Below are 72,089 nucleotides of genomic sequence, written 5' to 3'. Positions count from 1 at the left end.
TAGAAATATTTAACCTCCACACATTAACAAGTCCAATAGCTCAAATGAAAGATAAACACCTTGTTCATCTAGCCAGCAAGTCAGATTTCTAAAATGTTTTACGGCGAAAACATAGCACATATATATGTCAAACCACCACCAGACACAGCTCATTTGAATAGCCAAAACATGCAATCAACAAACGCAGGATAAAAAAATAAATCATTCACTAACCTTTTGAAAATCTTGTCATCAGATGACAGTAATAGGACATGTTACACAGTACATTTTTTTTTCAATAATATGCCATTTATATCCATAAATGTCCATTTACATTGAATTCATGTTCAGAAAATACTCAAAAATGTCCGCAGGAAATCTAGGTAGCGCGGCAAGATAACGTAAATAGACATCATAAACTTTGACTAAATATACATGTTCTACATATAGTTAGAAAGATACACTGCTTCTTTATGCAATCGCTTTGTTACATTTATTTTTAACGTTACAGAAATCGCACACTATTCAATATTCTGAGACGGCGCTTAGATATAGGCTAAATTTCTCCGTAATGTTGGAGTCAACAGAAACACAGATTTCAGCATAAATATTCCCTTACCTTCGATGGTCTTCGTTCAGAATGTTCTGGAAGGGTTCATACTTACCCAAAGAATCGTTTGGTTTCAATTCTTGCGTCTTTGTATTAGCTACTGCTAATAACATCAGCTGAAATGCACCCAAAATGTCCTCTGGTCCGGAAAAGTTGCGCATCAAAACTTCAAAATTACATATTATATGTCGACTAAACTGGTCAAACTAAGTGCAGAATCAAGCTTTATGATGTTTTAAACACACAAAACAAATTTCTATTCAACCGGTCATCGTTAGCTCTTCCCAGGAGTGCTGGAACAAAGGAATGGCCGGGACCAATTCGCTCCCCAACGCACAAGGTATTTTCTCCTGGCACACACTAATTTCACTCCCATAGGGCCAATTCTCGTGGGATTTGAACGATTAAAAGCTCTACTGAATGAGGACATCTAGTGGAAGACATAGAAAGTCTTCCCAGATCCATAACTGGTTGGGAAGGGTGGGGGCGATGAAGTCAATGGCCACAAAAACTAGTTTGGAAGAATGCCTGCCCTGTGAGTTCTGCTATACTTACAGACATAATTCCAACGGTTTTAGAAGCTTTAGAGTGTTTTCTATCCAATAATAATTATTATATGCATATATTAGCAATTTTTGACAATTTCTTTTTTCAGTTTACTATGGGTACCCAATTCCTCCAAAGGGGGCAGAAGTCAGCCCTATCTCTAGCAGGTTAATTGTTACCAGAGTAAATTAATCATGTAACAATTTACTTATTAGGAATAAGGTGGCACCATGGAAGAAGTTGTTTAACGAGTTACCATCTCCCGAATTAAACTCAAGAATATATCGATAAGTGACTCATTAATCATTACCTCAGTCTCATTCTGAACGTCGCAGACTTCTTTAATTTGCACAAACCCGAGTCTTGCTGATCATTCTGTACCACACAAATTGATTTGATTATTTATTTACTAACAAACTAAATGATAACACTGGACACACACACACACACACACACACACACAGTATAGGTTATTGATGAAAACAGGTCCCTAACGGACTAACACAATATGACACTTGTTACAAAAGATGAGTTAAAGAGAGCGAAAACGAGACAACACTTAGATCCATTTGGGAACTACGTTCACAGTAATCCTAATACCTTTCCCCGAACTGGAGGGACTTAATAGCATAGGCAGGCATCCCCTTCGATGTCCAGGGGAGGTGGCGGGGTGTCACGGGGGACAGTACAGCCAGGGGACCACCGGCCTGAGGAGGGAAACGTGAAAGGAGGGTAAGATCCGGAAGCTGGTGGGGAGTTTTAGACAATAGGTTACCTCATTGACCCTCTGGTGGACCTTGAAGGGCCCCACAAACCAGGGGCTCAGCTTCCGGCAGGGCAGGTGGAGCAAGAGGTTCCTGGTGGAGAGCCAGAAGCGATCACCAGGATGGAACAAGGTAGCCTCAATTGAGGTGGCGGTACGCCTGATCCTTCTGATGGTGGGTGGCGCGTTGGACCCTCACGTGGGCGGTGTTCCAAACCACCTCTATACGCCAGAACCACTCATCCACTGCAGGTGCATCGGTCTGGCTCGAAGTCCACTGAGCCAGGGCCATATGACATCCCAGGACGCACTGGAAGTGCGTTCTGGGCGTATTCCGCGCAGGGAAGGAACCTGGCCCACTCCCCCTGCCGGTCCTGGCTGTGACACCTTCGGAACCTCCCCAACTCCTGGTTGGTCTTCTCCACCTGCCAATTGGATGAAGGCCAGTACCCGGATGTGAGGCTGACCAGAAACTATGTCCTCCGGAAGACCATAATGCCAGAAGACCTGCTGGAATAGTGCCTCAGCAACCTTGAGAGAGGTAGGTAGACCAGAGAGAGGGTTAAAACGGCAGGATTTAGAGAATCTATCAACAATGACCATAATTGTGGTGAAACCATCAGAAAGAAGGAGATCAGTTACAAAGTTTATGGACAGATGTGACCAAGGCCGTTGAGGCAAGGGAAGGGGAAGTAGTTTCCCTGCTGGAGCGTGCCGGGGAGATTTGGATTGGGGACATATGGAGCCTGTTGACATAGTGGGCGACGTCCTGCCCCAAGGAGGGCCGCCAGTACTCAGAGAGAGATGGTGCTTGGAAACCTGGGTGTCCAGTGGAGAGGTTACGTATCCAGAGCTTGGACAGGAAAAGGAGAGCAGGTATGAAGATATGTTCAGGGAGGAGGTGAGGGCCTGGTCAATTAAATTCCCAGCAAATTCCCAGTCCACTAGAGCTGCCGAGACAACACCCGAGAGACAGCCTTCAGGTGAAATGGGAGCCAGAAAGGGTTTGGTGGAAAACGATGATGGAATACTCACGCCTACCCTGGGTGATGGAAGATCGCGGGGCCGCCCCTCTGCTCTTGTGGAGCCCGGGTTGGGATGTACAGGACACCGCTGAAGCCCCTTCTGGCCACAATAGGGACAGAGCCCCAGATGTCTCTGGCGGAGAAGTGTGTGTGGCCCCTGCCTCCATGGGTTCAGGCTCTGACTCAGGAAAGCCAAAGGAGGGAGGTGAGATGGGCTCCCAATGAAGGTTATCCAGATGGCTGCCCATCGCATCCAAGGATAGGTTGTCATCCCGACACGACAACTTCGTCTGGACCTCTTTGCACAGTCCTCTCTGGAATAGAGTGCAGAGGACCGGCTAATTCCACCTGCTGGAGGCTGTCACAGGCCGAAAGGTGAGGGCGTACGCCACAGCGATTTGGGAACCCTGCAGAAGTTGGAAAAGTCACTCACGATCCTTTATGCACTCTAGAGGATGGTTGAAGAAAGCCCTGAACAGAGTTGCTATGGGACAAGGAAATCCAAGCCGGCCAAACCCTCACCTTAGCCAAACGACGCTGGGCCAATTGTGCTCCGCCTCATGGGTCTCCCAGTCACAGCCAGCTGTGACACAGCCTGGGTCCGAACCCGGGTCTGTAGTGACACCCCACACATTGTGATGCAGTGCCTTAGACTGCTGCACCACTCAGGAGGCATATTGGGTATTGAATACAGATGTTGAATATTATGTTTTAATCTTGGGGCATTCTCCACCACTGTGTTCAGTCCACCATGACACCTCACCCTCCTGCTCTTTCTCTGTGAGCCACATGTGAGCCTCACAACATGAGCCACAAAGTGACATTCCCCCGCCCAGGTGGGTTAAAGAGCAACTGAACATAATAAGCAACTTCTCCTTTTGAAAACGCCCGACGTGGCATCGATATGAGTCAAACATTTCTGAGTCAAACCCTACATAGTTTTGGTCATAAAGTCAGCCTTGTGCTTCATTCTATAGCTAGAGGACTCCTGATATCTACAGGAGTGATAAGTATAAGTCTTTATTTGTTGTGTCTAGTACTGTCTTTTTGCTAGCTAGGGCCATCTACTTTAAGTGTTGCCTGTTTTCCCAGTGGCCTACTTGGTGTGTGAACTACTGACTTCTCATAATTTGCAGAAAGTTGTTGAAACATCAAGCACAGAGCAATTTGTTTTGGTAATCAGTGGCTGTGTATTGGAGGGGGAGTGGTTTCACCTCTCCTAGGCAATCAGCAGTTAGTACAGGGAGTTGTGCTCTCCACCTATGCTAGGAAATTAGTGTTAGTACTTCAGTCTCCCCTGGTTTCTCAGCGACAGCTGTAAGCGGTGATCATATCAGTGGCTGTTTTGTCGAAAAAACTAAGACTGTCGCCGAAACAAAGACTCTTCTGCCGAGTTGTTGTTAGAGGAAGGCTCCACACCACTCTCTCACTTGAGCATCTTACCTAGTTCTTTTCAGATCTCATTCTTGCTCTTTTTGTAGCTTTGGCAACTGTGTGTGCTTTCCGAGAGCATCTGGTCATCGTGGTGGTGGCACAGGTCTAATCATTTCTCCTAAGTGGAAATTCTCACCTGACCATCTCCTCATTTGAATTCTATGCTGCCACTATCACTTGTCCACTCAAAGCTTAACATTTTTATTTTCTTTCCAACTCTCTTTCACCTCCTTGCCTCTTGACCTCACACTTTCCCAATCCCCAAAACTCACAAGGCAGGCAATATGTTTCGCCTCATTTTTACTAATCTCACTGTAATCTCACTGTAACCCCCCTCCAGGTCTCTGATCACTACTTTGTTGCCTTTTCTGTCTCCCTTTCCTCCAACTCTACGACATCCATAGAGTACAACCATACCTCACACAGTAAGCAGCGCAAGTCCTAATCCAGGCACTTGTCCTCTCCCGTCTGGACTATTGCAACTCACTCTTGGCTGTTTCTCCAATGGTGGAATCAGCTTCCCTCTGAAGCTTGGACGGCAGTCCCTGCCCATCTTCTGAAAACATCTGAAACCCTACCTCTTCAAACAGTATCTTAAATAATCCCCCCCGCCCCCCAAATTAAAAACTGGAACTGGAACTTTTACTTGAACCCCACCCTCCCTTTCTAGCTCCAACTCTACTGTTGAGGAAAAATGTACTTTCTATGCCTGTGATATGTGGTTGTCCCACCTAGCTATCTTAAAATAAATGCACTAACTAATTCTAAGTTGCTCTGGATAAGCGTGTCTGCTAAACCGGTGTTTCCCAACGCTCTTCCTAGAGTACCCCCAAGAGCACACATTTTTATTGTAACCCTGGATAATCAGACCTGATTCAACTTGTCAGCTAATCATCAAGCCCTTAATGAGTTGAATGAGGAGTGTTTATCAAGGACTACAAAGAAGCTGTGTAATGTTGGGGGTACTCGAGGACCAGGGTTGGGAAACACTGTGCTAAATTACTGAAATGTAAAAATTTGGGAGATAATTCTGAAAAGATTGTATGTCACGGAATGAAGGGTACCATACAAGTTTATCTTGGGTTGGGTTTATTTCAACCCTGCCCACAGCTGGCAGCACCCAAGTAGACATCAATTTGGAACGCAGCTGCACGCCACTCAATCATAATCCCCACTATACAATTTGGTTTTACAATCGATATCCCTATGGGACCATCAGTAAATTACAACATGTACATGGGACAATATTTTAAAATCTCTGTTTCTATTTCTTAACCTCAAACCAACTATAAATTGTAGAAATATTGAAAGCATTTAATGAGACAACTAAAATGTGTGCAACATGAACATATTGTTCCATTTACATTGTGTAATTTATTGACGTTCCATAACAAGCCCCAGACATAACTGTTTGTTCTGAATACAGTCTTAATTGCTTTGTCACATTTTTTGTTGCATCGTTTAGTCATATTTGCAAACAAGATGCACGTTTTGGAATATTTATATTGTGTACAGGGTTCCTTCTTTTAACTCAGTCAATTAAGTTAGCTTTGTGCAGTAACTACAATGTTGTTGATCCATCTGCAGTTTTCTCCTATCACAGCCACTAAACTGTTGTAAAGTCACCACTGGCCTCATGGTAAAATCCCTGAGTGGTTTCCTTCCTCTACGGCAACTGAGTTAGGAGGGCGCCTGTATCTTTGTAGTGACAGGGTGTGTTGATACACCAACCAAAGTGTAATTAATAACTTCACCATGCTCAAAGGGATATTCAATGTCTGTTTTTTTTACTTCCACCCATCTACCAATAGGTGCCCTTCTTTGCAAGGCAATGGAAAACCTACCTGGTCTTTGTGGTCGAATCTGTGTTTGAAATTCACTGCTTGACTGAGGAACTTTACAATTATCTGTATTTGTGGGGTACAGAGATGAGGTAGTCATTAAAAAATCTTGTTAAACACTTATTGCCACAGAGTGAGTCCATGCAACTTATGGCACTTGTTAAGCATATTTTTACTCCTGAACTTATTTAGGCTTGCTATAACAAAGGGGGTGAAACTTATTAATGTGAGACATGATCACATTTCTAAATAAATAATTCTGCTTTCACATTATGTGGTGCATTGTGTGCAGCTCATTGACAAAAACCCCTATTTAATCAATTTCAAATTCTGGCTGTAAAGCAACAAAATGTATAAAAAGTAAAGGGGTGTGTGTACCCTCTCAAGGTCAGATAATTACCTTGGTAATTCATATTTGAACACTAATCAATATAAAATTGGTGTATTGGCTTTGTAGTTTTGCTGTTGGCAGGTTCAAATTTGGAATTTGGCGATTAAGCAAGTTGAGGAGACTAAACTGCTTGGTGTAACCCTAGCTAACCGATCGCTGCAGCTGTACATAGTACATCTGTAGATAGCCCACCCAATCTATCTACCTCATCCCCATACTGTTTTTATTTTATTTACTTTTCTGCTCTTTTGCACACCAGTATCTCTACCTGCACATGTTCATCTGATCATTTATCACTTCAGTGTTAATCTGCTAAATTGTAACTATTCGCTCCTATGGCCTATTTATTGCCAACCTCCTCATGCCTTTTGCACACACTTTATATAGACTTTCTTTTTTTCTACTGTATCATTGATTTGTTTATTGTGTTATTGGTTTGTTTATTGTTTACTCCATGTGTAACTCTGTGTTGTTGTCTGTGTCACACTGCTTTGTTTTATCTTGGCCAGGTTGCAGTTGCAAATGAGAACTTGTTCTCAACTAGCCTACCTGGTTAAATAAAGGTGAAAAAACAAAAACAAAAAAAGATGGCAAGCTTGGTTTACGGTACGTGGAGGTGGGGGGTACAATATGAACAGAAAATCACTTCATTCACAACAGCTCTGCTCTGCGAAGTGCAAGAAGTATAAATGCCCTGACTTCTGCAGAGGCCAAATCACAGTAAATTCTGTACAGCCACTGCATACAAAGGCTTGACCGTGGAGCGCATTTAACATTGAAAGTGTGTATGTTAATCCTGTGTTACCATGTAGTTAGCTAGTAAATAAATAATTAAACCAATTTCTGTAGTACTGAATCATTATTAAGGCTCAGGTTTTTGCAGATGGAAGGAGAATACGACTGTTCAGAATGATGATATGATATGAGGTTATGATTTAATAAGTTGACTGTTTTATGGATGTAATTGTAACGTCTCTCGTTGGTGGTAAGAAGAGTGGACCAAAGCGCAGCGTGGAAAGTGTTCATGATTCTTTTATTTCAGAAAACACTCAAACAAAATAATAAATGTGAAAACGAAAGTGCACAGTTCTGTCAGGCAGAAACACTAAACAGAAAACAAGACCCCTCAAAACCCAAAAGGAAAATTACAACTTATATATGATCCCCAATCAGAGACAACGATAGACAGCTGCCTCTGATTGGGGAACACACAAAGAAATAGAAAACAGACTTTTCCACCCGAGTCACACCCTGACCTAACCAAACATAGAAAATAATAAAGAACTATAAGGTCAGGGTGTGACAATAATAGGCAAAGACCTTTTTAAAGAGTTTAATTCGGGAGATGGTAACTCTTTAAAGAACCGTGGTGCCCCAAATCCTAATGAGTTAATTGTTACATGATTCATTTATTCGGGTAACAATTTAGCTTAGTTAGTTGATTAGATAAATAACAGTCATCAGATTAATGAAAGTAAAGACAAAACAAAAGGTTTTCCTTTGCTTCAACTTCTCTATCCAGCGAGCTGTACTCCCCAGATTTGTCACGCCCTGACCGTAGAGATCTTTTTATTCTAAATGTATTCTATATTTGGTTGTTCAGGGTGTGACTCGGGTGGGAAACTTTATGTTCTTTGTTTTTATGTTTTGGCCGGTTATGGTTCTCAATCAGGGACAGCTGTCTATCGTTGTCTCTGATTGGGAATCATACTTAGGCAGCCTTTTTCCTTTTGTATTTGTGGGTAGTTGTCTTTGTTAGTGGCATTATAGCCTAAGTAAGCTTCACGGTCGTTTCCTTGTTCTTTGTTTTGTTGGCAACATTTATCAAATAAAAGAAATGTACGCTCACCATGCTGCACCTTGGTCCGGTCATTTCCACTACGACAGTGATCGTGAGAAGATTAGGCAAGGCCACAGGTTAATGTGTTAATCTCAATGGTTCACGGGCAGAGAGGAACTGAATAAGGGATGAGAATGCAGAATAATTAGATTAACTGTCCAGTGTTTCCAGATTTCTATTAAATAAGACCTATAATTACTTACAATATGAGTGAAATAGTTTTCCTTCAAAATATGTTTTATTAAGTATTTTGAAAAGCTGATTTTCTGTGTTGAAATTGTGTGGGCATACCCCAACAACAGAATGGTGTGGGCGTATACCGGTCATTAAAAATGTTCATCCGAGTAGACCTGTCACGTTCTGACCTTGATTTTCCGTTGTTTTGTATTTATTTAGTATGGTCAGGGCGTGAGTTGGGTGGGCAGTCTATGTTTGTTTTTCTATGTTTTGGGGCATTTCTATGTTTTCGGCCTAGTATGGTTCTCAATCAGAGGCAGGTGTCATTAGTTGTCTCTGATTGAGAATCATACTTAGGTAGCCTGGGTTTCACTGTGTGTTTGTGGGTGATTGTTCCTGTCACTGTGTTTGTTGTCACAGGATAGGACTGTTTTGCGTTTTCACATTTCTTGTTTTTGTTAGTTTGTTCATGTGAAGTTATTTATTAAAAACATGAATCAAAACAACCACGCTGCGCTTTGGTCCGCCTCTCGTACAGACGAACGTCATTACAAGACCTCTGATTGGAATATTCTATGAGGAAATACAAAGTCTGTTTGAGGTGTGGTTTTTGCAGTGAGTATAGGATGAGTCAACAACATTTTTTGGGAATATATATCTGACCAGTTTCAAGAAACTAGGCATATATCACACATCACTATTTCACAGGAGTGGTATTTGAACGTTTAACTTTTTTTTTAAATCAAAATTAGTTTGTTTGGCAGAAATGCCTTCTGGAACATGTGAACTTTCATGTGCCTTAATAACAAACTTGTATGCTATCTTAAATACAAATAAAATGGGTAAATTGGTTTAGCCATGGAAAAATACAGGAACCTTCCCACTAGCCATCATTGGCTGAGATAATGAGGGGCTGGATATGCCGAGAGAGGATTTTCATTGAACCAGGCATTGTAGACTCTACAGGTAACAATGGTGGGGAATAAATGGTGTCGTTGTTATGGAAGAAGTTGACCAAGTTTTGAAATCAGTGGAATGCCCGGTGGAAGCAGATAAATGGTAGCCAAATGTGGAGAGTACAAAAAGAGAACACAGAAAGAAGGCTGTTGTATAAAACACCTGTTTCCGGATTACATCTTCAAATTTAGGGCATACATGACAGAGAGGGAGAAGCGTTCAACCATGTATACGGGTAAGAGTCTAGCTACATTTTCAGATATAATATACATTCCAAATGTTGTCAAGTTATTTTCATTGAAAGCTAAAGCATACTGTTAGATAGCTAGCTGGCTGTCTCACTAGCTAATGTTACATGTATGATCTGTGTAGTAATGTTATTTGTATCTCAGAATGCCATTTGTGATGCTAGTTATAGCCTAATGTTAGATAGCTGTTATAGCTAGCTTAACAGCTATCTAACATTGCACCTAGTTGGTTAGCTTCAGCTACCAGCAGATTCATTCATGGTAGTATTGCCGCATTCAAAACAACTGAGAACTCTGAAAAATATGAGGTCAAATTATGACGTCAGTGATCTTCAGGTCAGATAGTCGGAGCTCTAGAAAGAGGACAGAGATTCCGAGTTGGATGACCGTTAAAATTTTAAAAAATCCAGTTGAAGCTTGTTTTTTCCCCCAGAGTTCCTAGTTCTTTTGAACGCTCGGAAGTCAGAGATTTCCGAGTTCCAAGTTCTTTTGAACGTGGCATTAGAGTTGGGATTATGGTTCATTGTTTAGCTAGATAGCTGGCTACATGTCTAAATAAAAGACTCCGCTATGCAAGTAACCATTTCACTGTACCGTTTACACCTTCTGTTTCCTGTGCATGTGACAAATACCAGTATATATTTTTTATATAGTGTGTGTTTACCAGAGATGTTAATGTGAAGAACAACATGACCTGCACCAAAGTCGGATTAGGATATAGGCTGAGGTAAAGATAAAGTGTGTTTTTACTACCATTTTTTGCTACAACTTTCACCACTTTTATTCTTGAAATCTTGGGTTGTTTATTGCACTGTGAATCCTTAACGAGATGGGTGGGGCTAAGGCTTAAGAGGGTGTGAACGATGCTGAATGGGTGTAGACAAAGAAGAGCTCTCCAGTAGATGTACTAAAATATTCACGGGCCATTTTCTTAAAAGTGGGGTTACAAGTTTATCAACTTTCAAAGCAGAATTTTCCCATTGTTCCTCAACTGCAGAGTCTCTACTTGTATCCAATGTAAAAAAAAAAAAAATGTAAATGTTGCTACATAGGACTGAATCCAGGTGGTGGATCACATTAACTTTTAAAAGTGAGATTTTCACTGGACATTTACCTTAAAGAGAGAGGGAGAGAGAGAGCGCAAGATCAGACAATAAAATGAATGACTAGGTAAGTGTAAACCGAGATAGGAGAAGAGAGGTATTAGAGGGATCAGAGAACTATGGGAGCCTTGAATTCACAAAGGCATCCTTCAGGCTTGTCTTTCACAGGACTTTATCGCAAATTACGGGGCTTATCAAAGCCTCGGGGAACACTCCAAGGGAAGATTTAAATATTCCTCTAAAGGCAACCAGCATAATATGCTTTTCTCATTTTGCCAAAAAACTACAACAATAAAAACATGGAGTCTTCAAGCAAGCAAACTCTCTCACTCACGCAGTCAGACATTGATGTAAAACCCAGTCAGAACTACACAGACAGGATAGAGTTGAGTGGATGTATTTTACATCTTCAAATGGAGTGGTAGTCTTTGGAGGTGTCAGTCATGGCTCTTCCAGTTGATGGCTTGGCATAAAGAGAACTACCTCACATCCCTCTCAAGACAGCTGTGACAGGCTTTTTAAGCCTTCTCTTCTCCTCTCTTTCCTCCTCAGAAATGGAAAGAGGGTAGTAGTAGGGCTTGACCCTCTCACGTGGGGATTCAGGCGCCCAGCTAACAGCTCCAGTAGCCTTATTTGAAGGGCTATCCGTTCAGCGCTTCATAGCTGCTGATGAGTGAGTGATCCCCTCCCAGCGAGGAGGGAATAAATCCCACCAGGCACCTGACCTCCTGAACCCAGGAACTCAGTCTGCATCTTTCAAGCACTTGAAAGCACATACCCACTGGGCAAAAACTGGTTAAATCAATCTTGTTTTAACGCAGTGTGTCAACGTATTGTGATGTGGATACGTATATACTGTACTCTATATCATCGACGGTATCCTTATGTAATACATGTATCACTAGCCACTTTAACTATGCCACTTTGTTTACATACTCATCTCATTTGTACATACTGTACTCGATACCATCTACTGTATCTTGCCTATGCTGCTCTGTACCATCACTCATTCATATATCCTTATGTACATATTCTTTATCCCCTTACACTGTGTACAAGACAGTAGTTTTGGAATTGTTAGTTAGATTACTTGTTATTACTGCATTGTTGGAACTAGAAGCACAAGCATTTCGCTACACTCGCATTAACATCTGCTAACCATGTGTATGTGACAAATAAAATTTGATTTGATTTGAATCTATGTGGAAAATACATTGGATTTGAAAAAACTTATTCGTGTCAACTGTTGTTTTAAGGGTAAAATGTCAACCACAGGATTATGTCATGATAACCAAATGTCAACATAGGCAAACCTTATATAAAATATGTTGAATTTGTACCTTTTTAAAACAATGTCAGATCTTCAACCTTAAATCCAGTATAAGAAAATGAAACAATAGGCTGGGCAGCGCCTCCTACTGGAGAATTGTTTTATATACAGCTGTCCTTTTGGGCTCACATCCAGGGTTTTATCCAAAACTTGGCCTGCTTAGCGATTACCAATGAGCTATCATGAGGATGATTGTTGAGCGATCTCCACTTGCAAATGAAATAGTTTCAGTGTTGCTATCGAAGTCATTCCAAAGGGTAGATTTAACAGAGATAATGAAATGTGACCATACTTTATCACACATATCATTTAGGCCTATATATTCACTGAACAAAAATAGAAACGCAACATTGCAATAATTTCAAAGATTTTACTGAGTTACAGTTGATATGAGGAAATCTGTAAATGTAATACCTTCATTAGGCTTTAATCTATGGCCTTAATCTATGGATTTCACATGACTGGGAATACAGATATGCATTTGTTGGTCACAGATACCGTAAAATAAATAGGCTTCACACTGGGCCTCAGGATATCAAGTTGCCATCGATTTAATGCAATTGTGTTTGTTGTCCGTAGCCATGAGGCACACTGTTCACAACGTTGATATAAGCAAATCGCTCGACCACATGACGACATACACGTGCTCTGTGTTTGTGAGGCCGGTTGGACGTACCAAATTCTCTCAAACAATGTTGGAGGCGGCTTATGGTTGAGAAATGAACAAATGTGTGCACAAAATTTGAGCGATAAGCTTTTTGTGCATATGGAACATTTCTGGGATATTTTATTTCAGCTCATGAAACATGAGACCAACACTTTACACGATGCTTTTATATTTATGTTCAGCGTAGCATTTGCAAAGTCATCAACAGATATTGTTTCAATTCAACCCAGGATTTAACAAAAAATAGACAATACATAGAGGCCTAGGGATTCAAGCTCTGGTTGATTTCAAATGTAATGATATGGAGGGATATTGAATTGTGTTTGGTTGTCGACGCAACCATTTGAAGGAGATGTATATTCTGCTTGGATAGTTCCATCTGAGCAGACGGCTTGAGGGCCATCCACACAAAGGATGATAACTACAATGATAAACTATACATAACTATAGAAATTGGCGAGCATTCACACTAGAGGACAGTAGGCTACACCTGTCAATCAACTGATCAACTCATTCTACTGCACACTGTATACAATGTTTACAGACTATTCAGAGCTATCAGGGTATAATTAATGTGACCATCAATATACTCACACATGTCCAGTTATTCAAGCAAGCTAACCGTGCGCTCTGCCTGCTCTCTTCTCAGAGAAGCCTCGCACATCTAGACTCTAAAACGCGTTTTTGATTGGTTGTGAAAGTTTTTTTTGTCGGAGGGACAATAGAAAAAATATCTGACAGTGATCCAAAAGATTGCTCTCTTATTGTTCTCCACTCTTTTTGTAGTGTGAATGCTCCTGTTCACTTACATTTTTATTGTAATAGTTATCGTGCTTGATGTAGACGGTGTTAAGTCTGGCTTTAATTTGTTTGTCAACAAATATATGCTGGATTCACGTCTCCGTCTCAACCACAAATCTAAGTTAAAGAATAGGACTAAATCAAATCACATTTTATTTCAATTGCATTCAAAGTCTGATTTGACTTGATTTATCCCTATTCTTTAACATATCAATTATTAATTCAAATTGGAATTAAAGCCATAATAAATCAGTGACTCAGATGGAACTCTCCAAGCAGAATATAAATCTCCTTAAAATGTTGGTATTTGGTTGTGTTGACAACCAAACAATTCAATATCACTTTTAAAATGCAATAAATAACCTATTAACTTCTCAACAAGTTAACAAATTATATGTGATTAGGCCAGCTGCTCAGATGGAACTATCCAAGCAGTAGATACATCTCATTTACATTGTGATATTTGGTTCCATTGTCAACCAAACACAATATTACTTGTAATACAGTAAACAGCCTAAAGTTAAGGATATCTTACAAATGCATGCAACATTCAACCTTAAAATAAGTATGACATCAATGGTCACATTTTAAGGTTACTGTAACTATCAATGTATTTTTCTGTAATCATAGAAATGCATGTTCAAGATAGCATGCATAGGTCATCGCAGGTCTGTGGAGATCCTCACAATTGCTGTTGTAATCTGTCCAGAATCTCTAACGGCATTGATCACTTCAACATGTAGGCCTAATCTCAACTGCAATCGAGGTTATTTGGTTCTAGCATCAGATGAAGCACAGTGATAACACATTTATTTTCATATTCAAGTGTCGTGACTTTACTTTCATTCATCTGATGACTGTTATTTATTGAATCAACTAACTATGTTTAATTGTCACCCAATTTAAATTAATCATGTAACTATTAACTCATTAGGAATTTGAGCAACACGAGAGCGGTTGTTTAAAGAGTTACCATCTCCCGAATTAAACTCTAAAGGTCCTTACCTAATCACATCCATAAAACAGTCAACATATTAATCATAACCTCTTATCATATCATCATTATGAGCAGTCGTAACCTCCTTGGATCTGCAAAAACCCAAGCCTTATTTATGATTCAGTACTACACAAATTGGTTTAATTATTTACTAAATGATGACATAAAATAAATATACACACTTAATACATTAGGAGAAGGTCCCTAGCGGACTGACACAATATGGTGGCTTTTTACACAACGACATGGAATGGGAGAGAGAGAAACAGAGAAAGAGACACTTATCGTTGATACATTTGAGCAACTATTCTCACAGTAATCATATACGTGTACTTTGCACACAAACCACTGCCGTTTATCTATGTCGGAAGCAGGCTTTCTTAGGAAGGTTGTTGGGCCTTTCAGCAGCACGCTTGTAAGGCTCTGATTGTCCGAAAGGGTCCGGACCCGTCTCTTCTACTGTTATTCACTCTGGACGATGCTCCTTTTGAAGATAGGCTAGCCAGCTGTGTCGATGGTTCCCATTGGGTGATGAGAGTAGAGTACTACGGTGATTTGAGAAGAGTAGTACAGTGGTCCACTTGAATTCACTTTTCTAGATACTTTTCCTAGGACAGCTAATCAGCTGTACCAGTGATTGTCTTAGAGGTGAGCTTCTCACCTCTTCTTCGTGTTGATATTCAGAGTTCAAAACACTTTAGACATGGGCTGCAGCTCCCCGTCTTTCCTGGTCTGGGAGGTGAGTTCCTTTTCTTCACCTCGTGTTGAGGTTCAAAGTTCCAAAGTTCCAACATTTCAAATGTGTAGCTACCGCTTCACACTTTTCTGGTCTAATGTTAATTTCTTTATCAAACCTTTTATGCACTCTGGTTTGAGAGGGACTGTTCCGTTAGGCTGACACGCTCTCTGACCTCACTCGGGCGTGGCTACTTACTATGCAGAATTTATAGGAGACAAATGCTCTCGTATGGCTCCTGAAATCACTCATATCTTAACAAAAATACTTTCATATTTCATATACAACCTAAAGGATGGCGACTGTGTACATGTGGTGTATATACTTTTCAAGTTACAGTATTTCCTTTATAACACTTAAAGACATCACAAAATAAAAACCAATATGACATTCATTTTCTATAGATCATCTCTGACCAATCCCCACAGACTTATGTGAGAAATATTGTTCCAGAATTCGCTTTAGAAACAGTTAGATTTTCAGCAGGAAGACTGCCTGTGTAGACAAAGGAACATTCCTGTGTGGATTTTGGAGAGGGATGCTCTCTGTCCTTTAATTTACGACAGCGTGTGAGCCGTCAACTCCCCAGCAGCTCCCTCCTCCCCTCTGTGGGTGAGAGAGGGTCTGGTTACTGTTATCCATTGCCAAGCTGATCTGACCCATTCGGATCCTCACAGGACAGTTTGTCATGGTGTAAAACATTGGCAGCTAAGAGCTGGATTTTAGTGTACAATCCATACCTAGATAAACAAATAACTAAATAAGCAAATCAAGTGATAAATACCCTTGTGAGGAGGGAGGAGGAAGGAAGCATCGCGGTCATACTCAGGGAAAAGCCTCGGGAGCTTTGTCAGGCTCAGACAAAATATATTTACAGGAGCAATTATGCGATGCTGCATTTACAGTGCCGTTGTAACCCACAGTATTGGTGGTTCCAAACAAGAATGACATAGACTGGAAATGTAGCATATGTCAAAACATGTTTAATTGCAGATTAGCCATATGCCTACATCGAGACTACTCTTCTGTGTAAATAACGTTTTTAAAGACCAACTTTTACACTGAACAAACTTGTAAAGTGTTGGTCCCATGTTTCATGAGCTGAAAGAAAAGATCCCAGAAATGTTCCATAAACACAAAAAGCTTATTTCTCCAAAAATGTGTGTACAAATTTGTTTACATCCCTGTTAGTGAGCATTTCTCATTTGCCAAGATAATCCACCAACGTGACAGATGTGGCATATCAAGAAGCTGATTAAACAACATGATCATTACACAGGTGCAACTTGTGCAGTGGACAATAAAAGGCCACTCTAAAATGTGCAGTTTTGTCACACAACACAATGCCACAGATGTCTCAAGTTTTGAGGGAGTATGCAATTGGCATGCTGACTGCAGGAATGTCCACCAGTGCTGTTGGCTGAGAATCGGCCACGTGACACACACACACCATGTACCTGTGTTGTCTTTGACCTGAATATTGTCAGTTCGCAGTAAAGTCTGTAAATAATTAAATGTATGGTTATCTGTAGATGCAAAGGTCTTTCTCATTGAGGCATATTCTTAACCATCAGACTGTGCTATGGGGAGGGGGGAAATCGACACAGTAGAGTATCGCAATAAAATTTTATTAATTCTAAGACTAAGTCTTGGCCTCAAACTTATTTTTAAATGGTGAGCCAACATGTTTTCAGGACTTTTATTTCCATGACTGATCAAAACAAATGTTTATTATGGCTCTCTCTTGTTCCTTTGGAGCAGACATAGGGCCAATTGCAACCATCCCATTCTTCTCTGCAGATCCTCTAAAGCTCGGTCAGGTTGGATGGGAGCTTCGCTGCACAGCTATTTTCAGGTCTCTCGAGATGTTTGATCGGGTTCAAGTCCGGGCTCTGGCTGGGCCACTCAAGGACATTTGGAAACTTGTCCCAAAGCCACTCCTGCGTTGTCTTGGCTGTGTGATTAGGGTCGTTGTGCTGTTTTCTGAGTGTAGTTCAAAGCACGTGAATGCATCCAACTGATATTTATCAGTTCACAACTGGTAAATTCCCACCTCTGACTTGGTTACAAACGCAGCATTAGTGCTGTTTGTGAAGTTGAGCAATCACTGAAGGCACAACACCTTGTGTTCACTCAGTTGTGTGGGGGGAAGAAAACATGCTCTGGCCGCAGTGATGAGTCAATCTTGCCACGCCAGCTCCATTTCTTTCTCTATCAAGCATCCACCTGACAAACAACTCAGCCTCACACCTCTTCAATTGCTTCATCCCTAAAAACACCCGTATAAACATTCCTTTCTCCCTCTATTTTTCCCTCTTTCTCCACAACTCCCACCACATCAATAATACTGTGGGGTACAACCGGGTTACCAGGTAGTGCTGTGTGAACATGTCCAACAGCAACACAAAGCGCAATGAACCCAGGAAAAAACATGTTGATTGACAAGAAGTCATGTGGGTACAGGCTACCACAAGAAGGGCCAGTGGTCATGAATATATGGTACAAAGAGGAGCTACTTTTACTCCGATAGTGATGAGCCTGTATCTGTGTGGGGTGTAGGACAAATTGACTTGACCAAGTTCTTGACTCACATATTTGTCATTGTTATTCTTCACCATTCTGCTGGCAAGGTCGATCCATTTATTGCATTTATTTTGTAAAGATAGGACATATTGCGCTCTCATTCTGTGTGTGTGTCTGCGTGAACTCACTTACTCACACACACACACACACACACACACACACACACACACACACACACACACACACACACACACACACACACACACACACACAGTGAGAGACCAATATGTCTCACAATCCGCTGTGACAGGAGATGGCTTCTGCTCCTTCCCTGCTTACCCTTCCCTTTCAATAACGCTGCCATTCTGCCTTCACACAGCTGGAGAAACAGGAAATGAATGGAGCTGTATCGCAGAGTAATACTAATACCACACCGATGATGAGGATCAGCCCACTCACTGCACATCATGCAGGGAAAATGGACACATGCTGAGTAATATCCCCTTTCACACTGTGACGTATTTCATTACACCGTACGTCATTTTCAAGCAGCAGAACGCAAGACAAGCATTTCGTCAGAGATCGCATTTATTTTGGGAGAATGCAAAAGCGACTTTTTCATTCAAGACAGGAGAAACATATTGTTTCACGTGATAATAAAACATGTTGCGTTTAGTTACTTTTTCCTTCATTTGTTTCTCCAGCTTTTTTGCAAGTTAAGCTAGCTTACTTCAGACAAGCTAGCTAAAACCTAGGCTGAAGATGCTCTTGATAGCGACCTCCACCTCATAATTATCATCAGAAAGTCGCATAAAACCACATATTTTCATCTTGTTCTGTGGTTTGTTAACTTTCCGTTCTATTGACGGATTCTGGTTGCACTAAAGACGACACAAAGTTAGATTTTTTTTTAATTATGTGGCATCCGTTTCTCAATGGGGACCGTCCACAACAGAGTGTAAAACATCATCGAGTTTACACAGGTATAGTTTACCTGTTTTTGTAATTAAGTACTGTTGTCGTAAAACAAGGAAAACATATTTGTCCGCTTTTTTAATTGTTTATTTAATCTTTATTTAACTAGGCAAGTCAGTTAAGAACAAATTCTTATTTACAATGACGGCCTACCCCGGCCAAACACTGGACGACGCTGGGCCAATTGTGCGCCGCCCTATGGAACTCCCAATCACAGCCAGATGTGATACAGCCTGGATTCGAACCAGGGACTGTAGTCACACCTCTTGCAGTGCCCTAGACTGCTTATCTTAGATGGAAGGGAAGTAGCTCCCCCGTTCTCTTCATTTCTGTGACCTTTACCTGCCTATCACAATTTTTATTTTATTTTTATTTATTCATTTATTTTTCTTCTTGGGCCTCTATAACTATATCTATTGTTTTTATTTTTGTTGTTGTTGTGTGATTTGGATTCATCCCCTCTACCACAAGGAAACCCACTAATCTACTGACGGAACGCAAGAGTTGGCTAATAACAGACCTCCATCTTATGCTAGCTTGCTCCTATGCTAGCTTGCTACCGATTTAGCTGTCTAAATCGCCGTGACCCCCAACCAACCTCTCCACTCACTGGACCCTTTTGATCACTCGACTGAGCATGCCTCTCCTTCATGTCAATATGCCTTGTCCATTGCTGTTCTGGTTAGTGTTTATTGGCTTATTTCACTGTAGAGCCTCTAGTCCTGCTCATTATACCTTATCCAACCTATTAGATCCACCACCCACACATGCAATGACATCTCCTGGTTTCAATGATGTTTCTAGAGACAATATCTCTCTCTTCATCACTCAATACCTAGGTTTACCTCCACTGTATTCACATCCTACCTTACCTTTGTCTGTACATTATACCTTGATGCTATTTTATCGCCCCCAGAAACCTCCTTTTACTCTCTGTTCCAGACGTTCTAAACGACCAATTCTTATTGCTTTTAGCCGCAACCTTATTCTACTCCTACTCTGTTCATCTGGCGATGTAGAGGTGAATCCAGGCCCTGCAGTGCCTAGCTCCACTCCTATTCCCCAGGCGCTCTCTTTTGACGACTTCTGTAACCGTAATAGCCTTGGTTTCATGCATGTTAACATTAGAAGCCTCCTCCCTAAGTTTGTTCTATTCACTGCTTTAGCACACTCTGCCAACCCGGATGTTCTAGCTGTGTCTGAATCCTGGCTTAGGAAGACCACCAAAAATTCAGACATTTTAATTCCAAACTACAACATTTTCAGACAAGATAGAACTGCCAAAGGGGGCGGTGTTGCAATCTGCTGCAAAGATAGCCTGCAGAGTTCTGTCCTACTATCCAGGTCTGTACCCAAACAATTTTAACTTCTACTTTTAAAAATCCACCTCTCTAAAAACAAGTCTCTCACCGTTGCCGCCTGCTATAGACCACCCTCTGCCCCCAGCTGTGCTCTGGACACCATATGTGAACTGATTGCCCCCCATCTATCTTCAGAGCTTGTGCTGCTAGGCGACCTAAATTGGAACATGCTTAACACCCCAGCCATCCTACAATCTAAACTTGATGCCCTCAACCTCACACAAATTATCAATGAACCTACCAGGTACCTCCCCAAAGCCTTAAACACGGGCACCCTCATAGATATCATCCTAACCAACTTGCCCTCTAAATACACCTCTGCTGTTTTCAACCAAGATCTCAGCGATCACTGCCTCATTGCCTGCATCCGTAATGGGTCAGCGGTCAAACGACCTCCACTCATCACTGTAAAACGCTCCCTGAAACACTTCAGCGAGCAGGCCTTTCTAATCGACCTGGCCGGTGTATCCTGGAAGGATATTGATCTCATCCCGTCAGTAGAGGATGCCTGGATATTTTTTTTAAATGCCTTCCTAACCATCTTAAATAAACATGCCCCATTCAAGAAATTTAGAACCAGGAATAGATATAGCCCTTGGTTCTCCCCAGACCTGACTGCCCTTAACCAACAAAAAAACATCCTATGGCGTTCTGCATTAGCATCGAACAGCCCCCGTGATATGCAGCTGTTCAGGGAAGCTGGAAACCATTATACACAGGCAGTTAGAAAAGCCAAGGCTAGCTTTTTCAAGCAGAAATTTGCTTCCTGCAACACTAACTCAAAAAAGTTCTGGGACACTGTAAAGTCCATGGAGAATAAGAACCCCTCCTCCCAGCTGCCCACTGCACTGAAGATAGGAAACACTGTCACCACTGATAAATCCACCATAATTGAGAATTTCAATAAGCATTTTTCTACGGCTGGCCATGCTTTCCACCTGGCTACTCCTACCCCGGTCAACAACACTGCACCCCCCACAACAACTCGCCCAAGCCTTCCCCATTTCTCCTTCTCCCAAATCTGCTCAGCTGATGTTCTGAATGAGCTGCAAAATCTGGACCCCTACAAATCAGCCGGGCTAGACAATCTGGACCCTTTCTTTCTAAAATTATCTGCCAAAATTGTTGCCACCCCTATTACTAGCCTGTTCAACCTCTCTTTCATGTCGTCTGAGATTCACAAAGATTGGAAAGCAGCTGCGGTCATCCCCCTCTTCAAAGGGGGTGACACTCTTGACCCAAACTGCTACAGACCTATATCTATCCTACCATGCCTTTCTAAGGTCTTCGAAAGCCAAGTCAACAAACAGATTACCGACCATTTCGAATCTCACCATACCTTCTCTGCTATGCAATCTGGTTTCAGAGCTGGTCATGGGTGCACCTCAGCCACGCTCAAGGTCCTAAATGATATCTTAACCGCCATCGATAAGAAACATTACTGTGCAGCCGTATTCATTGATCTGGCCAAGGCTTTCGACTCTGTCAATCACCACATCCTCATCGGCAGACTCGACAGCCTTGGTTTCTCAAATGATTGCCTCGCCTGGTTCACCAACTACTTCTCTGATAGAGTTCAGTGTGTCAAATTGGAGGGTCTGCTGTCCGGACCTCTGGCAGTCTCTATGGGGGTGCCACAGGGTTCAATTCTTGGACCGACTCTCTTCTCTGTATACATCAATGAGGTCGCTCTTGCTGCTGGTGAGTCTCTGATCCACCTCTACGCAGACGACACCATTCTGTATACTTCTGGCCCTTCTTTGGACACTGTGTTAATCAACCCTCCAGGCAAGCTTCAATGCCATACAACTCTCCTTCCGTGGCCTCCAATTGCTCTTAAATACAAGTAAAACTAAATGCATGCTCTTCAACCGATCGCTACCTGTACCTACCCGCCTGTCCAACATTACTACTCTGGACGGCTCCGAATTAGAATACGTGGACAACTACAAATACTTAGGTGTCTGGTTAGACTGTAAACTCTCCTTCCAGACCCATATCAAACATCTCCAATCCAAAGTTAAATATAGAATTGGCTTCCTATTTCGCAACAAAGCATCCTTCACTCATGCTGCCAAACATACCCTTGTAAAACTGACCATCCTACCAATCCTCGACTTTGGCGATGTCATTTACAAAATAGCCTCCAATACCCTACTCAACAAATTGGATGCAGTCTATCACAGTGCAATCCGTTTTGTCACCAAAGCCCCATATACTACCCACCATTGCGACCTGTACGCTCTCGTTGGCTGGCCCTCGCTTCATACTCGTCGCCAAACCCACTGGCTCCATGTCATCTACAAGACCCTGCTAGGTAAAGTCCCCCCTTATCTCAGCTCGCTGGTCACCATAGCACGCGCTCCAGCAGGTATATCTCTCTGGTCACCCCCAAAACCAGTTCTTTCTTTGGCCGCCTCTCCTTCCAGTTCTCTGCTGCCAATGACTGGAACGAACTACAAAAATCTCTGAAACTGGAAACACTTATCTCCCTCACTAGCTTTAAGCACCAACTGTCAGAGCAGCTCACAGATTACTGCACCTGTACATAGCCCACCTATAATTTAGCCCAAATAACTACCTCTTTCCCTACTGTATTTAATTAATGTATTTATTTTGCTCCTTTGCACCCCCATTATTTTTATTTCTACTTTGCACATTCTCCCATTGCAAATCTACCATTCCAGTGTTTTAATTGCTATATTGTATCTACTTTGCCACCATGGCCTTTTTGCCTTTACCTCCCTTATCTCACCTCATTTGCTCACATCGTATATAGACTTGTTTATACTGTATTATTGACTGTATGTTTGTTTTACTCCATGTGTAACTCTGTGTCGTTGTATGTGTTGAACTGCTTTGCTTTATCTTGGCCAGGTCGCAATTGTAAATGAGAACTTGTTCTCAACTTGCCTACCTGGTTAAATAAAGGTGAAATAAAAATACAAATAAATCACCAACCATATTTTCTGTGCATAGTGTTGCCACGGGTGAACTCAGTTTGACAGAATGGTGTGCAAAGTTGAAATCAAAGGAAACAGTACGCCTATTGTACTGACTGACCAGTTGAAGACTGGACCGGTGTGATCATGGTGACTAAGAGAGCAATTGTGTGTGTATGGTTTCAAATGGTCGCAACCATATTGATCACAGCCTCAGTTTTCCACATTCTTTATGCTGTCAAAAAGTCTACCAAGGACTTCATGTTTGTGTTTCCGCTCCAAACAGTATGTGCACTCGATGAAGCAGAGTTGCCTCTTTAGGGACTTATCTGATCGTTTTCCACGCAGACTCCAAACTTCCTTCTTGCAAGTCTGCCACTCCCTCTCGATATTCTGAGTGTGCAAAACCTATACTCTACATAATTCTGACTTTCATTGACCTTCACATGTCTCCACTCATCACTGACTACCATACTCTGACGCTCCACATGCTTCTTGATGATAGGAACCAGGGTCTCCTTGTTAGGTTGGGCTGTCAGCTGGGGACTCTCTCCATGGGGTAAGTCACAAGATGATATATTAGAAATGCATTTAAATTATATTAAACATTTCAGCAGTATTTTCCATGTCACCAGCACTCTGCTACAATTTTTCACTATGTGCTACTGCTCCTCACATTTAAAAGCGAATCGGACAACTCATCGGCATGACTTGATGAAGATTGTTGTCTTCTTGGTATACTATGTCCTGACTAGGGCTGTCTCTGACAAAAAACATATTGGTCGACCAAAAGTCGTCTTCTGACCAATAGATTGGTTGAAATCTTAAAAAGTGTATTTTTCCCTATATAGGCTCACCCCATGTGTTAATAAAATCAACTATATGTAGGCTACTGAGCCTGTTTGATGTTTTAAGCACACTGTGATTAAACAATTAAGACACACAAATGACTTGAGGGAGCCACAGATCAAGATAGAAAAAAACCCTGTTCCCAACCCTCCTCATCCAGCTGCTGCTGCCCTTTGCCGATTCTACCATTAAATATTTTGTCTTGCCCATTCACCCTCTGAATGGTACACATACACACAATCCATGTCTCGATAATGACTCAAGGCTGTCAAGCAACTGTCTCCTCCCCTTCATTTACACCGATTGAAGTGGATTTGGGGCTCCCGAGTGGCACGGCAGTCTAAGGCACTGCATCTCAGTGATTGAAGTGTCACTACAGATACCCTGGTTCGAATCCAGGCTGTATCACAACCGGCCGTGATTGGGAGTCCCATAGGACAGTGCACAATTGGCCCAGCATTGTCTGGGTTTGGCCGGTGTAGGTTTTCAATGTAAATAAGAATGTTTCTTAACTGACTTGCCTAGTTAAATTGAGGTTAAATTAAAATTAAATAAAAACATTTAACTGGTGACATCAATAAGGCATCATAGTTTTCACCTGGATTCACCTGGTCAGTCTATGTTATGGAAAGAGCAGGTGTTCCTAATGTTTAGTACACTGAGTGTATGTCACTTAATTTGGAAATCATACTCTCTCACATCTTTGGGAAACACAGCCAAACTCAAACATTTCCTGTAAACCTCAGTATCATTAGGCCTATTTGATGTGAGTTATACATCTTTATTTACCTTATTTCCCATTTCTAAGGTTTTATATCAAGCGTTTCTCCTTGGTTTAGAAGCACAGTCTATGACCTCAAATAAAAGCTCAGCAATTGATGCAATTTCACACATTTTATTTTGAAACGCTTTTAAAATGCCTTTTCTTTTACCAAATGCACTAACGTGTCCATAAAATAGTGTCCATAGAACAGAAATCAAAAATCAGTAACCATTAAAGTGTCCATAAACCAGGTCTTCAGGTGTTGAGGTCAATCGGATATTAGTCGGAGCCATTGGAGAAGCCCAGGGCATCTGTGTTCTTGTCAGCAGCCTCCTGCGTGCCGTTGCCTCTGGAACTCCTCCTCCACATGGACCTGAGGAAACCTTCTAGGGCAGCAATGCGCTGTTCCATGCTGTCCATCTTGAGAAGGACCTGCTCCTGCAGCTCAAATCCGTGGCACAGCTTCTGCATGTCTTTGCACTGCAGAAATCCTTCTTTGCCCTGATAGAAATAGTGACAAACATACATGTTGAGTGTGTCCACCAAAACAATCCAACTTAAAAATACATAAAGCAGTATGATTTTAGAACTATTCACCAACCTGCCCAGAGCTCTGCCAACAATGTAAGCAATAAAGGATATGTAGATAATATGTCAAACTAGGGCAGAGATTTTATTACCACCAAAAATAATCTGATTCACAAATTGACTAACAGTAACTAGTATTCACCAACCTGACCAGGGCTCTTCTTCCTGCTGATCCACAGGCAAATCATGGAGATGACCAGAAAGGCCACGCTGAGGGCCATGATCATGCAGATGACATTGGGCAGGGACATGTCCAAGAAGGAGGTGTCAAACTCCTTGCTCTCAACCACCTTTCTCAATTCATCGGGTGTGATTTCCATCCCAATCCTTGACCAGGTTGGGTGTTTGCAGTGCTCCACACCAATATCAACGCAGACCATTTTCAGATAATGAAGTTCCTATGAGAAACAGCTCTGGGTCCTTCTCTTTGGCGGCCAGAGATGTGTATCCAATCGTAACTGAGTAACGAATGAGGGCCTGAGCCAGTGCAGCCTCAGACCAACTCAGAAGCCCCATTATTACATCATCTGTACCATGATTGCATCATGACTGCCAAATGACAGCTATACCAACTCTGAAATGTATCATTTGTGAAAATAGCACCCTTGTGTGGTGCATATTAAAACAAATGTAACAAGCAAACAAGTATCTTAAATAATGTTTTATTTTATTATTATTCTATTAATGAATTCAATAATTTTCTAATTCCCTTCTTAAAACAAGCACAGTAAAGAGTAGCATCAAAAGACACAAGAAGGCTAAATGTAGTTTGGAACTAAGTCATATTTTACTGATTTTTGAAGCATTTATTTAAGGTTCAAGAATAGAACAGGCTCCAATTCCTGACTCAGATTTGTCTGTCAGCACTCCTGAGTGGTTGCCCTTATCTTCACTCTATGGATGAGTAGCAACACGAGGAAGACTCCACAGCTTCACAGTGGGTTAGTTCCTGGCCCCTGTGTTTTTCGAGTTACTTTTCCCAGTCTCCGCCGCTCCTCGTCGATCGCCTGAAGCTTCTTCTCCAGGGCCAGCAGCCTATCCTCCACACTCTTCAGATGTATGAACTGCTCTGACAGCATGGCGGATGCATTCAGCATGTCAGACTTCTTCTGCAGGAAAAACACATTTCAGAGATGGCCCTCTTACATTTTTTACCAACATTTTGACAACTGATAAATCCTATTAGTATTATTAACAATTTTCCTCAAAGTTTTTATGCCAGATATTCCTCTAAACCTGGATGTGAAAGCAGGTGCATAATGTTACTTACCAGTGATGCCTTGATCAGCTTCCTCTTGAATATTTTGTGGACATTAAAGGCAAAAAATGCCAAGAAGATCACTGGCAGGTATGGGAGTACAGGTTCTATTGCACTGAAAACTAGGCTAATCCGGCTGGCAGGTTCAGGTCTGAAAAATACAACAAGTTCCTCTGGAGTTATATCTATTCCCACCGTTGCCCATGTGGGTAGGCTGGGGAAAATTTGATTTTTGGGGGGTGGGGGCCTGGAAAAGGGCCATATAGAAAAGGCCATTTTACAAGATTAAACCATACCCAGTGAAGCTGAGACAGGCAATAGAAATTGAGCACAATTTAGAATGTCAATCTGAGCATAGAATCTTTGGCAACATTCCACTCAGAGCTGTAATTGTGACAGTATCATGGAACTGTGAGATCCTTCTCTTACAATCATGATGATTATGATGCAAACTCATAATTCCATACCAACTCAAAGAGATGGCAGAGAGCATCGGTTAAATTCCTCAAGTTGTGGATTTATTTCAGAAAGAACTACTTACATTTTGAAAATTCACAATCAATGATCATTTTAAAATGCCATTAATAGAAACATACTGCAATAAATACAACATTATCAAAAATATTTTTTAAAAGTAATGCTTCATAGTCTATACAGCCCTGAGACAGACACTGAGTGTACAAAACGTTAAGGACACCTCTTTCCATGACAGATTGACCAGGTGAATCCAGGTAAAACCTATAATTCCTTACCGATGTCGCTTGTTAAATCCATTTCAAAATCAGTGTAGATGAAGGGGAGGAGACGGGTTAAAGAATATTTTTTAAGCCTTGACACAATTGAGACGTGGATTGTGTATGTGTGCCATTCAGAGGGTTAATGGACAAGATCAAATATTTAAGTTCTTTTGAACAGGGTATGGTACTAGGTGCTGGGCGCACCGGTTTGCGTTAAAAAAAAACGCTGCTGGGTTTTTCATGCTCAACAGTTTCCCGTGTGCATCAAGAATGGTCCACTACCCAAAAGACATTGAGCCAACTTGACACAACTGTGGCAAGCATTGGAGTTAACATGGGACCGCATCCCTGTGAAAGGCTTTCGATACCTTGTAGTGTCCATGCCCTGACAAATTGAGGCTGTTATATCGAATAGCAATACAATTCTATGGCTTGCATGTCGTCTCAAAAAAAGCATGATCACTCCCATCCTCGAGTCTGAACAGATTACATTGTAATGGCCCATGATAAAAGTAATTGTTACCAATGTGATTTAACAAAATAACTTACTTTGAATGGCTTTTTCACCCTATGGTCCAACTATGCAATAACTTACACCAGACATCTGCCAAATGTAGCATTTCCCAGAGTAACAGATTAGAATCAAATGGATAAATTACACAGCTTTTAAATGTCTAGCTTGACCTAAATCACCTCTTAAGAGTACCGTTTCTGACCTAACATTTTAGAGATCAGTCATTAGTTGGGTGAATTCATCACTTAAACGACTTAATTATACTGCTGTGTCAGTCCAATAAAAAAAATGAAATTACTGGGAAGAGTTTATAGAGGGCTCTTTGAATAGAGTTCATTAAGGATTTTGGGACCTTTGCTGTAGTTAAAACTTGTTAGTTCTAGGGTCCTTTTTTCTACATTTCCGTCTGACTGACGTGCCCAAAGTAAACTGCCTGTTGCTCAGGCCCTAAAGCCAGGATATGCAATTGGTTTTTAGGGCGGTGCTAAAATGATCTTCAGAAGTAAACAGCGGCTTTTGAGAGTCATGATAGCTTGCAGTGATGACGCAAGAAATTAAAGCTGAAAAAAGAAAGCTGGGACCCTTTGGATGACAAATAAGAGGAAGATTTTCAAAAAGTAAGTGAATATTTCATCGCTATTTGTGAATTTATGAAACCTGTGCCGGTGGAAAAATATTTTGATGTGTGGCGCCATCCTCAAACAATCGCATGGCATGCTTTCGCTGTAATAGTTCAAAGGGCTTTATTGGGATGGGAAACATATGTTTACATTGCCAAAGGAAGTGATTTTGACAAGAAACAAAAGGGAAATACAAATGTACTGTTAGCATTGCACTCAAGAAAGTTTTTAAATAATATAGATATTTTAAATGTTATTATTGGCTGTGCTGGGAAATCATAGTCACAAACCACAGTTGGATCACCTGCTACTGTCCTCCCTTCGACTTGTGACGACCCTCCCACTTTGTCTGACAGATTCTTTCTCTTTGCTTTTGTTTTCCTTTATAGGATGTCGGTGGGTGGAGCTGGGAGGGTCGTCAGTGAAATGGGACACACCTGGGCTCGGGTGTGTCCTGGGGATAAATACACTGAGGAGCCTCTCCATGCAGACTCACTGTTGGTGTTTGGGTGTGCCATTTTGTGGCTTGTTTGTTTTTGCACCTCGCAACAACCCTGATTATTACCATCTATGCACGCAACCACTCACTCACATTACTGATCACACACACACACCATTGTTAATTGTATATAGTTTACTTTTTAGTTAATAAATATATTTGTGTTATTCCTTGATCTCTGCATTGTCTCCCTTTTTGTTATGGGCTACTAGCTGATTTGTAACAAGTGGGGACCCCGACCGGGATAATAAAGTTGGTTCCTAGACATTTTGGTGTATAGTATTTTGTTGCATTATGATGGCATAATGCTAATTGGGATGTGCTTTGACGGGTATTCATTGCATAGTCTTATACGGGTTCGTATAGTGCCTTAGAGACGTATCAGTGATTTTGGTTGTCTGGTGATGTCATCAAACGATGCGTTGCCTGGAGAAGTATGCCAGTAGGCCTAATACTAGTGTCGTTGAACTAGTTGCGCTGTTTGGTAGGCCCGGTGTTGGTTGCCTTTTTGTTGTTGTAAACTTGCCACTGTGGTGGTTGGTTGTGTGCTGTGTAACATTGGTTAGTTTCCAGGCCCCTGCCCAACTCTTGCTCTACTCGCTGTTGGGACATCGGTCCTAGGAGGTGAGTACAATCTGATGTGTACCTCAGTGGGAGATAGGCTTGGCGACATGTTCCATTGGAACACGTTGGCCATGTTTTTTTGTTATTTTTGTATGGTGTCTGTGGACTGAGCGGTTGTCTTGGGGGCACATCTGTGGCTTGGGGGGAATCCGCCAGCGTGCTGGGAGGTTTTTCCATGCTAGCGGGCTACAGTGCTTAATTACCCACTGCGAATCTGCACGGAGATTAGGGTTGGGTTATTGTAGGATTTGGGAAAGCTCTTTAATGTATCTCATCTCTCTCCTGTGGTGCCCAGTGTGATTGGTGTTTCTCTTGTTGTGTGTCTGGTGTGCTCAGCAGAGGGGAGTAGTTACTTGTGATGATGGAGTCTAACGTAGACGAGTTCATTCGCATTCCATCAGAGGAACGGTTAGAATTATGTACCAAAGCACGGCTGTTAAAGATCGCTGAACACCACAAGGTTGAAATTAGTGATAAACATCTAAAAAAAATGATAGGTTGAAATTGAAGGCCAATCTGATGGAGTGGTATACTAGAAGTTACCCCTGGGGCAGCCTCACCTCCCCAGCTGTCTTCCCGTTTCGCTGCAATGGCCACTCAGTCTGTTGGCCCTACTAGTCTTCCATTCGAACAGCAGAAAGAACTGCTTCTGTTACAGCCAGAGCATGAACAAGCAAAACTTGAGCATGATCGTGTTAAGTATGAATGGGAATTGGAATTTAAACAGGATTTGGAGCGTGCGAACATCAAGCTGCGACAAAAGCGGCTAGAATTGGTTAGGGAAGGAAAGCTCTCGGGAGAGTTGCTTTGGGAAGGTGACCCTGATTTACCTAGGGGTCGCTACCTCACGCTCTTGACCCGGACACGTTTGATATTGTTGGAAACTTACGGCTGTTGGCAAAATATTATGAGAATGACCATGAGACGTTATTTTCGTTGTTTGAGCGTGTTGCTGATGCTAGGACTTGACCTGATTCTGATCGCACTATGATGTTGCAGTGTGTGTTGACTGGTAAAGCGCAGGAAGCATATACAGCTCTTGGCGTAGCTGACAGTGTCAGCTATGATAAGGTTAAAATGGCTGTTACAGATTTACGAATAGGTTCCTGAGGCTTACTGCCAGCAATTTAGAATTTAAAAAAGGCTGATAGACTCATGTTGAGTTTGCGCAAGAGTTGTTTATCTTCACAGTTTATTCACTGGCTTTCCGCCTCTGCGGTCATGACTTTTTTGATCCCCGTATTCAGAGTGAGTAGGGGGTGTTCAGTGAGATTTGGGCGTCGCCCACTGAGACACTCTGGTTTAGGGGCAGAGCTTCATTGTTCTAGGGTTGAGCCTGGCTCCCGTGGTAAAGCTTAGTTCAGTCAAGAGTGTCACTACTGTCATGGTTCAGGTAATTGGAAAAACAAATGTCCTGTTCTCAGGGCTAGGGGTAAATTCAGTACTCACGCTAACATTAACAGTGCCGGTTCTACATCCGTTCAATCCTGTCACTCCGTTTCATGCCCAGGGGCGTGTGAAAGTCCCAATTCACCCAGATTGTTTACCTTTCGTTACGGAGGGTTTTGTGTCTCTTAAGAAATAACGACCCAGTGCCAGTGTTGATCCTGAGGGACACAGGTGCCTCTGAGTCGTTTGTGTTAGTCTGTGTTACCCTTCTCTGCTGAGACTGAGTCTGGGAATAACTTGGTTGGTGAGTGTGTATGGCCTGTCTTGTCTCCACCTCTAGTGGTTTCCTCTAAGGCTTCGTTCCCGATGAGAGCGTGCAGAGTTTCCCAGAGGTGTCCTCTGCGTGCGCAGTGATGCGTTCCATGAACCGTGGCGACCTGGCCACTGCGCCTGCTAATGATAATTTTAAAGAAATCTGTCAATACTTTCCCTGTTATCCCGTTACCTGTGCCCGGCTCTGATCTAATCAAGGAGCAGAGGACTGACAACAATTTAGAGTCACATGACTGGTCACTGTATATTTTGTGTTCTGTGTTGTCCTGTAGCTTCTGTTTTCTGTTCCCTGCTGTTCTCGTTTTTTACCCCCCTCTTAAAGGTTGCTCCTTGTGTGCAAAGGTTGCTGAGGTCTGGGGAGGACTAGGTTGGCTGGGGCAGTGGTATAGTGCTAACCAGTACAGTATTTTGTACTGAACTCTACCCTGTGTATTGTCTGCAACTGTGCTCTGCCGTGATGTCCAAAAACGTGAAACATGAGAATGACATTCATATCCATAGTTTTGCATCTGTGTAGTACAGATCAGGAACCCATGATTTTAATGCGGTTGCTGGGTGTAAATCCAATATACTGTAGTTCAATAACTCACGGTGCCATGTCATAGCTGACACCCCATTCTTTCTGCAGACATCTCTGAATCTTAATTCAGAGCAGATGTTTAACAGAGTTTTTGGAAACGTGGCATAAAAACCTTAGGGAGATTTTACAGTAATTCCACTGCGAAAGTTTGCATCTGAACATTTGTTCCACTAAATTCATTTTGGTAAATTTTTCAGTGGAAATAGGTCAAATTAGTCCTTGTGCGTAGAGTTGTATGACTTGTTAAACTTTGAAATCAATGGGGTTTGTTTGGCATACATTTTAACATTTAAGAAATGTAGTCAAAGCGTAATTATGTTACCCGGGAATTGCCCAGCAGCTAAAGATGCATACATTATATCAGGCATAGTCATTGCGCGTCTCTAGGCAACTTGATTGGCAGCTCGCAGCAAAAATAAACAATTTGTTGCTTTTTTCTTAATTAGTTGAATTCCCCGCTAAGTACATAGAACCGTGGTTATTTGTGAATAACCTTATTAGCTGTTGGGACAAATGGAGCGCGGAAAATGCATATCTTGAAATGTTTTTCTGCATCCGAATTTGTCTCTAGACTGAACGTTGAGCTATTACCGACTACGACCCCATCCCTGAAAGCTAAGACTCCCAGGAACATGTACGCTTAATCTGTGTACACCTGCAACACGAACTATGCAGGACTCTGTAGATGGGAGAGTAATACATCTGCATAGAATAACTTACAGTAAAATGCTTACTTACAAGCGCTTAACCAACAACGCGATCATGGCCCTGTATAGTACTGTGCATTGCCGTGAATTCGTTCTACTTGGACTGTGAAGAGACCCCTGGTGGCATGTATTGTGGGGTATGGATGGGCGTGAGCTGTAAGTCATATGACATACAGACAATCTGGAATTTCACAACTATAAGAGAAGCAATCCTCAACCAGGCAAATCTGGCATGCATGTGATGTTAGCTCTGTATGTGCAGTCAAGGGTGAAGGCATTCTGCTCTGTTGAGCAAGCTGTAGCTTTGCTAGGTCTTAACTCTTGATCAAGACTAAGTTCCATTACACTTAGTGCAGTCAGAAAGTATTCAGATCCTTTGACTTTCCACATTAGCCTTATTCTAAAATGTATTAACCCCCCCCATAATGACAAAGCAAAATCAGGTTTAGAAATGTTCGCTAATTTATTGAAAAATCACATTTACATAAGTATTCAGACCCGTCACTCAGTACTTTGTTGAAGCACCTTTGGTAGCGATTACAGCCTTGAGTATGACGCTACAAGCTTGGCACACCTGTATTTGTGGAGTTCCTCAAGTTCTGGCAGGTTGGATGGGGAGCTTTGCTGCATAGCGATTTTCAGGTCTCTCCAGAGATGTTTGATCGGGTTCAAGTCCAGGCTCTTGCTGTGTCAGTCAAGGACATTCAGAGACTTGTCGCAAAGCCACTCCTGTGTTGTCTTGGCTGTGTGCTTAGGGTCGTTGTCCTGTTTGAAGGCGTACGTTTTCACTAGTCAGGTTCTGAGCGCTCTTGAGCAGGTTTGTCAAGGAGCTCTGTACTTTGCTCCATTCATCATTCACGCAATCCTGACTTGTCTCCCAGTCCCTGCCACTGAAAAACATCCCCACAGCATGATGCTGCCAGCACCATGCTTCACCGTAGGGATGTTGCCAGGTTTCCTCCAGATGTGACACTTGGCATTCAGGCCAAAGAGTTTCATCTTGGTTTCATCAGACCAGAGAATCTTGTTTCTCATGGTCTGCGAGTCTTCAGCTGCCTTTTGGCAAACTCCAAGCAGGCTGTCATTTGCCTTTTGAGGACATTCAGAGGCTTGTCCGGAAGTCACTCCTGCGTTGTCTTGGCTGTGTGCATCAGGTCATTGTCCTGTTGGAAGGCGTAACCTTAAATTAAGAAAATAGTGGCTTCTGTCTGGCCACTCTACCACAAAGGCCTAATTGGTAGAGTGCTGCAGAGATGGTTGTACTTCTGGAAGGTTCTTCCATCCACACAGAAGAACCCTGAAGCTCCTTAAGAGTGACCATTGGGTTCTTGGTCCCCTCCCTGACCCTTCTCCCCTGATTGCGCAGTTTGGCTGGGCGGCCAGCTCTAGGAAGAGTCTTGGTGGTTCCAAACAGCTTCCATTTAAGAAAAATGGAAGCCACTGTGTTTTTGGGGACCTTCAATGTTGCAGAAATATTTTTGTACCCTTCCCCAAATCTGTGTCTACGGACAACTCCTTCAACCTCATGGCTTGGTTTATGCTCTGAGATGCACTGTCAACTGTGGGACTTTTATATAGACAGGTGTTTACCTTTCCAAATCATGTCCAATCAATTGAATTTACCACAGGTGGACTCCAAGTTGAAGAAACATGTCAAGGATGATCAATGGGAACAGGATGCACCTGAGATCAATTTTGAGTCTCATAGAAAAAGGTCTGAATACTTATGCAAATAAGGTATTCCTGTTTTTTGTTTCTCAAAACCGGTTTTCACTTTACCCAAAAGCGGTTCAACAGAAATCTGCACAGCTCGGCATCACTGTCAACAAAGCAGCATGATGAGTTGTTCAGAAACATACAACACCTTTTCCATAAAATATATTCGAATTTTAAAACTAGTTTTCATTGAGAAGGCAGTTAGTGTTTTTATCTAAATCAATAACTTTTGAATGTGAAAACACATAATACTATTATACGTGTTTAACCCCACGTCACTTTGGTTTTAGCCGAATTTGGCTCACGCCCGGGAGGCAGCCCGTTTCGAAAACTAATGCAATCAACGCTAACCAATCAAATGTAGAGCCGGGGCATTAATCGAATCCCCTCTTTGATGATTGACAATATCCATAACCAATCCTTGCGTTCACGAGCTGACAGATGTCCCAATAGCTGAATAGCATGACGGTGAGGGGCGGATCATATTATTCAACGAGAGGAAGGGATGGGATTTGTCTTTGTGTTGACATATTGATTGCGGCGATCTAGAGGTACAGTAATACTTGTATGCATGTTGTTATGTTTTACTCTTCAACTCACGGCCCCAATATTGGCTGTATAGTGAAATGCGATGTCATAGCGTAGCTACTAACGTGAGTGGAGTGCAATGTTTTCACTGGTAGTTGCTAGCCAACACACAGACACTTAGTTGCTGCTGAGTGAGACTCATTGTTAGCCTGCTAGCTAGTGTTAGCTACCGTAGTTAAATTGATGAGCTCGTGAACCCTATGTATGCAGTACAACAGGAATAATATACTAGTCAGACAACGCCCACGACGCCGATCGTTGACCTTGTTAAGTCATAGAAGCAATGTTGGCTAACTAGGTTTTAACGACGTCAGAGGGTTTTATAGTATAGATAGGTAGTTGGCAGTATGGTTTAGCCAGGCAGATGGCTAGCTTGTTTGCTCCAAGAACTGGCTGACTGTCCGACATGTTTTCTTACGAAACCATCGAAAAGGCTGTTAATACGAACCAAGTAGTTGGCCTATATACTAATGGTTATTCTCCACATATTTGAAATACAATAGCAAAAAATGAAGTAACTAGTTAGACGTCGCTAACTGATAGCTGTGTAGCTAGCTCATTATTCATTACTAACTCCTAGTCACCTACTCCTAGTTAGCCAATAAACCAGGCGTGTATTCGTTACGCCGATTATTTTGCAAAACTTGTCTCGAACGAAACGGGGAGCGACCTACCTGAATTTGTCCAATATAAACTCTCGTTTTAGTAGCAAAACATTTAGGTGTTCAACTGTTTCGACTGATTAACGTTACACCCCAGGACTGATTGTCTAGCTGCCTGGCTTGGTGGACTTTGCTGTTGTTCATGACCGTATTTCTGATTCTGTCTTTTATTTCTTAGTGTTTGAATGGATAATACCAGGTCCACGGAGAAATGGGTAAAGCAAGACAAGGTTATTGTGGAGCCCTCTTACATTTGTCATCTGTCAACGCATCTAGTTGGTGCACTTCTAATGCATCCTCATCTTTAAGTATAGCTTGGTTCATGTATTTAGTTAGCTGTTATGGAGTTGTAAGAACTCATTTCCATATTTTGACATCATGATATATTATCCATATAGAAAGTGAGTGCATTAATTGTACAGAAGGTTATGAAACCTTGAATACATAAACATTCAGTTTTTCTAAATGGTAGTTAAGCTGATAAAAACTAGCTACAATATTTCTCTAAACTACAATATTCTCCCTGTACTATATAACTGGTGTTTCTTAGCTATGTTGATAATATTTTTTTCCTGGCTGTTGAAATTATTATTTTTTTCTCTTTATGAACAGCAATTAATTGTAATCTTATTTAATATTTGCCAAATACAGACTTTTTGCTAATATTCAATATCATAGCTTTTTATTGTTTGTGACCACAATGGATCAGCATTTTGAAAAAACTAACTCTGGTCATCCTAGATTATCATATCACAGACAACTCTAGAGCAGCGAATGGATTTGGCTGATGTCGGTTTTGGTTTTTCAAGGAGAGGCCTCTATCTTCCTCCATGATGCTGTCGAGTAAGAAGTCAGACGCAGGTTCATCTTCCTCTGCCGCTTCCACCTCCTTGGCGCCAGGGGGAGCTGAGCGGTCCCTTGAGGCCCAGGCTCCTGTCCAGATGGGGGCCCCTCCCTTGGCCCCAGGCGCCGTGGAGATCAAAAAGAAGGAGCGGGCCTCTCCGAGTGGGGAACCTGGTGGGCCCCCGCAGCCCCACCTCCCTGGCCCCGGGGGGGTGGACCTGGACACGGCTGAGGGTCGCAGGACAAGCCGCCGCAAGCGATCAAAAGTAACAACCTATAATACATGTCCACCCATCTTAGCGAGACATGACCATTTGCTTCATCTTAGGTGAGCCGGAACGTGGTTTTAATGGAGCGTTTATTGTGCCTCTTGTTGCAGGTGGAGTACCGCGAGATGGACGAGAGCCTGGCCAATCTGTCTGAGGACGAATACTACTCTGAGGAGGAGCGCAATGCCAAGGCGGAGAAGGAGCGCAAGCAGGTGATCCCGCCACCGGCGCCGCCCATGGAGGAGGAGGTGGACAGCGAGCCTGAGGAGCCCTCTGGTGAGTGTGAGTTGGACTGTGCGAAAGTGAGCGCAAATGTAACATTGGGCAGCGAAAGGTGTGTGTGTGTGTCAGGACGGGTGTTGAGGGTGGCGTGTTTGTGGTTTTCCAGGTGTGGAGGGAGCTGCGTTCCAGAGCCGCCTGCCCCATGATCGCATGACCTCCCAGGAGGCCGCCTGCTTCCCGGACATCATCAGCGGGCCCCAGCAGACGCAGAAAGTGTTCCTGTACATCCGCAACCGCACAGTGAGAACACACCTACTTCATTAACAAGACGTGCTTAGTTCTGGAGAAGATTGTACATTTGGATTTGGGTCTGAAATTGTGGCAAATTATTTGTTTCAGCTCCAACTTTGGCTTGATAACCCGAAAATCCAGCTAACCTTCGAAGCCACAACACAACAACTTGAAGCGCCATACAACAGTGATACAGTGCTGGTGCACAGGATACACAGTTACCTGGAGAGACACGGCCTCATCAACTTTGGCATCTACAAGAGAGTCAAGCCTTTACCAAGTGAGTACATTAGCCTTTTACTATCTGCCTGATATACTATAGTAACTGCATGTACAATGCTTATGCTCACATTTTAGATATGGGCATTTCCATGTAAAAAAAAAAGCCCAAAGAGCTGTTCATAGGAGCACATCAAATTTGGTGTCAAATTAAAGCGGAGTCTGTTTTTTTATTTTTTATTACGGTGTATATACAGAGGAAAGAGGGTCTTACAAAACAACTAGCAGAAAAGGTCTTAAACGCTATTAGTAATACATCAAAACACTGTTGAAGTAAAGACCCCTGTGAACTAATATCAACGTTTCATTTTTGCTGAAATTATTATCCTTCTGTAAGTTTAAGAAATATTACCTATTGCCTTGTCATTGTTACCAAAACCCCACATATCTTTAAACCCCCCCCTCCCCACGCAGTCTTTGTAATGCTACTTATTTATTTTTTTCAATGATCACTATGTCTAATAAATCAGTTTATTTAATGAAAATAACTTCGAAATATATTTAATCATTTATTTCCTCCAATCTGATTGTGTGGGCGTTAGGGCATACGGTTGAATATTTTAACACACAGCCCTGATTGGCTGATTGGATGATCTAGAGCCCACCTCCTTTCCCATATGAACAGTCATTGGTCTATTATATTCGGGTCACATTGTGATGTCATGATGTGGGACAAAAGTTCCATCCCACCTGAACAGGCTGAAATTGCAGGCATTTGTTTTCAAACAATTTTTACACAAAGTGCGACCTTGTAGTGTCGAAATATCATGAGGGACTATAATGAAAGTTCACAGAAGTAACAAGTGAAGGTAGACCTACCAATTATTTATAGTATTTTTACTGATAAAGATGTGGTTTATGATTTATTAAGTGACCACAACCAAATTGGTAACATAATGAGTAGTAGAATGACTGCAACTGAATTGGCTACAATGGGAATTCATAGTAGTCACAAACCACAGTTGGATCACCTGCTACTGTCTTGCCTCCCACTGGCATACTGTTATGTTCAGCTAATAATTGTTTTATTTTTCTTTCTGTCGCATGCTGGTCAAAGCAAGAGTGTTAAAACAGCCTGGACAACCCATCCCCCTCTCTCTCCCTGTCCCTCTCTCTCTCCAGTTAATGTCACCTCTCTCAACCCTTACTGACACTTACCCATGAGCCCCCTCTTTCCATTTACTGTAACCAACCATCTCCCCCACTGAGCACCGGACGTCCATGGACGCTGAAAAGTAGTTGGAATTTGGTCAGTCCAAATTGGAACCAATTGTAGATGTCTGTTTCACAAGTTTGGTCAGCACATTAAAGAAAAGTTGAGTAGAGTATAGGGCAGTAAAATACAGTACTGGACAGAGTTTAGTACAGCACAATGGAGTACAGTATACTTTACTGTACTTACTGTACCTAACTACTGTACTGTTCTCTAATGTGATGTCCAAACTTGTAAAAAATATATAAATAACCTACGATAATGATAATAATACTGAGTATTTCCGGACCAACCAAATTTGGTCTTGTTTGGAGGCCATGCTCATTAGAATAATAGCCTAACATGCAAAGGAGGATATTACATTTGTCTACCTCTGTTACCCTATTCAGGATACATCACAATGAAGGGAATGACATTAATTTATATTTATGCATTTTTGTATAGCACAGATCAGGTACCCATGATGTCATCCTGTTACCGGTTGTTAAGCCACTTCACTTACTGTAGTTCAGTAACCAAAATAGATTTGTTGAACCTCGCGGTGTCTTATCATAGCTGACACCCCATTCTTTCTGCAGACATAATTGAATCTTAATTCGGAGTAGATATTTACGAGCTTTTGGAAAACGTGGTCCAAAAAAAAATGGATGGAGATTTGGACCGTCATTCTGTTACCAAACTTTACGTCAAACTTTACGTTCAAACTTAACATGTGTAAATATTTGTATGAACATAAGATTTGACAACTGAGACATAAACTGAACAAGTTCCACAGACATGTGACTAACAGAAATGGAATAATGTGTCCCTGAACAAAGGGGTGGTCAAAATCAAGTCACAGTCAGTATCTGGTGTGGCCACCAGCTGCACTAAGTACTGCAGTGCATCTCCTCCTCATGGACTGCACCAGATTTGCCAGTTCTTTCTATGAGATGTTACCCCACTATTCCATCAAGGCACCTGTAAGTTCCTTCACATTTCCGGTGGGAATGGCCCTAGCCCTCACCCTCCGATCCAACAGGTCCCAGGCGTGCTCAATGGGATTTAGATCTGGGCTCTTCACTGGCCATGGCAGAACACTGACATTCCTGTCTTGCAGGAAATCACACACAGAACAAGCTGTATGGTTGGTGGCATTGTCATGCTGGAGGGTCATGTCAGGTCGCTCCAGAGTACAGGCCTCGGTGTAACGCTCATTCCTTCGACGATAAACGCAAATCCGACCATCATCCCTGGTGAGACAAAACTGCGACTCGTAAGTGAAGAGCACTTTTTGCCAGTCCTGTCTGGTCCAGCGACGTTGGGTTTGTGCCCATAGGTGACGTTGTTGCCGGTGAGGACCTGCCTTACAACAGGCCTACAAGCCCTCAGTCCAGCCTATTGCGGACAGTCTGAGCACTGATGGAGGGATTGTGCGTTTCTGGTGTAACTCGGGCAGTTGTTGTTGCCATCCTGTACCTGTCCCGCAGTTGTGATGTTCGGTTGTATCGATCCTGTGCAGGTGTTACACGTGGTCTGCCACTGCGAGGGCGATCAGCTGTCCGTCCTGTCTCCCTGTAGCACTGTCTTAGGCGTCTCACAGTACGGACATTGCAATTTATTGCCCTGGCCACATCTGCAGTCCTCATGCCTCCTTGCAGCATGCCTAAGGCACTTTCACGCAGATGAGCAGGGACCCTGGGCATCTTTCTTTTAGTGTTTTTCAGAGTCAGTAGAAAGTCCTCTTTAGGGTCCTAAGTATTCATAACTGTCGCTGGATCGAGTCCCCGTGCTAACAAGGTAAAAATCTGTCGTTCTGCCTCTGAACAAGGCAGTTAACCCACAGTTCCCCGTTAAGCCGTCATTGTAAATAAGAACAAATTCTGAACTGACTTGCTTAGTTAAAGGTTCAATAACCTACATTCTTTATATCATTTTTTATCTTGCATTTTACCAGAGAAAAGTAGGCTAATCTTGAGAATTTCCAGAGGAAAAGTACATTCACATCAGTCGGAGCACTGACTCCTGATAGAATGCTCCTTTGTGAATTCTCATCTGAGTGAAGTGCAACTGAAGAAAAAAAGCATCTAATCAACAGTGGCATTATTTTCAATTATAAAATGGGTTGTTTGGATCCTGGATGCTGATTGGTTAATAGCAAGGAGTTATAATAATTTGGGGGTTCAACCCTAAACCTTATGTGACTCAACATAATTAGTTTTTATCGATGTGTCAAAATAGCTGGTTATGTGATTGTTAATCACTCTAGTTCCCCTGTGTCAATGTAGCAAAGAAGACAGGCAAGGTGATCATCATCGGAGGGGGTGTGTCTGGGCTGGCGGCCGCGCGGCAGTTGCAGAGTTTCGGCATGGATGTGACAGTACTGGAGGCCAGGGTGGGTCAATAGCGCATCACACATCGATACGAGCCCAAGTTCATTGGGGCACGCTGTAGCAAAACACTTCGCAATTGAAAACCAACATTTTTCTTATTGGACAAGGTGAGAAATGACATCGGTGTTCTTCCATTTTGTGCCAATTGAACACGACCTACATCTAACCTTCAGCTAATACAGTGATACTGACCAGTAATGCAACATTTCGGCCTGGTGGAACAGCTAATGGTTAGGGTTTTCCTCTTTGTTGTGGTAATTTGGTTATTGTTTCCTCAGGACCGTGTTGGGGGGAGAGTGGCCACGTTCCGGAAGGGCAACTATGTGGCTGATCTGGGGGCCATGGTGGTGACAGGACTGGGTAAAGCATTCATTCATAGACACACACAATTACACACACGTACAGCCAATGCCGGTGGTAATGAACATTACACGGAAGTGAAAATAAATTCCTGTGCCATCTTGTCAATTTCCCCCCCCGCAACAGTTCTATAACCCTGATACCTTTCCTATCCTGTCCCAATAAAAATCACTTCCATCCCGTGCTCATTTTAACATGCCTAAATCAGAAGTAACTTCCTCCGTTAGCTGCTCGTCTGTCTCTCCCCTGCGCCTTCCCTACGCTCCATGTGCTCTCTGTGTGTGTGTGTCCATAGCAACGGCTCCACTTGGACGAGAGAGAGCAATTTTCCATTGCCTGCTCAGCTGAAGGGCCTATTTTATTTATATATTGTGATTGAAAACAGAAAAACATGTGTTCCTGTTGGAGGGGCAGGGGGGGGTAAAATCATGTCCTTCTAAAACTGCTTATAACACACAACTCAGTTTAAAAGGATTCCTGTACTGCCCGTTCCTGTGGGCTGTTAATCCTCTCCCGAACTTGGCTCTAGAATTTCACTCCAGTTCCTGTAGGAATCTCGCTGGACCCACAAGACCCATGGGAGTCCTGTTCCTATGTCAACCTCTAATGTACATGATTTGAAAGCCACTTTGAACAGTAATTTCAAATGGGCCTGCTATGACAGCTTCTCACCAGCAGAGGGTGGTGTTGACCATGTAAATGTAGTCTGGGCCCATATGAGCCAAGTGTCTGAGTAGGAGTGCTGATCTAGGATCTGTCCATAAACATGTCTTCATTATGACCTAAAAGGCTAAACTGATCCTATATCAGCACTCCTGCTAAGACGCCCTGATCAATGTAATCTGAAGAAATAGGACTGGACAGGCAAATTACGATTTGTCACTTTTCTTCTTTGTTTTATGGAAGACTGTAAAAACGACAATTTCAAATGATACCAAGTTTAGTCATATTCATATTTTTTATCACATTCAATATATGCAATAAAAAAATCTACGCTATCTATCCAGCCAGGCTGTTAGAACTACAACTAATGTCATAGTTTAACATTGCTACCTAATAGCTTATGTGATATTGTGGGCATAGAACTAGTCTATAGATTCTATGGCTGTATGCCTATATCCTGATGTTCTATCTGGTGTGTTCTAGGAGGAAATCCCATGGCGGTGGTCAGCAAGCAGGTTAACATGGAGCTAGCCAAGATCAAACAGAAGTGTCCTCTGTACGAAGCCAACGGTCAAGCTGTGAGTGTTGCATCGCTAGCTATTTGGGCCATTCACTTAGTTTGAGTTATGAGGTTTAGGCCACACACTCCATATAATGCCAATGCACTGCAGTAGAGTGAAATGCTTGTAGAACATTATAACAAAATGAATTGTCGTATTACTTTGGTGTCTCGTGCAAGCACGCTCGACTTTGAAGTGTCTGCTAACCACAAATGTAACCTACAACCATTGTACTGTATGTAGACATTTATTTCGTTTCCCCCAATGTTAACTCTCTGCGTTTTGTTATTTACCTCTTGTGCTGAAGATGTTTAGATTTCGTCCAGCACACCACTATGTGCTGTGTTAGCGGGGCCCTTACTTTGTCCGCAGGGCAGCTTGTTTCCGCGGAACGCGAGCAAAGTGCAGGGTGGATTCAGTTAACCACTTAGCAGGGTGGATTCAGTTAGCCGCTTAGCCTAGCGTGTCATCAACAGCAGCTCTGCCCTCTCTTTGTTGAGGCCAGACTCTCCCAATGTAATACCGTTAGACTGGAAATAACCAGCAGTGTTCTCTTCAAACTATTATTTTCTCCCTCTGTCATGCAGCGGTAGGATGTTTGGGGTTATTTTCAGGCCAGGGTCCTGTTCATTAGGGCCAAACATAGAGAAACGTTTTTCAACGCAAAACGGAAATGATCTCTTCTTATTGGACAAGTTGAGGTAGTCCCTACCTGTCTCAGTCCATTTTATTTTGTTTGGTGCCTAATGAAAATGACCCTGTTCAGAGGTGGTAGTCAGGGATAGGGCAGCTGGTCACTCTCCATACAGCGCGACTGATTTCCTTTTCTGCAGGGGAAGCTAAATAAGTGTCCTTTTTCAAAGTGTGGTTACATCTGTTTAACATTTTAAAGGAAAGAGTCACACATTTTGAATCAAATGACACAACATACCAGCGAAAAGCTCAAACACATGAACATATGAAATGACCCCGGGAATCGAGAGAACAACATTGCTCAGAGATGCACAAATACACCCATTTTAAAAAAAAATAAAAAAAAGTTATATTGTAAGTTTGTTTATTTAATATGTTAATTCTCTCCCCTCTCGACCCCCTCCCGTGTTTATCATCTGGTGGACTGCTAAAGGGTGAACGATGCACAAGCGTATGTATTGCTTTACTACATGATAACATTGTTCACCTATTGTTAATAATTCATGTTCAATACGATGTCGGTACACATTGAAGTAGACCGTAATAGAACTTGGGTCTGTCCTTGAGTGTCCTGAAAGGCACCTGTCTGTGTTAACAGTCTGTCGAAGCCTTGTAGTCAGCAATAGCTTTTTCCCCACTCCCCCCCCCCCCCAGGTTTATTTCTCTTGATCACGTCTCTAATGGTCGAGGAAGCGATTCCTTTCTAAATTGGATTGCTCTTCTTTTATGACTGCATGTTCATGAATAACATGAAATGCTTTAATCACATTGTTCATTATTAATATTTCAATTCTATAATCCTAATGTTGACCTAATCATCAGGTGCCCAAGGAGAAGGACGAGATGGTGGAGCAGGAGTTCAACCGTCTGCTGGAGGCCACCTCCTACCTCAGCCACCAGCTGGACTTCAACTTCCTCAACAACAAGCCTGTGTCCTTGGGACAGGCCCTGGAGGTGGTCATTCAGTAAGTGTTTGGCCCTTTGTCCAGGCATATGCAGGTCTTGGCAACTTGCACAAATTCTGTGGCGATGGTTGTATTTAGTTTTTAATAAAAATAAAAAATATCCCTCTTTCTCAACGGCACATATCAATTCTTAGGTGTTCTTTTGACTGGTAACTTCCAATAGGTTGCAGGAGAAACATGTGAAAGATGAGCAGATAGAGCACTGGAAGAAGATCGTCAAGACCCAAGAGGATCTCAAGGAGCTGTTGAACAAGGTTGACCATGAGTACCACTGTATCTGAGGTCAAAAATGACAACAAAAGTAGCTTTAATGTAGATCCCTGTAGATGTACTCTTTTCCCTCCTTTAATCTGTTTTCTCCTCTTGTCTATCTACCTTTCTCTCTTCCCCCTCATTCTCTCAGATGGTGGGTACCAAGGAGAGGGTCAAGGAGCTTCATCAGCAGCACAAGGAGGCCAGTGAGGTCAAGCCCCCCAGAGACATCACTGCCGAGTTCCTGGTCAAGAGCAAGCACCGCGACCTCGCTGCACTCTGCAAGGTGAGGTTACTTGTGCTCTGTCACACCACCCTACTGTGGAGGCAGAGGATAGGTTTCTTCCATTTTTCCCCAGACCTCAAGTGGACTCCTGATGCGGTTTAAGCATGGTTGTGGCCTTAGAACATCTTAAAACAGATTTGATAGGGCCCTACTTGTTCCATACGAATAGCTTCAAGCTGCAAGCAGTTAATGGCACATTACTTTGATTACTTTCCCGTTTGCTTATTTGTTTTTCCAAAACAAACTTCATTCTTGTACCGCGTGGTACTTCCTCCAGACTCTCACACAATGTGGATAAGCCATGCATATAACAGCTGGAGTCATTAGCTGGAGCATCACCTATTTCTAGCCTCCAGACACAATTGGATTCAGTTAAAGGTGTTCTCAATGTATGTGCTTTCAATTCAACTATTTTTGGGCAATTATCAGAGCGTTTTCCAGGGCCTAAAACGAACACCTGCCAAATGTGGGTAAGATGTCTATTTCAGCTTCCCGGGTGGTTCAGTGGTTTAGGGCACTGCAGCGCTAGCTGTGCCACCAGAGAGACTGGGTTCGCGCCCAGGCTTGGCCTAGCGTCGTTCGGGTTAGGGAGGGTTTGGCCGGTAGGGATATCCTTGTCTCATCGCGCACCAGTGACTCCTGTGGCAGGCCGGGCGCAGTGCACACTGACCAGGTCGGTTTCCTCCGACACATTGGTGCTGCTGGCTTCCGGGTTGGATGCGCGCTGTGTTAAGAAGCAGTGCGGCTTGGTTGGGTTGTGTTTCGGAGGACGCATGCCTTCGTCTCTCCCGAGCCCGTACGGGAGTTGTAGTGATGAGACAAGATAGTAATTACTAACAATTGGATACCACGAAATTGGGGAGAAAAGGGGGTAAAAAAATGGCAGGTGGTCAGGGCTCCACGGTGTGTGCAATTCACTCGCATTTGTGAATAGAAATGGTCAAGTAGGATCTGTGTACTGCTGTTGATGGCATTTCAATCAACTAATGAAAAATGTTACTCAGATTTCCAAAATAATTGTGGTTGTTATATAGCAAGTATCTCTTCCATTCAAGTCTTAACTTCATTTGAGTAAACTTTTTAGGGGGAAATAAAGGGCTTAATGATTATAGCTGACTTTCTGCCACAGTATGAGCTTAGCGCAAACCATGTTAATATAGTAAATGGGTGGATTGGATTTGGGTCATTTAAAGGGATACTTCGGGATTTTCGCAATGAGACCCTTTGTCTATTTCCCCAAAGTCAGATGAACTCGTGGATGTGTTTTTAAATTATTATTTTTTATCTCTGCTTGCAGTTTGAAGGAAGTTGCTAACTAGTGCTAGTGCAATTGCTAACAAGCTGTCCACTAGCGTGCTAGTAGATACCCATAGACCTGATAACCGTAGTTAGCATCGGCTCCCAAAGTACCTCTAACTTCTTTCCTACTGGACACGGAGACCTAAAAATGTCTGACTCTGGGGAAGTAGATTGCCAACATCCCGAAGTGTCCCTTTAAGCCAAGGAGACAGAAGTGTACTTGAGACCATAGGGGCACATCCTAACTTTCACTTAAATCTAATTTTCACCAAGTTTCCCATTGACGTCAATGCACGACTAAGTGAAAATTCGACATAAGTAGATCTAAGGATGTGCCTCGGAGACAAAAAAATGGTAAACACGAAGGTTTCTGCAGCATGTGTTTGAGTGGTCTAATGCTTTGCCTGTGTATCATTAAAGGCAGTTCAGCATCACTTTCAGTGCAGATAAAGCTCCACCTCAAGTGTATTTTTGGGAAGCAAGTTTAAACACAGCTGCTGTCTGAACTCGACTCGTCTTTTGGTTGACTTCCTCCTGAAAAGGCACTTCTAAGGCTTGACTCAGCCTGGTCTGTCTGGCTGGAAATGGTTTACACACACACACACACACACACACACACACACACACACACACACACACACACACACACACACACACAGAGTGTGGCTAGAACAGGGTTGGGGAGGCCTTGGGAAGGTGGGTGTCAATGGCTGCAGGGGTAGGTGATGAAACCTGGACAGGGTGACTCAGTCCATTAAACTGAGTGGGCTGATGTCCTTCTTACTTTACTTTAAACCTTCTTGTGTGCACAAATAGATGTACTCCAGTGTTTCCCGTTCTATTGCTCAGGTTGGCCCCCATGTCTGAAACCAGTCGACTTCAAATGGTTTCCTGAATGCTCCATTGGCGGCCTTGGTGTCTTGCCAAGGAAAATAAATGGTCTCTCTCCTCGTTTTGTACCTTTACCACTTTTTTTCCGCAATTGGTAGTTAGTCTTGTCCCAATTGCTGCAACTCACGTACTGACTCGGGAGAGGCGAAGGTCGAGAGCCATGCATCCTCCAAAACACAACCCTGCCAAGCCGCACTGCTTCTTGACACACTACTCGCTTAACCCGGAAGCCAGCCGCACCAATGTGTTGGAGGAAACCCTGTACAACTGCCGACCGAAGTCAGCTTGCAGGGGCCCGGCCCGCCTACAAGGAGTCGCTAGAGCGCGATGAGACGACGACATCCCGGCCTTAGACCGCTATGCCACTCGGGGAGGCCCCATGTCTCAGTGTTAAACTCCTTTCTCTTCCCCTCTCCTGTAGGAGTATGATGAGCTGGTGGAGTCGCAGGTCAAACTGGAGGAGAAGCTTCAGGAACTGGAGGCCAACCCACCCAGGTAACACTTGAACACCTTCGCTCCACTGTAAAGGGCTGCTGTTGTGCTATTCTTTAAGCATGTGCTCTAGCCTGGGTGCCAGTCTGTCTCGGCTCTTTCTTATGGAATTGTCATGGTAATGTTTAGCTTGTCAATGACAATGGAGTAGACAAAAGTACAAACAGATCTGGGACCAGGCTAGATGTGCTCGCATTCGTCTGTTCTTCTTTTTTTTTTTCACCCTCTGCCGATCTCTCCACAGTGACGTGTACTTGTCGTCCCGGGACAGGCAGATCCTTGACTGGCACTTTGCCAACTTGGAATTTGCCAATGCCACGCCCCTCTCTACTCTCTCACTCAAGCACTGGGATCAGGTACACTCACACTCACTTAGGTCCAGTATGTAGCTTTGTAGTTGATCTGACCAAATTCACATAGAATGTGAGTTCTATATCTATCATCCTCAATGAAAGCCATTCTGATATGTGGTGGATCCATTCTATGTGTAATACTTCTGTTTCTCGTCCTTAAGTTTCGCTTTTGCGTCTTGCTTTCGGTTTTGTACACCAGCTTCAAATAGCTGAAAAATATTATTTTTGGTTATTGATAGTATTTAAACCCATTTGACTTTTTAGACATTTTGTTATGTTACAGCCTTGTTCTAAAATTGATTAAATTGTATTGTTTTCCTTTGTCAATCTACACAGAATACCCAATAATGACAAAGCAAAATCAGTTTGTAGAAATTATAGCAAATAAATAAAAAACATCACATTTGCATAAGTATTCAGACTATTTACTCAGTACTTTGTTGAACGTTTGGCAGTGATTACAGCCTTGAGTCTTCTTGGGTATGACGCTACACTCTTGGCACACCTGTATCAACGTGTCCGTGGTCCTGAGCGTTCTGGAGCAGGTTTTCATCAACGACCGCTCTGTAATTTGCTCTGTTCATCTTTCCCTCGATCCTGACTAGTCTCCCAGTCCCTGCCGCTGAAAAACATCCCCACAGCATGATGCTGCCACGCTTCACCGTAGGGATGGTGCCAGGTTTCCCCAAGACAGGAAGCTGGTCATTCAGGTCAAAAAGTTCAGTCTTCGTTTCATCAGACCAGGGAATATTGTTTCTCATGTTCTGAGAGTCCTTTACGTGCCTTTTGGCAAACCCCAAGTGGCCTGTCAAATGCCTTTTACTGAGGATTGGCTTCCGCCTGGTCACTCTACCATAAAGGCCTGATTGGTGGAGTGCTGCTGACATGGTTGTCCTTCTGGAAGGTTCTCTGATCTCCACAGAGGAACTCTGGAGCTCTGTCAGAGTGACCATCGGGTTCTTGGTCACCTCCCTGACCAAGGCCCTTCTCCCCCGATTGCTCAGTTTGGCTGGGCAGCCAGCTCTAAGAAAAGTTGTTTGGTGGTTCCAAACTTCTTCCATTTTAAGAATGACGGAGGCCACTGTGTTCTTGAAGACCTTCAATGGTGCAGAAATGTTTTGGTACCCTTCCCCAGATCTGCGCCTAGGCACAATCCTGTCTCGAAGCTCTACGGACAATTCCTTCGACCTCATGGCTTGGTTTTTGCTTAAACGTGCACTTTCAACTGTGGAACCGTATATAGACTGTATCCAGGCTGTATCACAACCGTTTGTGATTGGGAGTCCCATAGGGCACAATTTGGCCCAGTGTCGTCCGGGTTTGGCTGGTTTAGGCCATCATTGTGAATAAGAATTTGTTCTTAACTGACTTGCCTAGTTAAATATGATTCTTAGCAACCAGGTAATGGTAGATTGATTTGTATATATTGCTGTGATGGTCATGGAATTTTGGATAATGGTTGTTTTGTCAGCCAAATGACCATGGTTACCCTAAGAACCATTTGAATAGCAAAAAAAAAATGTAGATTTTCTCCTCCGCTCCTGACTGCATGTGCAGAAACGTGATGATCGATGTTTACTATTGTAGCCAAGCTGACAGCTAGCAGAGGGAATAGCTATATCAAGTCAGTGTTCCCTGCTTTTGGAAAGTGATTTGGGTGCATGCAATTCATGATACTTGTTTGCCACAACACATTGCTGAAACCAGGGGCAACAAAGTTTCATCACGTTGTGAGGAGTCCATGTTACCGCTGAAACTGACTCATGTGCACTTGACTGAAGCCATCCAGGCATTCAAAAAGACATCTGTTTGTTCTACAACACACAATTCTTCAACTGTCTAGTTTTGTCTCTCCTTATATCGATTGTTAGATGATAACCAGGCTTACTTTTGACTGTTTATCAAATGAAAATTGATTTGTCACATGGGCCGAATACAACCGGATTTAACCTTACTATGAAATGGTTACGTAGATGTTCTTAAACAACAGCAGAATTGAAGAAATAGAGTTCATAAAATATTTACTCAATCAACTATAGGAAGACACTTAAATGTTGTAAGTAACACAATATAATAACAATAACGAGGCTATATACAGGGGGTACTGGTACTGAGTCAATGTGCAGGGGTAGAGGTTAGTCGAGGTAATTTGTACATTTAGGTAGGGGTAAAGTGACTGCATTCAAAATCATATCTTTTACAATTATTTCTTACAAAAAACACAAGGAAGGGGTAACATTAAAGTATTAGAACATGAAGGACAAACAATACAGCATCAAGACACTAATAATAGACAGCGCACAGCAGTGTAAAAACAAAGGGGGTGGGGGTCAATGTAAATTGTTCAGCAGTTTTATGGCTTGGGGGTAGAAGCAGTTAAGGAGCCTTTTGGACCTAGACTTGGTGCTCCGGTACCACTTGCCGTGCAGTAGCGGAGAGAAAAGTGACTGGAATTTTTGGGGTCCTCGATGACCGGAAGCTTGGCCCCAGTGATGTACTGGGCTGTACACACTACCCTCTGTAGTGCCTTACGGTCGGATGCTGAGCAGTTGTCATACCAGGTGGTGATGAAACCGCGCCAGCCCTACCACTATTTTGTCGTCAGCAAACTTAATGATGGTGTTGGAGTCGTGCTTGGCCATGCAGTCGTGGGTGAACAGGGAGTACAGGAAGGGACTAGGCACGCACCCTTGAAGGGCCCCAGTCTTGAGGATCAGCATGGCTGATGTGTTGCCTACCCTTACCACCTGTAGGCGGCCCGTCAGGAAGTCCAGGATCCAGTTGCAGAGGGAGGTGTTTAGTTCCAGGGTCCTTAGTTTAGTGATGTGATTTGTGGGCACTATGGTGTTGAACACTGAGCTGTAGTCAATGTATAGCATTCTCACATAGGTGTTCCTTCTGTCCAGGTGGAAAAGGGCAGTGTGGAGTGTGGTTGTGTCATCGGTGGATCTGTTGGGGCAGTGTGCAAATTTGAGTGGATCTAGGTTTTCCGGTACGATGGTGTTGATGTGAGCCGTGACCAGCCTTTTCAAAGCACTTCATGGCAATAGACGTGAGTGCCATGGGGCAGTAGTCATTTAGGCAGGTTACCTTCGCTTGGGACTATGGTAGTCTGCTTGAAACATGTTATTACGGACTCTGTCAGGGAGAGGTTGAAAATGTCACTTGCCAGTTGGTCTGGTAAACTTGCCACGTCCTGGTAATCTGTCTGGCCCCGCGGCCTTGTTAATGTTGGTTTGGTTTCCCTTTGTAGTCTGTAATATTTTGCAAGCCCTACCACATCCGATGAGCCGGTGTAGTAGGATTCAAACCTAGTCCTTTATTGATACTTTGACTGTTTGTCTGAGGGCATAGCGGGATTTCTTATTAGTGTCCCGCTCCTTGAATGCGGCAGCTTTAGCCTTTAGCTCGGTGCGGATGTTGCCTGTAATCCATGGCTTCTGGTTGGGAAATGTACGTGTGGTCATTGTGGGGACGACGTTGTCGATACACTTATTGTTTTAGTTGGTGACTGAGGTGGTATACTCCTCAATGCCATTGGATGAATCCCGGGACATATTCCAGTCTGTGCGAGCAAGACGGTCCTGTAGTGTACATTCCACGTCATCTGACCACTTCTGTAATGTGCGAGTCACTGGTACTTCCTGCTTTCATAAGAATCATGGTCAGATTTTCCAAATGGAAGCTGGGGGAGAGCTTTGTATCCATCTCTATGTGTGGACTAAAGGTGGTCTAGAGTTTATTTTCCTCTGGTTGCACATGTGACATGCTGGTCGATATAATGCACGGATATAAATTGCATTAAAGTCCCCGGCCACTAGGAGTGCCGCCTCTGGATTAGTATTTTCTTGTTTGCTTATTGCCTTATACAGCTTGTTGAGTGTAGTCTTAGTGTCAGCATCGGTTTGTGGTGGTAAATAGACAGCTACGAAAAATATAGTCGACTCTCTGGGTTAATAGTGTATAGCGCGAGACTTCTTTAATATTAGACATCGCGTACCAGCTGTTATTGACAAACATACACACATCCCTCGTCTTACCAGACATCGCTGCTCTGTCCTGCCGATGCATAGAAAACCCAGCCAGCTTTATAATATCCGTGTCGTCGTTCAGCCACGACTCTGTGAAACATAAGATATTACATAATGTCCTGTTTGGTAGGACGGTCTCGATTGTAGATCATCCAGTGATAACCATCTGTTCTGTTGGCCAACGTGCAAAGGCGGATTAATTCTCACAAGGCACTCCGGCCTCCGCCACACCTTTCTTTCAGTCTTTTCTTCATGCAAAGGATGGGGATGTCTTTTACGCCAGACTCATTATATAAAAAAAATCTTTGTCCAGTTCGAGGTGAGTAATCGCTGTTCTGATGTCCAGAAGCTCTTTTCGAGTAAAGTTTGTCGCCTTAAAATTTATTTTCATCAACTTCATTTATCTATTATTTTATTTTCATGGGCTTCATCCATAATCGTCGGTTACACGATTTATACAATTGCCGTTCTAGCCCCATATATTGCGCCTTTATGATTTCTTCCTGCAGTACATGGACTTTCCCTTCCCTAAACCAATCCATCTTGGCCTGGCAATTCTCTCTCCTAGTATGCACATCCATACTAGATCCGATTTCAAACACGTACTATACACGGCTATTAGACACCAGATCTTGTTGAATTCATTCCTTTCAAACCACCAGGCTATAGTCCCCCGTAAACTGCAAGTACCCTTCTAAGCTCTTGTAAACCAATCAATCAAATGTCTTTTTATGAACCCCCTTTTTTTCACCAGCAGTTGTCACAAAGTGCTTTACAGATACCTAGCCTAAAATAATTTTAAAAATGCAGAGGCAGAAACCACAAATAATAAGCCAGACATAATTCACTTTGAGTGTTTAAAATGTATAGATTTGTTGTGCTGTTTTCTCCTTGTCTCCTGTAAACCATATATAACCCACATTTTGTGTTCTCCCTCCCTTTTTTTTCTCCTGTTCAGGACGACGACTTTGAGTTCACAGGCAGCCACCTGACAGTGAGGAATGGCTACTCCTGTGTCCCCGTGGCTCTGGCCGAGGGCCTGGACATCAAACTGAACACGGCGGTGCGTCAGGTCCGATACACCGCCTCTGGTAAGTTTACAGGATATTTGTGGGTAGCTGCGCTTATGCTCGTTTGTCAATCTGTGTCTTTTCTTTTGTGTTGTCTGTCTGGGTGTGTCAGTCTGTGTAATCCTTTGTTCATGTGTTACCTGTTAGTGTGTGTTAAATGTGTGTGCGGTGGGAAACCTGTGTGTGCAGGGCCAAATGAATGCAGGGATTTACCAGGGCTGAAGCCCCTGGGCCAAGGTCTGTGGGAGGCCCAAGAGGCAAGCAATTATAACATTGAGGAAATACAGTGCATTCGGAAAGTATTCAGACCCCTTCACTTTTTACACATTTTGTTACATAACAGCCTTATTCTAAAATGTATTAAGTAGTTGTTTCCCTGATCAATCTACACACAATACCCCATAAATGACAAGTCAAAGGTTTTTTTTTTTCAATTTTTTTTTTCTTTTCAAGTTGTTAAAAAAATGTTTAAAAAAAACTGATTTACATTTAAGTAAATATTCAGACCCTTTACTCGGGACTATGTTGAAGCACCTTTTTGGCAGCGATTACAGCTTCATGTCTTCTTGGGTATGACACTACAAGCTCAGCACACCTGTATTTTGGGAGTTTCTCCCATCCTCCGCCGATCCGCTCAGGCACTGTCATGTTTCATCAAACCAAGAATCTTGTTTCTAATGGTCTGAGTCCTTTAGGTGCCTTTTGGCAAACTCTAAGTGGGCTGTCCACAGGGGAACTCTGGAGCTCTGTCAGAGTGACCATTGGGTTCTTGGTCACCTCCCTCAGTTTGGCCTGGCGGCCAGCTCTAGGAAGAGTCTTGGTGGTTCTAAACTTCTTTAATTTAAAAATGGAGGCCACAGTGTTCTTGGACCTTTTTTTTAATGCGCTGAAACTTCTTGGTACCCTCCGTCAGATCTGTTTCTCGACACTCCTGTGTCCGAGCTCTACGGACAATTCCTTCGACCTCATTGCTTGATTATTTATGTTTTGCTCTGACATGTACTGTCAACTGTGGGACCTTTTTTAATTTTTTTTTATATAGACCGGTGTTTGGACAGGCAATCAATTGAATTTACCACAGGCGGACTTCAAGTTGTAGAAACATCTCAAACAAGGTCAGTGGGATCAGGATGTACCTGAACTCAATTTTGAGTCTCATAACAAAGGGTCTGAATACTTAAGGTATTTCTGCTTTTTATATGATTTTATATTAATGCACACACTGAACAAAAATATATAAATACAACATGTTAAGTGTTGGTCCCATGTTTCATGAGCTGAAATAACAGATTGCAGAAATTTAACATCCCTGTTATTGAGTATTTCTCCTTTGCCAAGATAATCCACTGACCTGACAGGTGTGGCATATCAAGAAACTCATTAAACGGCATGATCATTACTCAGGTCCACCTTGTGCTCGGGACAATAAAATGCCACTCTAAAATGTGCAGTTTTGACACAACACACACAAATGTCTCGGGTTGAGGGAGCATGCAACTGGACGACGAACACATTTTATCGATGACAGTTTGAATACACAGAGATACCGTGACGAAGTCCATTGTTGGCCGTTCATACACTGCCATCACCTCATGTTTCATTGGGATAATGCACGGCCCCATGTCACAAGGACCTGTACACAATTCCTGGAAGCTGAAAATGTCTGTTCTTCCATGGCCTGCATACTCACCAGACATGTCACCCATTGAGCCTCTTATTGAGCCTCTTTGGGATGCTTTGGGATACTTGTAGGACAGCGTTTTCCAGTTCCCGCCAATATCCAGCAACTTCCCACCGTCATTGAGTGGGACAACATTCCACAGGCCACAATCAGCATCCTGATCAACTCTATGCGAAGGAGATGTCTCATTGCATGAGGCAATGTGGTCCCACCAGATACTGACTGGTTTTCGAGTCTACACCCTACCTTTTTTTCTTTTTAAGGGTATCTGTGACCAACAGATGCATATGTGAAATCCGTAGGTTAGTGCCTAATGATTTCTTTATTTTTTTTTATTGACTCATTTCCTTTGAAATTGTTGCATTTTTATATTGCCCCCCTAATATTGTACAATCTGTTGCTTCTTTGCCCTTGGCTATTTTGTTTGAATTCAATTTGTGTTGTATTACAAATTATTCAGCTTATGTCTTTTGTCATGTAAATGACATAGTATTGCATGAAATGCGTTTTTAAAAGGCAGCTTTTTATTTGGACCCTTCAACAACAACAATCCCATGTGTGGTAACCCTAAAATGCCTCTGCTGAACTGTAGCCTATGGCACATGGCAAATATTATGGCTTTATTATAAAGGGCCTTCTTCAACAGGAAATGTACCAATCATCGAATTGCATCTGGTGCACAGATTTGTTTTGTGGGGGGGGTGTTGTTGTTTGACTAATTGCGTGTATGTCTCTCGGATCTCCAGGCTGTGAGGTGATTGCGGTGAACACACGCTCCACCACTCAGACATTCATTTACAAGTGCGACGCGGTTCTATGCACCTTACCCCTGGGTGTCATGAAGCAACAGCCCCCTGCCGTACAGTTTGTTCCCCCCCTGCCCGAGTGGAAGACCTCTGCTATCCAGAGGATGGGCTTTGGCAACCTCAACAAGGTACGGAACACCCCTCCACTTGGCTTTGCCACACTTATTTGAGGTGTTTATCCATGTGGATTGAGATGAATGTAAGACTTGAGACTTGCTGCTGTACAAATCTATGTCTAAAAAAAAAAAAGCCTCTTTGCTCACTTGTTAGGAAGCAAAGTAAAATCATAGATATTTCCTGCTGTCAAGACATGTATTTCCCTCATTCACTCACCCTGTTAATTCCATAGCATCCTGAGGCACCACTTTGCGTCCAGCATGAATCAGCCCAGGTGTTTTGTACATAATACACAGTGCAAAAAAACAATGTTACCCCTCTCTCCAAAATAGCATTTTATCCTAGTTTATGTCAGCCCTGGGAGGGAGAGTTGGGGAGTGTGAGTGAGGGTTTTGTCAATCTGTTAGTAATCAGATCAGAATCCAATCTCTACTTTCTCCCTCCCTCTTTTCTCACTAAGCCCCAATGTGCATCATTCTACTGCAGAGTTTCTATCTCCTAATTCGGCTGCAGCAGAAAATGCTGCATCATTATGCAATGTGGGACCTGTTTGTGGTGCCTCGTGGCCACCAGAGGGAGCGCTGCCTCTGGATCCAATTGAATAGAGCCTAAACTCCACAACCTTTTTATCAGCAAAACACCCTAATGACAGCATTTTGTAACCTGAATTATTTTTTGTGTGAAGTGGGTCTTAAACAAATTAGACAAATATAGAACAGTCGGTTGGAACCATAGAACTGCTATCTAATTCTGTGTTTAGTGCAATGATGAAATGCAGTCGCTCAGGCTTCTCACATTTGGTGAAGTTCCATCTTTCCCTCGGGTGTCTCTTATGAAACCGTTCTCTTCTGATTCGTCCGACTCTTCAGGGTTCTTTCCATATAGTGAGCCGTGCCAGATCACTAGCATCATCAGAAAGGCCCAGAGCTCAGAATTCCTCCCAGTCTCCATGCTCCGACCTGTTTTTGTTACCTCGCCACAGGCCACCAAACCAGACTTATTGCCCAACTCCAAACTTTGCCTGGGAAACTGCCCTGACTAGATTAGTATGTGTTTTTGGTGTGTGTTGAATCACTCATGCTGATATTGTGTGTCCCTCCCGTCACTAGGTGGTGCTGTGCTTTGACCGTGTCTTCTGGGACCCTAGTGTGAACCTGTTTGGCCATGTGGGCAGCACGACAGCCAGCAGGGGAGAACTCTTCCTCTTCTGGAACCTCTACAAAGGTGAGCACAGTGAACCAGGCGATTCTCTCAACACTGTGGCAATTGGGATCTTTCTCAATCAAATGTAGTTTAAAAAGCCCTTTTTACATCAGCAGTTGTTTTAAGTGCTTTACAGATACCCAGCCTGAAACTCCAAAGAGTAAGCAAGGAAGAAGCACAGTGGCTTGGGGGAAAAACTCCTGTTTTCTTAGATTTAAATGTTTGTCCTTTCATCTCCTTCATTGCACTGATCTGAAATAACTGACCAGGTGAAAGGCGGCCTAATGATGATCTTCTTCCACCATGTAGTTTTCAATTTTCAAGTTGTCCACAGTGCAGATAAAAGGGAGGACGCAAGGAGAGGCTGGATTTGTAAGCAATTGAGATCGAGACGTGGTGGCATTTTGGATGAAGTCACCCATTTTGACTTGGGCAGTATTTCATTCACCTATGCCTCTGAAGTTCATCAATGTGTTCCCCCCCAGCCCCCATACTGCTGGCACTGATGGCAGGAGAGGCGGCTGGCATCATGGAGAACATCAGTGATGATGTCATCGTCGGACGCTGCCTCGCCATCCTCAAAGGCATCTTTGGAAGCAGTGCAGTACCGCAGGCATGTGCGAATTGGCTTTCTTTGGACATAGAAATAGAATTACACTCAATATGGCTGCTGGTCCACCCATCACGGAATGTTGACTTGAATCAGAATTTTTGTTCTAGTTATGTTTCTATGAGTCCTCTCAAACCACCAGTCAAATACGTCATGAAAAAAGGTGTCATGTAATCTAATCATATGTAGTTATTCATGTTGATTAGCTTTGGAACTGTTTAGTATTTATCAACCATATTTACTAGAATCTGATATCGGCATGGAAACTCACCGCTGTTTGTTGTCACGGCAGCCCAAGGAAACAGTGGTGACGCGTTGGCGTGCCGACCCCTGGGCGCGGGGCTCCTACTCGTACGTGGCGGCCGGTTCCTCTGGTAACGACTATGACCTCATGGCCCAGCCCATCACTCCTGGCCCCGCCATACCCGGAGCGTCACAGGTAACACATCTGACCACTGGGATACATTACGAGACAGTTTCCCGGATAGACATTAAACTCCTGGGTCAATAAGCATGCTGTGGAGAATCTCCTTTTAAAAGTGCTTTCTGGTCCAGGACTAGTCTAAGTCTGTGCCCGGGAAACGGTACTCTATACACCAGGATCCTGGGACCACTTCACATTTCCACAAAAAATCTTATGACAAGACCTGGGGGGGAATTCCCCCAATGTCGCTCTAATGCAATTCCACAATATACACAACATGCGCAGCAGCAAATTGGCCAAAAATGTAATAGCACCTTATCCCGAACAGGTTATCCCATGGAAGCCTTTAGCCTAACGTAGTTATTTCACACACAGTTGTCATAAATTCAAAGCACACTGAAAATTCTATCCTTTTCCAACCCAATCCCAGTGAGCTGAAGACTGAGCCATAGTCCGACATCACAAAAATTAAATGAACCTGAACATTTTGAGAAAACCGTAGGGTATACGGTGCCTTCAAAGTATTCACACCCCTTTTTCAACATTTTGCTGTGTTACAGCCTGAATTTAAAATTGATTAAACTGATATGTTTTGTCACTGGCCTACACACAATACCCCATAATGTCAGTGGAATTTGAACTTTTTTTACCAATTTATGAATGAAATGCTGAAATGTCTGGAGGCAACTATTTAACCCCCAAAGTTCAAGACAACACATTTGCTTAACAAGCCAGATAAGTTGAATGGGCTCTGTGTGCAATAAATATGTTTAACATGATTTTTGAATGACTACCTCATCTCTGTACCCCACACATAAAATGATTTATGTAGGTCCCTCAGTCGAGCAGTGAATTTCAAACACAGATTCAACCACAAAGACCAGGGAGGTTTTCCATTGCCTTGCAAAGGGCAGACATTGAATATCCCTTTGAGCATGGTGAAGTTATTAACTACACTTTGGATGGTGTATCAATACACCCAGTCACTACAAAGATACAGGCGTCCTTCCTAACTCAGTTGCCGGAGAGGAAAGAAACCGTTCAGGGATTTCACTCTGAAGCCAGTGGTGACTTTAAAACAGTTGCAGAGTTTAATGGCTGTGATAGGAAAAAACTAAGGATGGATCAACATTGTAGTTACTTCACAATACTAACCCATTTGACGGAGTGAAAAAAAGGAACACGAATATTCTGAAACATGCATCCTGTTTTCCACAAGGCACTAAAGTAATACTGCAAAAAATGTGGTAAAGCAATTCACTTTATTTCCTGAATGCAAAGTGTTATGTTTGGGGCAAATCCAATACAACACATTACTCAGTACCACTCTCTCCATCATGTTGTGGGTATGCTTGTAATTGTTAAGGACTGAGGAGTTATTCAGGTTGAAAAAAAAATGTAATGGTGCTAAGCACAGGCAAAATCCAAGAGGAAAACTTGGTTGTGTCTGTTTTCCACCAGACACTGAGAGATGAATTCATGTGTCAGCAGGACAATAACCTAAAACACAAGGCCAAATCTACACTGGAGTTGCTTACCAAGAAGACATTGAATGATCCTGAGTGGCCTAGTTAGTCTGCTTGAAAAGCTATGGCAAGACTTGTAAATGGTTGTCTAGCAACGATCAACAACCAATTTGACAGAGCTTGAAGAATTTTGAAAATATCATGTGCAAAGCTCTTAGACTTTACCCAGAAAGACTGTAATCGCTGCCGAAGGGGATTCTAACATGTATTGACTCAGAAGTGTGAATACTTACTTTAAATGATTTATTTCTGTATTTCATTTTCAATACATTTTCTAATATTTCTAAAAGCATGTTTTCACTTTGTCATTATCGGGTGTTGCGTGAGAAATTGAGTGGAGAAAGTCGAGGGCTATGAATGCTTTCTGAAGGCACTCTATTAATTTAAACTAGAGTGGAGGACAACGTGGCGGATGTGGGCGGCAGCAGAGTGAGGAGACGAAACAGCCTTTGGGGATAGAAAAAGTGCAGAGAGAAACTATTTAGTTATGAACTGAAGGCTGAAAATGTTGGAGTAAAGTAGGCTAATGCAATTGAAGGCATGTATCAAATTCTTCCTTTTACTGAAATTCCCAAAGTCCTATCCAAATATTTAAAGCAATGTGTGTGTGTGTGTGATCTCCTAGATTATCATTCAGGCACCGTTTTGATTGGGACAGTGCGCTGCTTTGAGACGATCGTGGGGGACTCTAGATAACTTAACTGACATGGATTGATTTTTCACTGCATCTCTGTTTGGATATTCGGTAACAATTTAGGTTGGGGAGGTGAGCGCTAATGATCACATTTTCTAGTTTGATCATATGTTAACTGATCAGAACATTTTGCTATCACGTTATACAAGTGGATTTTGTTCTTCAGCGTGTCCTACTCATGACCAAAAAGCCTGTGACGTCTCTGATAATCAATCAATGTTTATATATATATATATATATTTTTTTTTTGTTTCACTGAATCGGTCTGTAGATGTGGTAGCTTATTTGTTTGCTCATCTATCGTCCCAATCTGACTGAAACCCAAAATCTTGAAAAAAAGGACCCAAAAAAAGTCCTTACTTTGCTCTGTATTATCAAAGCACGTCTCGCCTGTGTATGTCAAAATACTGCTGTAACATTTCACCCGCTTCTCTGCTCTGTCTCATGCTGCTGCCCATAATATGAGCGCTTCGGTAGGGAAGGTTTGATCAACAAATATCAGAACAGAGTTGGTCACCGTTAAGATATGGTATTTAAACGGCCCGTTGCTCTAAGCCAATGAGAATGTTGAATATTACCACACGCTAGAAAGTCGCTCTGCACATTTCATGCATTTTTTGGGCCAATCCCATTCACTAAACCACCAGAGCATGTGTGCACATCTCATCCTCCTTAGCCAACCCACAATTATTTGACCAAACCGAGTGGTTCCCGACAGATGTTTTAGGGTCGTTCTGATGTTGACACACTAATTGACGGGAACACTCAAATTTATGTTTGGGATGATGAGTTTGTCGTTTTGATGGTTTTGTTTTTTTTCTCTCCCCATTTTTTTTTTAGCAGCCTGTCCCTCGTCTGTTCTTCGCTGGGGAGCACACTATCCGGAATTACCCGGCCACGGTGCATGGTGCCCTGCTCAGCGGCCTGCGAGAGGCGGGACGCATCGCAGACCAGTTCCTGGGCGCCATGTACACCCTCCCCCGACAGGCCACTCCCACCACCGCCCTTCAGCCCTCCCCCAGCGTCTAGACCCCTTTCCCTTTACAATGTCCTTCCATGTTCAAGTGATGTCAGTGACTCCTGTTAACAAAGACTCTTTAGATGTAAAGAATGTGTTTTTGTTTTAACCCCACCAATGCTAATATATGGACAGAACAGTGAAACCCCAATGTACATTCCCAAAGGACAAACCAGCACATTACTTAGCCTGTTCTTGTCCCCTTAATGACTACATCCACCACCACCTCACTAAGTCAATGCTGTGAGTCCTCATAGCTGATGCAGCTGGGTGGAACCTTCAATGGAAGTCTCAGATGGTTCAGTCTCCCTTCCGGTTCTGCTAGCTAACCTCCGTGCTGATAGAGGGTGATCAGTCATGGATGAGGGTAGGAATTGGCCTATTTGGATGGACCAGGGTCTACTATGAGCAGGGTAGCCAGATCCTACCCCAGTAGGATGACACTAGTGTCATAGCTGACCTTGTTCCAGCGATAAAGATGGATGGGCTGAAGAGGAGGAACATCAGAGGGCAGCCGATCAAACGCTGCTCCCTACCTACTGTACTTGTAAAGGGCAGGTGTGCTGCGCTATCTAGCAACACAATTGCACTCACTCCCATTGAAACGCTAGTTGCTGCAATGTTGTAGCCTACAGGTGCATTGTATTGATTATTTTAAGGCTGTCGTTAATGTTAGTTGTATGCCTCCTGCTGAAGAGGACCTGTACCATGTAGGGTTGGAGTAAAGAAAAGTTTGTATTGAAATGCAAAAATATGATTTGAGTGAGAAATTCCAGTTGTGAATGTTTTTTAATTATTTTAACAGCTAGTTTTGATATTTTGTTGTCATTGCATACTTAAAAAAAACTTTTGTCGTTTGGGTATAAAAATAAATGCGTCTTGCCATCTTGTGTGTCAAGAGAACTAGTTTCTTATTGAACAAGTTCAGATGGTATCTGCAGTGTTTCATTCAGGTTTCATCCCTAGTTAACACAATCCAGGTAGTTATGAGTGGAGGAGACAACTTCTCCTGAAGTGTACACTCGTTCACTACCCACAAATCTAAAAGCATTGGATTGTAGGCATGGGCTAGTGAGAGTTTCTGCCATATTTATACCAGTAAGTTCCTTTTAAAATCAATATAGGGATGTGAACACGTGCAGACTTTGGGAGGAAGGAGAGATAATTGGGACTCCCCACTAGCCACACATCTCTGACCTGGGTGGCCACAGTGTTTTATGTAGTGTTGACTCCCTGTCCTCTTCCTGACCATTGGCCTGCTCCCTGGAGCGTGTGGTGGCTGTGACAGGCTTTGCCAGCTTACGCCATTGTAGGGGTCTGATGGACCAATGGAAAAATTGCACTGGGAAGTTTGGGAACATAGCTCAATGCCAATATCTCTATATTAGAGGGATTTTTCCTGTGCAAAGAACTGTGGACCACAGCGGTTTGACTTAACTATAGTAACTTTGGTTGGAAATGTATTGAAATAGCTCTCAAGGTTGGCACTGGGTTATTTCCATGTGTGGTTTACCATGGGGCTCAGGGTGGCTGGTGGGCTTTGTATTATCTATACACACACAGTTTCCATTGGAGTTCAGAACTTTCTTCTACTATGGGCAGGTGTATGTCTCCCTACTTGCGAGATATGTTACACAAAGCTTTGAAGGAGGCTGCCTTCAGCGTGTCTGAACAAATCTCCAACAGCCATGTGACTCACACAGCAGCCTGTACAGAGGTAGGGTGGAAATGTACCCAGACTCTTGTCACGTGACAGTTCCAAGAATCAGCTAGAGGTATCAAACTCATTCCATGGGGGGCCTAGTTTTTTTTTTCTTCATTTTAATTAAGACCGACAACCATGTGAGGGTGGTTCCTTGCTAATTCAGTGACCGTAATTCCAAGTACATAGGAGTGAAAACCCGCAGACATTCGGCCCTCCCTGGAATGAGTTTGACACGTGGCCTACACTATTGATACTCAAACCCAAGTCAGGATGATAGTAGAATTGATGGAAAAGCCTTAGGAGATCACATTGTAGTAGATGCCAAAAGGCAGGTACTAACATGTTGCAAGAGTCATGTAAGCTTACATTCATTTTAGTTCTGGAACCACTTGAAACACCTGCAGTCACATCCGCATAACATAACCTGTTTTAACAATTTAGCGATATTTACTAAATTAAACTGCTAAGGTTTTCATGTTGAAATGGAGTTCTCTTTCTCTGTACCAACTTGCATAATTACCATTTTGCATAGTGATTTATTTGCATGCTTGACTTCACACATACTATTTAGGTCACCCAACTTATAAGAAATATCCATGCTATCACAACTTGTGTCAAATGCACTCATTTGGATAGCCCAGATTGCGCATGCTTATCAACAAATGTGATAGTAACTGCTGGTTAGGGTTAAGTTAATGGTTAGGACACGATTAAAGGTGAGTAGAGAGTTGAAATGTTACTGACAGTCCATCTGTAGATGCGCTACAGACCATTCAAATAAAGTGCCACCCATTAGTCTGAGCTAGGCCAACCCATCAAGTTTGCAGCCGACGTGACTGAGCCAAGCCACCAGCCCCACTATAACCCTGTCACTAGACCTGCTTGATGCAAGACTGTCGGGGAACAATCCTAGCCTTCTCACAGCCAGGCAGTGCTGTTTAATAGCAAGGTGAGTGTGCTGACTGGGCATTCCACAAGGGTTTGTGGTTTCCACGTCGTCAAAAGCCTCTCTTTAGCCAAGTCTCAATTGCAGGTGATATAAAAGCAATGGAATTGTTGCTCTCGCCCAAAACACACTCGCGTGCAGTGCACTCGCACGTGCTAGGGAGTGGCGCTGTCAAATCCAAGCATGCAGAGGCCTCGAAACAAAAATTCAAAAACCTAAAAACACTGTCGAGCGGACTGTTACACTTTCCCGTAACACAGAGGCATACATAGTACAGGTGCAAAGTATAGTCGACACGGACACAAAAACAAGGTTACAAACAAGTTGCTTTTTTTATTTGATTGGAATACATAGTCCGCTGTACAGCTGGCAGCTTTGAGAGACCTACATGCAGGACTGCGGGAAGGTTAAACATGCACAAATGTATTATTACTCGAGGACAGAAAAGCATCCCGCACCGTTTTGCTGTGTATTACCGACACAGAAAAGCTTGGCGCAGCGACGCCCAGAATAACATTTTTGATCTGATTTCATAACGTACATTTCTCTCTTCGTTACAACGGTCAACTGCCATTTCAGAAGCATTTCTATCCATCTATAAACACACTGCAATATAAAAACATGACTTCCAACCCCCCCTAGTTGATTGTACAGGCCAAATTCCCCTGTGTGTGGGAGTGGGTGTGTGTTGGAGAATCTCCAGTTCTTTATAAGTATGTGTGTGTGTGTCTTGAGGCCTAAACATATTTTTCTTTGGCAGCATTTGCAAACAGCGCACAAGATGAACAAACCCTGAATTTATTGGGGGGGGGGGGGGGGGACACAGAGTAGCAAAAAACCTGGACCGACTGACTGATTCCTGAACCGCTAAAAAAAAAGGACGCCACATGGCAAATTACTTAAGACTGTTGACTCCTAGCAGACCCACTCCTGATCAAATGTACATTACTCTCATTCTTCAATGACTATGACACAAGGCTGGCTTCTGACATGTCTCTCTCCTCTTGCCATCTCATAGCTCAAGGTCATGAGACATCTCTCGCACTAAAACAAAAAAAGGGGAAAGTACTCTCCAGGAATGCATTAATGAGAAAGATGCATACAGTATCTAGCAAAAAATGAAATCCTTACAATCAAAGAGGACAAACACTAAATATATTTCAATAAGGCCCACTTTACAAAATTACAAGATTTTCTTAAATAAAATCTATCTGATACAGCTTCCAAAATAAGACATCTTTTGTTTTACAAAATTGACACAAAAATACGTGGGCGGGAAACAAAAGAAAAACCCTCAAATGTAATATTTCCCCTTATTTCAGCACAAATAGTCGAAGAGACAGGGTATCCATCTTGGAAAACACTGGCGCTGTCTCACGGACTGTAAAATGGAAACACTGTGGAATGATTTTGGCACAATGTTAGAAGGCAAAGACATGGATGTGATCGAGTGCCATGCTTCACGAAATCATCACAATTGTTAAAAAAAAAAAAAATGAAGGACTCCATAATAATTTGTACAATAACAGTCCACAACTCCTCACGCTAATCGGACGAGTTGTTGCTTTCAATCAATTTCAATTTGGCCGGTGCAAAAAACCACACACACACACACACACACATACACACACACACACACACATTGATGACCATACATTCAGCAAAGAAAAATAATCACAAAGAGTGGAATAAAATTGTCAGGGACACACGCAAAAGTGACTTTTGACAAAAGGGGGCTTACTTATGTAGGGTCTTAAGTTAAGTGCTGGTTAAGTGCAGATTACCATTTCTGAAGTCCATTGACACCATGAAACCTCCAATTACAAAGGAGGCCTTTGAGGACCAATGCCAACTCATTCCAAAGAGCCATTTCCGGTCTCTGGCCTCCTTCCGTTAAGTACATTCTCCGCTACTTTGTAAGAGAGGAAAAAACAATGACGTGTAAAATAAGATGTTTATACACCAGAAGTTACAGAATGAGGAGAGTTAACCGTTCTGTTCTCATCTCAAAATGGTGGGAGGTTCTTCCTGTCTAAACCTAGTCTTTCTCCTATCATCCCTAAATCGGACAATCTCCATTCAGCAGTAATCTGAGCAGACAAAATATCTGTGATACTCACTATACCCAAACAGAGACATTTGGAGACTTCAGAACCATTGCCCTTTTGAAATCCTGCAATGCCTTATTTTCAATTCCAGCTGCGTGTGGAGCCTGGAAAGACTCCAAAACATAATTTGTTAATACCCAGTTTACACTTGAGGACATTCTGTGGTAAGGGGTCCTGATGACACATCCTCTTCCCCAAATCAGAGCTCCTCAACACACATCCACTCCTCTTGCTAACCCTTAGATGGGCATAGCGAGGCCATTCAGCAGTGGAAGTTATGGTAACGTTACAGTGAAGTGTTCATGTACACATGGGCCATGTAGGGGAGAAGTGGACGTGCATTTCTGCTGGGGGGGGGGGGGGGGGGGGGGTGGAGTTTCAGCCTTGCCCTTTAAAAAACGTATTTCTTTGAAGCCCATCTCCGGGACGACCCTTGGAGAGCACATTAAACCTATGGTTTCCGACAGCTGCTGTCATCCTGGGACCCCCCCCGACTCCCCTCTGAGTGTAGGGGGGCAGGGGAGACTGTATGGCGGGGGAAGGGGTGCTGGCCTTGCATCATAGGATTAATGATATGATGATACCCGACCCATGGCGACGTACGTCTATGACCGTTGATGTGCACGTGTTCTGGGCTCTACTTTGACACGGAGCTCCGAAATCCGTACCTTCTTAAAAAGGAGCTCAAGCTCAATTTACCTACTATCAAAATATCCCCAGTGAGTGATTCGCATCGAGAGTCTGCACAGACACTTGAATATGAGCATTATACATAAATCCCTTGGCTATGATGGACAACAACCACTAGCATGTGGATTTTGGCACATCAGAGCGGGCCAGTTTTGACTGGACACCCATCGACTGCCTCTGTTTCGGGGCTAGTGCTGGACGCTGCCAAATCGTCTCGATTTCCCCCCCAGTATTTATAACCCTCCAAAGTCAAAGGGAAAGACGCGATTAGCTCCAGCCTTGACCTTCGACCTTTCGGTTACCCGGGAGCTGTATATCAGTGTCTGCTGGCAAGCTTTGGCAGCCTGTAAAATGGCTCTCAGAACTAGCATTGCTTATCACAGGCGTTAAGAATCAAGGCATTCTTGAGGTAGGGGAAGGAGGAGAGAAAGGGGGGAAACTGGAACCACTGTACTCTTCCCTTCTCAGAACCACTGTGCAGGACAAAAGTGACAAGGTCGGAAATACAGATTTGGAACAAGTGGCCGGCTGGCGGTCGTCATGCTGGTAACCGAGGAGGACTGGTCGCGGGGCCAAGTCGTCACGTAGCCCTTGGCACATCAGCCCAGGGCTTCTGAACAGCATCAAGCGGTGTGTGTTTGCACTAAACACATGTTCGCAGACGGGCCAGTAGCCGTGTAAGGGACCACATGGCAACACTAATGCTTTATGATGCTGAGCTGAGCTGAGCTGAGCCGGAGCCCTTCTAACAGGCGAATCGAAAGGGCAGAACATTTTGGGCAGCGAACATATGTTTATGGGTCCCAAAACAAAACTTTTCAATTCAAAAGATTGGAAGTTCTTGGTATTTTCTGGAAAATGTTCTTCTATAAAATATTCTCTCCAAATGTAAAAATCTTTGCAAATGTGTAATGAGCATTCCTTATACTTGTCCACGCAATAACCAGTAGACAAACCTTGACTAAAACTTCCTCTCATAATTCTAGACCAGGATTATCACACACACAGCATTGACAGTAAGTGGAGGAACAATTATTTAAAAAGGTAAACACGTAAATTGCTAGCTAGCAGGAGGAGGGTAATTGCACCTCCAATTTCCACAGGGTTAGGGGAATACAAGGTGGTGATTTCAGGGTCGGGGGGTCATTATTTTTGTATTCTGTGTGATGACTTCTTCCATTTCCCATTCTCAATACGCTATGAAATCTAAAAAAGGCCTGTAAATGATAGGTCCCCATCACCAAACTGCAAAGTTCACAATGAAAAATAGGTATATGCATTTTGTAGTAAATAATTAATAAATATGAAAGCTACAGTGAAAATGCTGGTTGGCTGGTACTATACAGGTAAAGCTAAACTACAACAACTGACCGGTATCATGGTGAAACGCCTACCTCTCTGGTCAATCTCGCATAGGAAACTTGAGATCTGACTGGCGAGACCTCTAAGAGAACTAGTGAACAAGCTGGCCGTAGAACGATACAAACCGTATTAACACCTGTATTATTTTGGATCCCAACGTCCTAGTCATCGCATGGCGTAATAATACAGTGACTCTCCAATTGGATCTGAGGGGGGAGGCTAATTAGCTCTTTTGCTTTACAATGACAGCCAAGCCAACAAGCAAAGGTCATTCTCAGGTTCAGCTGCCATTCCTGAAGCGATATGGTACCCCTCCTACCAGAGTTTGTAGTTAGGAGTTTAGAATTCACAGAGTATTGCCTGTATGATTATTGCAGTGTGTATATGTAAGAGTATATCAGACCTCAAAACTAGGCTGGTGGTGTTTCTATGGCACCCCCATGATTTCTAGGTTTCTGGCCAGAGTGACACCAAACCCTCCCTTATCCAACAACAAAAAGTCCAGTTTTAATATTAAAACAAAATACATTTCTATTGAAAAAAAACAAAAAAACAAGTTGAGACGATTCGCACTGCGAACCCAGTCGCGTACATTTGGACTGATTGTTCCTTGTGGATATTGGACAACACGAGCCCAATGCCTTGCTTCCTGTGCTGGATTGGCTGTTCATAACAGCAGCGCTGCAGAGTTTACAGCTAGATCCAGGTCAGCAGTTCCAGTGGAGCCTCCATTCTGTGTCCAGTCCAGGGAGGGAGGTGTGCTGAAGCAAAGCACCCTAGGAATAGTAGTCCTCTTCCAGATGACTAATATTCAGTATATGACCCCCCCAAGCTAAAATACATGCATTCAATTATTAATTGAGTGCAGACAAAAGGGGTGGACCTTCTTTTCTGCCATTTGTCCAAACAGACAAATGGGGGGGGGGGGGGGGGGGGGGGGGGGGTGATGGTGAGCAACAGGGAGTGAATGACTGAGAAACAAAATTAAGCACAATTTGAAGGTTTGATCAAAGTCCTTGGCTATCAACGTCCGTAATGCTTAGGTACTGGTGTTGAAGACGATATGTTGTATGCAGCCTATAAGTAAATAAGAATGTGCATCTACGACAGGGTCCTTATCTTTGTTGTTCTTAAAGCAGAGGGCATGCAGGAGGCACACAACTTCAAAAATGCTCCTCTTATACAGTACGTAGAAACATGCAAACTTCCGCAAAGCCCTACATTCAAACCTCTTTTAGGCTGACATTATGCATTCTCTGGGACGATAGTCATGTTTTGTGGGTTTAAAATGGCTTTAGGTGTGCGCGTGTGTGTGTGCGCAATGTGCAAAATAAAACCCTGCAAAAATGCTATGGTTGTCGGTAAAGAACGACCAATAGTCGGTCGGGACAATATTTTGTGCCGATATTAGCCTTTCCTATTCTATCGCCGCAGCCGGTTTCCCCTTTAAAGCCTCACCGCACTTGCCTCTCGTGTGAAACTCCTGCCCATTTCTAGTTAGCCTCTGGGATGCTTGCTAGCTACCCACTCATGCTGCATATAAATTTAGCACACTTGAATAGTGCCACATGGAATGTAGAAATGTTTAGTGTTAATTTACTGTTCGGCAAAACAATGTCCATACAGATTGCAGCACTTTACAAAGCAACATACCAATAGCTAGTGTTCATAAAGACAACTTTGCTAACGTCAGTTCACTACCCTAGAACTTTATTTGTGGTAGCTACCATAAAGCAAAACATGCTCATTTCAAAGCTGATTGTCACCAAAAAGTTGGGTTAATAATTCACTGCTAAATGACTATGTGAGTGGCCAGTGGTTTCTTCTCTCGAACTGCCTGGCTACATGAGTCCTGAGTGGTGAATTTTCTCTTAAAAAGGTGCTACACCTCAAATTTCTCCCAAGTTGGAAGCTAGTTGAATTGTAACAGCACTCGGCCGCAACAAGGCGGAGGCTCACACTTTACCTCTCACACCTTTAACTTTTGGTTTTCGTCCACCAGCTTCAAACAACTGGAAAAAATATATTTTTTGTTTTTGAAAAGATATTTCACAGCGATATAGATGGTACAATGATTCCCTACACCAGTGGTCACCAACCGGTCGATTGCGAGCGACTGGTTGATCTCCAAGCATTTCTAGTCAATCACCAAACATTTCTGTAAAAAAACAATGATAAAGCCTTGCGTTCCTATTTGTATTTTTTGATTGGTTTCTCGCTGTTGACGGTAAGTTTACCTGTTTCAGCAGCCCTAGCGATGGGAAGGCAAATGAATCCCATTTTGAACCACTTCATGTGTCTGAAAGTAGAACGCCGACCTACCCGGCAGGCCCAGAAAGCAATTCAAGTGCACCTATAGGCCTACCGATGTCTAATCAGATCACTGCTCAGATCACTGCACTGTTTCCCCGAGCAATAGACTGTAAAAAGACGCAAAGTTGATACTGTGAGATTTCAAAAAAAACATTTAAAACCATGGACTAGAAAGACTCAACAAATACATCAAAGAGTTTCTGTTTTTATGAGTAAGTTCATGTCGAAGTTGCTATTCAGCACTGTCAACACACTGTTCAACACCTTTTATAAGCCATAAAATGCACTTTCTCCCTACTTCCACTCACACTACAACCAGCACTGCTGCTGCAATAAATGAGTACAGCAAAGCTTGCGTTGTTATTATTAGTGGCTTGTCTTTTTTAATATCAAGGAATATTTAACTTTCTCTGTCAACATGGAATATTGCATGAAGCAGAAATAATGCAGTGCGACTTGAGTTTCGCCATCAGATGGAAGACTGTGTCCCATTTTCACAGCAGAGGGAGGGAGAGCGAAGGGACGGTGAGTCGGGCGAGGGTCAACCTCACCGCTGCTCGCTCCCTCCTCAGACTGACCAATAGATCCAGGCAATCAGTCCAGTAAAAAAAAAAAAAGTATGCTCACTCAGCCTCTCAAATAATACGACAAATTATGTATTACCGGTGTGATCATATACCTATAATTCCAAAATGAGAAGAACAACATTGGCGCGGCAATTCAAGCATAGTCCATTTGCAGTGATAATGTATTGGGCCTATAGCCTACTGCACAAACCTCATTGCTACATAACCATTTTTTATTGGTTAATGTTGCATAGGCGTAATTTTTAAAAAAAGTAATGTTAAAAAAAAGAGCGGTAGATCTCGGCTTGCTTTTTTTACTCAAGGTGATCTCGACTCAGAAAAGGTTGGTGACCACTGCCCTACACTGTTAAGTGCTTGTTTTCTCACAAACTGAAATTGAGCGAACAGTGTAGAATTTTAACAACCAGTAAATGACGGAGTGACTTCTACATTGTCCGATTGACCCCTTTTCCACTAGATAACACAGCCACAAAGTCAAAACAGCTTTCCCATTTTGACAACAGATGCAGCTCTGGCGGGAGAAATCACTAGGCGAATATCACAGCCAATCACAACACTGGCGGATAAGTAATACTGTGAAACACTATCATTCCACTCTATTATGAACATTTTCTGTAATTACAATGCAACAATTCAGAAAAATCCTATGTGTAGCACCTTTAAAGAGACGTCTTTATAAAAGAAGACAATAGGCTACTTCTATTAACATTTTGTTGATCACTAGGCCTAACAGGGTTTGGTAGACTACTTTCTAAATGGAATGTGTTACAGTTACCTGTCCAAAATTGTAATCAGTAACAATATGATTACTTTCAGTTACTTTTGGATTACTTTCCTCTTAAGAGGTATTCGAAGAAGACAAAAAGGATCCATCAAACACATTTGGTGTGTCATCATAGTGGTCTCTGACTTCTGGTCAGACTCCCTCAAGTGGAACAAACTTAACAATTGCACCTTTTTTCAATGATTCATTGAATGTCATTGAAAAAACATTGCGGTATCACAATGTATGTTTTTCCCACAAACATCATTTCTGAATTTAAAAGTAATCAAGTTTACTCCCCAACCCTGAGGCTAACATGGTCCCAAATGGAAGGGAAACATATTGTCATCTGTAGACCCATAGATCATTGAAATGAGCCCAAATTAGTTCAAAAGTTGAATCCATGCAGTCTTATTGGGTATGATTTGACCTATATTGTGAGTATGCAAGCCTATGCCA

General features: G+C 42.8%; 2 protein-coding genes across 14 annotated transcripts in view; one reads left to right on the top strand and one right to left on the bottom strand.

The window, feature by feature from the left end:
* The first annotated feature begins 34,866 nt into the window (after positions 1-34,866).
* Positions 34,867-62,043, top strand: LOC110505285 (lysine-specific histone demethylase 1A). Of its 12 annotated transcripts, none has more exons than XM_021584426.2 (21): positions 34,867-34,974; positions 35,852-35,903; positions 36,483-36,782; positions 36,896-37,061; positions 37,174-37,307; positions 37,407-37,578; positions 41,058-41,164; positions 41,441-41,522; positions 42,669-42,763; positions 43,872-43,889; positions 44,261-44,403; positions 44,567-44,657; positions 44,807-44,941; positions 47,553-47,626; positions 47,868-47,979; positions 52,966-53,098; positions 55,505-55,692; positions 56,791-56,905; positions 57,370-57,497; positions 57,787-57,933; positions 60,982-62,043. In XM_021584426.2, exons 2-21 carry the CDS (start codon positions 35,859-35,861, stop codon positions 61,165-61,167), a joined length of 2,571 nt encoding a protein of 856 aa, XP_021440101.1. In that variant the 5' UTR covers positions 34,867-34,974; positions 35,852-35,858; the 3' UTR covers positions 61,168-62,043. The 12 variants fall into 12 exon arrangements, with proteins under 12 accessions (XP_021440101.1, XP_021440100.1, XP_021440097.1 ...); XM_021584425.2 differs by having other exon boundaries at positions 60,979-62,043; XM_021584422.2 differs by having other exon boundaries at positions 36,896-37,067; positions 60,979-62,043.
* Positions 62,044-64,115: 2,072 nt separating this feature from the next.
* Positions 64,116-72,089, bottom strand: part of LOC110505283 (leucine zipper protein 1) — an 81,873-nt gene continuing 73,899 nt past the window's right edge. For both annotated transcript variants that reach the window (XM_021584419.2, XM_021584418.2), the window contains exon 5: positions 64,116-72,089. This exon is cut by the window's right edge and continues 881 nt beyond it. The gene's annotated coding sequence lies outside the window, so the exon portion shown is untranslated.

Source organism: Oncorhynchus mykiss, chromosome 25, assembly GCF_013265735.2.
Source record: "Oncorhynchus mykiss isolate Arlee chromosome 25, USDA_OmykA_1.1, whole genome shotgun sequence".
In the NCBI taxonomy this organism is placed as follows: domain Eukaryota; kingdom Metazoa; phylum Chordata; class Actinopteri; order Salmoniformes; family Salmonidae; genus Oncorhynchus; species Oncorhynchus mykiss.
The sequence above is the reverse complement of the archived record's forward strand: the minus strand, read 5'-3'. Positions and strand labels throughout refer to the sequence as shown.

Coding starts and splice junctions, on each gene's coding strand:
- LOC110505285 (XM_021584420.2), top strand. CDS start 35,859: ATGGATAATACCAGGTCCACGGAGAAATGGGTAAAGCAAGACAAG. Junction 41,165..41,440: donor TGACAGTACTGGAGGCCAGG/GTGGGTCAATAG, acceptor TTGTTTCCTCAG/GACCGTGTTGGGGGGAGAGT. Junction 47,980..52,965: donor CACTCAAGCACTGGGATCAG/GTACACTCACAC, acceptor TCTCCTGTTCAG/GACGACGACTTTGAGTTCAC.